The sequence below is a fragment of the Anoplophora glabripennis genome, unplaced genomic scaffold (genome assembly GCF_000390285.2).
Source record: "Anoplophora glabripennis isolate ALB-LARVAE unplaced genomic scaffold, Agla_2.0 scaffold50, whole genome shotgun sequence".
In the NCBI taxonomy this organism is placed as follows: Eukaryota; Metazoa; Arthropoda; class Insecta; order Coleoptera; family Cerambycidae; genus Anoplophora; species Anoplophora glabripennis.
Window position 1 is genome coordinate 1,240,252 of NW_019416330.1, and position 70,371 is coordinate 1,310,622.

The following is a 70,371-nucleotide window of genomic DNA, read 5'->3' on the forward strand; positions in this document are numbered from 1 at the left end:
AAAGTTTTTGTTCTGAAGTAAAAAAATAATTGTTCATAATACAAAAGGTTTTTTATAAAAAGTTTTAATCACCTGAAGTAGTAACCAAATAAACTTTAAACAACTTGTTCAAATAACGAAATTGATGAAAGTATGGAACGGGACCTTTGGAATTGGTACCATGGTATGAGTACATCATTAGTAGTTTAATTATCCGGAAATAGTTTATTTTCACACGACTTTCTGATATCGTAGAATAGAACCATTTAACATCAAAGGAGAGTGCCAGGCCTAGAGCTCCTGTGGGGAAAGAGCATGGCAGAGAAACCCACGATCGTTGCTCTTACCACTCAAATATAAATACAAAACAACCGCTAATCAAAGGCATAAATTAAGAACCTTTGCTAATGATAAATAAGTCCTGTCTCATTTAATGTGCCACTAAATGTCATCTGTTAACCCCATATTAGTCATACACACTTCCAAGTAAAACTGGCGAGATTTGGTGTTAGTTAGCCGGCAGAGCCTGAAGGTACTGAGGTCCAATAATACGGGAGGCTACTCAGATAAAGTTGAGATTTCGGAAGATCCTTGTTAACACTGGAGTCCCATACGGGAGGCTATCCAGCTTAATCCAGATTCGTTCCGCACGGGCGAAAATGTTAGTAACTCAAAAAGGCTCGTATAGACGTGTGACATAAAGTGGACACAAGAAATCAAAGAACAACATGATCTTGTTTAAAACAAGTTAAATGTGAAATAAAGAAGTCGTTATTGCACTATCTGGGCGGCCTCGACAAAATACATATTTGAACATGTCATAAATAATAAACAACCTTAAATAATAATTGTAACAATTTTATATTAGGAAAATATACGCCCCTAAGCGTAAGACAATGAAGGCTAAACATATACAGAATTATTATCACGAGACATATATATTTTACGTACAACGTCATCACTACTAAAACAAGTTAGCTGTAAAACAAAGGAGTCATTATTTTAAAGTCGGGGGCGCCCACGACGATATACATATTTTAACATGAAAGAAATAATGAGCAATCGTTAATAATAAGTATAACAAGTTTACCTTAGAAAAATATATGCCCTTGAGCATAAAGCAATGGAAGCTAAACATACAAAGAATTATTATCATGAAACATCTATAAATATTACAATCATAAGATTACACAGAACAATTAACAACAAAGTACTTAAAGAATATTACCTGCTAATTAATGACACTTTAACCAATTAACTTTTCACTATTTTGACACACTGCCCGCCGATCGTCTTACTGCCGATCTCCACAATGTTCTCACTTCAACTAACTATCTTCGACTAATTAGGCTTCCTTCCAGAATTTCCTACCTAAGTGCTTGTTTTTTGTGCTTCCTTCTACCGACCGTTAATATTACTTTTTTATTATTATATAACACTCATGTAACAGCTGACGTCGAAGTTGATAAGATAAGTACGGTTTTGCACAAAGTATACGAAAAAATAGGAAGAGTAAAAAAAGTTTGTAAATGAAATGTAGTATTAAAAGCTATTCTTCTTGTTGGAATTGGCTAAAAAATAGACTATTCAAAAATACCATTCAACTAGTTAACGTGTACCAAAATTCAAATTTCTAAGTTTAACCGTTTTCGTGAAAAAAAATTAAAATAAAAGCTAATTTCTTCTACCATTTTGAGATTTGAATATTTTCTCAGGAGGGGCTCAAATCAAGAAAATATATTGGTAGTACCCCCCTAAAATTACTTTCTAAACACCTCCTTAAAATATTTGCACTACATTATGAAACACCCTCTATAACGAACTTTCAAATAAAATCGAAAAAATTTTATTGAGAATATAATTTCTATTAATCATTATGTTACATTTAGTTTCCCCCATTTGATGATATCCCCTCCTCAAAACTTACAAATATTTTGTACAAGACAATATGAAGAGGTTACAACTTTTGTGTAAGAAGGGACTGCAGAAGAAAAAAGAACACAGCAATTTAAGAATTCATATTGTGTTTAAATCAATTTGCCTGCCTCCTATAAAGGTACATTTCTTTACGTCAGACAACATTGTGTTGCGGATAAATAATAGATCTTTAGCATAGCATAATTCGACGCTGCTGAACAAAGGTTCTACTACAAGATAGTTTTAACATTGGATATTGTCATGGTAAATTAACACCTCGGTTTTGTTTGAAGGTCGAGAGTTCAACTCCCTCTTTTCTAGTCTAAAGTAGCTATAAACACTTTCCAGCTGCCTCCGATTTTTAATACATCTAATATTAGCACTTACTTTACTTGGGGTAGATCAGTGTGGGCTGATTTACAATATTTTATCATCATTTTGATACCTATTTTATATTTGCTAAAAAATCTTAGACATACAAGTAGAAGTAGTTTATTTTGTTTTTCCTTATAGTCGTATGATCACCGATTGCTCTACTGAGATCATTTAGGTGCTTTAAAAGTTATTATTCATTCATTAATATTTTATTTATAACCGGATCTTACAATTTCCATAAACACTTAGTCGATGGCTTTAAAATTAACTGTGAATAAATGATTTCTAATTAGTAGAATATTTGAAACGGTCCAAGCTATTCGCAGAATATTTGTGACATCACACCACTCGACTGGCTCTACCCAACGGCTTAGTGGGCTATTAGCTGTTATCTTAAGTTACTTATTTGTGGTATAGTTCAGTTTTTTCTTTTTTGTTGGTATATACAAAAAAAAAATATCAAAGAAACTTTTGCGCTAAAAGGATCAGTCAACGGCTATTTTTATTAAATTATTTTTGACTAAACAAAAATCAGACACTGAAAAATGTAGACAAGTAAAAAGTACTCATTACTATGCCAGGCACTTCAGTTGAATACTCTGGTGCAAAAAAGGGACAATTTCTTTGAAAAATGAACTCTTTTTGTCTGGTGCAAATATGGAATTTGTGGGCTTAATAGAAACTCAACTACGAGGCTTGATTAAAAAATAACGGGAATTGTTAATTTTCTCAGAAAGTATTTATTTAATCTTCGATTTTTATTCCATCCCCTTCAGAGTGATATATTTATGCAAACGTAGTTTCCAGTTTGAAAAACACTGGTAGACCGCTTCTTTAGGCTTCGCCATGAGGTTTGTGATTTTGCGTTTATCTCATCTATTGTTGAAAAACGTTGTCCTTTGACTAACTTTGGGAGTCTGGGAAAAAGTCACAGGAGTCATGTCCGGAAAATAGAATGGTTCCGGCATCACAATGGTGTTGTGTTTCGTCAAGAAGCGGTCGTGGTGCAAAATCCGCGAGTTGTGTCTCGTGTTCCTATCGTTTTCTCTTGATTGTCTCACGCAAATTGCGCAAAACTTGTAGGTAGTACTCCTTGTTAACTGTACGACCAGGCAGTAAAAACTCGTGATGCACTATTCCATTGTAGTTGAAGAAAACGACCAGATCTCGCCTTAGCTTCGTGTATTCTTGGTCTTCCTGAAAACATTTGTGTAGGCCAAAGGCATTCTTTAACATTTTAACACAAAATATCAAACAAATTCGTCAGAAACATTGAGGTAACTCTTACTCATTCGCTCGCTAAACACAAACTAAGAGTGGCAGCTGCCTAAAAATTGACGGTGCTACCAATAAACAAAAAAAGAATCAACTCGATAGTCAAGATACAACATGCGCAGTTTGAAAATTCCCGTTACTTTTGGACTAGTACAGGAACAGTTCAAGTAACGTATCACTTATCCTCATATTGCACGACAATTTGTTCTGGCCGTTTGTTTTAAAAAATTAGTATTTTTGTAATAATAAACAGAACTGCCATAAATGTTTAGAAGCCACGTGATCGTTGATATTTAGGCAACCCAACATTACACGACTGGTACCGGTAACGGAAAATCCCTAAATCTTGACGTCACCAATATTAGTGATTCGTTTACAACGAACAGTAACAAACCGCTACCCCTACGCTACTATGATTTACTGATGGCAACTAATAAATCCGAAGCTGGAATAAATCTGCTGGTTCTATTGACGAAGGTTCTTAGTTTACTAGATATTGTAAGTGTAATTCAATGCTGGTCGGGGCAATACGCTGAGTATTTGTTTCGCTCAGTATCATTAGTTAATTACGTTATTGTCACATATAGAAGATTTTAAGAATGCTCTTTGATTTCCTAATTAATAATGAGCAGGTTTTCTGTATCAAATAGAGTAGCATAGCATGCATGCATCGTACAATGCAAAATGTGATTTTGGAAATCTTATATAATAGGAGATTTATATGACTCAGAAGATACCTGATGGGAATTTACTATTTAAACAAACTCAAAGTTACGGACAGCTATAATTAGTCAGTCTCTAATTACGTATTGTTAATTATTATTATTTGTATGCCACAGTAATCACAAAGAGAAAATGAAAAGTACGTACGGTGGTAAATTATTGCTTCCTAAATCGAATTACATGATAATGATTAAGTTAAGCAGCTTTTATTAAGCCGTATGGTACATGCAACAATTGTGCAATGGTACACATAGCACGGCATGGTAACTGCAGAAGAATGCCATCCACTTTTTACTGCCTTGCCCCGATTGCCCCTACGTCACGTACACTCAAGTGGTTTAGGTAAGTCCTCTTGGTGCCGTTACTCGACCAGTCTGCAGAAGAAGGTGCGCGCCTCATCATCTACCAATGTTCAATCGCGACGCCAAGACAACTAATACAGCCAAACAAAATCAATAGAAATCGCGGTTAAAAAAAATTTTTTGGAAATGTGTTTCGAAATTGATCCATGTTATCATCCATCCGGTTCGGGAAGGAAGAGATCAAAATGAAGAATTCCACTGCCTCGTATGACCTAAATATCCAGTGAAGTACTACGTTTTAAAAAAATCTCACATCACCGGTATATCTATAATTTTGCAGCAGCAATTAATTGTTAATTATCGGTTTAACAGTTATTTACTGTATAGCTTTCCCTGAAGACTTGAACCGCCACAACATCAAGTGTATTTTAAAGACCAATGTGATTTGTGACATATACAGGACGTTGAATCTATAGATTCCATCCAGTGAAGTGTTTGATGACTAGTGAATCTATCAAGTTAACTTTGGTGCTCAGTTGTTTCTTTTGTATTCTGATGCACCGCAGCCGGCTAGATGATAGTGTAGAGTGATTGACCTGTGACAACATGGCTATCACTAATTTTAGTTGGACTATCATGGTACATGCGGCGCTGCTGGTGTCCATGTTTGTGTATGCATCAGGTAAGGACGCCAACAAGCTAGAATAGTGTAAAAGTAGAGCAGGTCTCGAAATTTAAGTGTGCTCTACCACATGCCATACAAACTTTCGCGAAAGTTGCAAATGGATTTTACGTTTGGACAATCTCGGCTCTCCTCTAATTTATTCTACATTATTTTTCATATTTAAAACTTGAAAGTTGATGAAATACTGTCAGAAGAACTGCTTCCGATTTTTTTCCCTTTAATAAAGGATATATGTATTTGTAATACTTTCAGCAAACTTTAGAAGGAATGCATTTTATTAAAAATAATATTAATGACTTAAATAAACGTATATTATGTACATCAACGCTCTCTTGCATACAAAGAGAGAAAATCATATTTTTTAGCATTTCAAACATTTTTCAGGAATGCTTGTGTCAAAAAATATTGAAGTTATTCAGTTTCTTAGAAGAATTCTTTGGAGTAGGCCTTGGAAATATTTCATTTGTCTCGCGAACAAAATATAACCTACTACGACGTACTCAGGTCATGTGAATGTAGAAAGTTACCCAATATTATGGGACACTAATTCTTAGTCTATTTCCTTTCTATTTCCTTTTGTCCTGTAAAAAAATAAGGATTTTAGAGATTATTGAGAATTAATTATTTTAATATTTCTTCCTAGCGTGTTTAGGTATGACGAAAAGATTTGAAATGATGTAGTTTTGCTAATTAATAGGGGCGAGAGGGGTAATGCGACGGACTTCAAGGGAAAATGGGTGTTCTTTTATAGTTATAATATACTCAGATTATTAGAGCTTATAAAATAATTCAGAAATATTTATTAATTGTACTGAAATAAATTTTTTGTTTATTTAAATAATATTTACTTGCTTACAGCCTTAGAGCTTAGATATTTGCAAATTAATTAAAGATACAAAAAAAAAGAAATATTCGTCGTCGTATAAGTGATGGATATCTTATGTTTTATAAGATTAATATTTTATTACTGTTCCTGAAAATGAATACATATTTATGAAACAATAATCACGAAATTAATAATAAAGCAGAAATAAATTAGCGATACTAACAATAATTCAAACGGCCTTAATATGCCATGACCTAGATATATTTCCTTGTGTCTAGTTTTATGACAAGTTAATGACAGATGATCGTCAAATTATAGTTATTTATAGATAGATTTATACATATTTTTAATTTATTTCTAGATTTATTATCTGCTCTTCATTATTATTTTTTCAAATTTTAGAAAGCATGATACATAAATCTATCAAAATTATCAAATACAACGATAAGATCAAGGAGGCAAGTGAAACATTGCAGGTTATTTCTGTTAGATTGAAGTGTAATCTGCTACGATTCTTAATAAGTACTAAATAAGCCAAAATTTTTATTTATATATTTTTTTACAGATATATTTAAGAGTAGTATTTTATATATCTAATAAAATTCGATTAATATTAAATATTGGCTTCCAATACCTTTCCGTCTGCACCTATATTTCGTTATGTAAAGCTCCTTAAGTAAAACACGAATATTGTTTGACCTGAGAATGTATTCTAAACTCTCCCACTATTGTGAATTGTGGCCATAATAAAAAAGTGATTAGTTTCCTTAACCCAATTCTAGTAAACTAGTTACAAAAAATGTTATTCTTAGACCAAGTGACATTCATCCACAATGTATTTGTACCGATTATTTTTAATTTTAACGACCTCTTTTGACTACCACTTGGAAGTAATAAAAAAAATCAAATTTTAACGAATTCGTTGTTGTTAGATCTCTTCAATGTTTATAATTCCAATCCATAGTCAACTGCAACCATATTTTTTTTGGTGCAAATATTGGAGAAGAACTATTAGGATTGGAAAAAAATCCAACGGGTTGTTACTCAGGGTGATTTGAAATACAAGTGTATCAATTTGTATAGTTTTTCGATTAAGTTAAGAAAAATATCTACTTTTTAGGTTGCTCTGTAAGAGATTATGTAAGTGTAATAAGACCCAGGCACTTAAAAAACTGTAATTTTTACAAAAATATTTAAAAACGCGAATACGAATCTAAATATTTGTTCTTAATTATATGAAAGAGACTGTATACTACTATAGTCTTTCCGAAGTACATGTATAAAAACGCCTAGCAATAAAATTTAATAAGTTTCATAGGCGTCCCTAAAAAAGTTTTCTGCTAAAGTTAAAAAATTATAATAATTTGTAGGTATATAATGTGTAGAAAAAGATGCTTACGATTTGAATGTTCCAATCTTGGAAACTCTTAAAAACATTATAATTTTTCCACTATTTAAACTAATTAATCAATGTATTAGCTCCAACGTATTTCCTACAGCTTTCAAGTTATCCAGGGTTATTCCTGTTTTTAAGAAAGGTGAGAAAGATGATGTATCTAACTACCGACCAATATCTCTTGTTCCCGTTCTGGCAAAGGTTTTCGAAACTGCCTTAAAAATGCAAATTGCAGAGTATTTTGAAAACAATAATTTATTCCATTCTAGTCAATACGGTTTTAGGAACAAAAGGTCAACAACTTTAGTTATTAACCAGTTGACTACAATTATTTTAAACAATTTCAAATCAAACAATGTTGTCAGTGGAAATTTTTACGATTTGACTAAGGTATTTGAGTGTGTGTCCCACAGAATTCTCTTAAATAAACTAAAATTTTACAATTTTACTGACAATAGCGTGTATTGAGTCTTATCTATCGAACAAAACTCAGTATGTTTTTTATAATTCTTGTTCTTCATACCTAACAAAAATAGTTCATGGAGTTCCCCAAGGCTCAGTATTGGGCCCTATTCTATTTCTTATCTATATCAATGATTTCCCAAATTGTGATATCTCTTGTTTTTATTTTATTTGCCGATGATACTACCGCTTTAAAGTCAAATAATAACTTAATTAAACTCACAGAGGATTCAGTGGATACGCTGCCGCTGATAAAGGACTGGTTTATTGCTAATAGATTGAACTTAAATGTTGACAAAACTCAATCTTTGCTTTTTACACTTCGCCATATCAATACTTGTGATAACTCAAATAGCATTAAATTTCTTGGAGTTCACCTTGACACGAAATTGAGTTGGGAAAAACATGTCAATGATTTATCCGCACGTTTATTTAAGAATATTTTCCTACTGCGTAATTTGGATCGTGTAGTATCTAAGCCTGTACTCATATCTGGATATTATGGTACTTTTCATGCCACCCTGACTTATGCAATTTTTAACTGGGGTCATTCGTCTCACAGTGATAAAATTTTTGGTTTACAACGTAAATGTATTAGAATTATGGCTGGAATAAAATACAGAGATGATTTTTGGGAGCACTTTAAACCGCTAAATATTCTTACAATGCCGCCAGTTTACATATTTGAATGTCTCATTTATATAAAAAATAATCAGAATAGATTTGTTCGACAAGAAAATTTTTATTTTCATCATACACGAGAGCAACATAATATTAGGCCTAAATTTCATAGATTAGCGAAATCCAGAGATGGCACAAATTATTTTTGCATTAAATTCTTTAATAGACTTCCATCTGAGATTCGATCACTAAATTTAGACTGTTTTAAGGCCAGAATTAGAAAATATCTTAAGAGAAAAGCGTTTTACAATTTTGATGAGTTCCTTGCTGGCCAGTTTTTAGATATATATTGTATGTTCACTTTTCTATGCTGTTTACGTTATATTTATCTGAATGTGTTTTTTAGCTTTAGTGTAGTATTGCTTATATGTTGTATCTTTCGTGTTTTTCTTTCTTTGACTTGTGTAAACATTTTAATGTATAGACACCAATAAATTATTTGATTTGATTTGATTGATTTGATATGATTTGATTATACCACAAAAATTGGAGCATTTGTGTTTCAGATCATTCTGAGTAAGAATTTATTAAAATTTTTTCCCTAAAAATATTCCTCATCGTACTCCCTTAAGATTGGTAGCATTTGGTCATGGCTTTGAAGACAATGGGTCGTGCTTTGATGACGATTTATATGACACCAAAATAATTTGTTAAAATAGATAAAAATGTTATGAGGGTAGTTAGTTCTTAAAGACCACATTGTACAGGAGGATATCTGCGCCCCTCCCTGAAGATTTATGGTCCTTCAAATAATAATTTTTGAGCAAAAAAATATTAAAATGAAAATTATTGCTGATACTTTGATTGTTTTTTTTGCAAATTTTATTATTGCTTCAGATACGTGGACGGAATCTTTTGTAAAGTATGAGGAGGCCATTTCCAACATTTATTATGATATTTTATGATTTTCCATTTATAATTAAGGCTTGTCTCAATTTATTTTCCTAGTTTTAGGCCCTGTACTTTGAGTCTCAGTTAAAGCTTGATTAACTAATCAGGCGATTAGACTGTGATTATCCTTTATAAAATAAATCAGTATACAGGGTCGGAAAGTCCCCATGGTTCATCGGCCGTTACGTGAGAGCGATAAAGAAAGTCATAGATATCCGTGCGATAGAGAAAGATGGCTATAATGAAGGCGTCTAATAGTCACCGCCCATTTCGCCCTTCCATAAATAAGAACCACCTCCACAGTCTAATCGCCTGATCAGTTAATCAAGCTTTAACCTTAAAGTACCGGGCCTTAATGTATTCTTATTGTAACAAAAGCTTTCTTATGGAGCAGAATCATATTCTTTTTTTGCTGGGTCATATTTGTTTCAAATAAATCAAGATATCTAAAACATATTTTAAATTGGCAAAATATTGATGGTAGAAAAAAGTTTTCGAGAAATTACCTGCAGGAAAACCACACGTAATTAAATTTTTGTTCTCATACATAAATTCGTAAGGAACGGATCCCCTTAATTTTCAATGAGGAATCACCTACATAATTCTTTATAGAAATTATATAATTAAATAATTTCATTCATTTACCAATATTAAGAAACCGTCTTTTTAATGAACGGTTTACAACACCTCAGAGAAAGTTTCAAAATTCAAGGCAAAGTTCATTGCCTCTGTTTGGTAGAGAACAATCAAATTTCTTTGTATTGCAAGTTTAACTAGATCCGAAACGGTCAAATGGTACTATGTATTGAAGACTTGGCCTTAGACTCAATCGTAATCAGCAGAAAAAGTCAACTGATATGGACATATTGCTACATACACATACAGTGATGGTTTATTTAGATAATTAATAATAATTATGTAATTTTACCAAGTCTTGTTACTATTATTGAAGTGGGGATCAGAAACTAAAAAAGTATGGCTTTATATCACACCAAATTTGGCGCTACTGGATTTTAGAAAATCAGTTGTAGCGGCTAAGAGAAATTTAAAATATGGGGTTCTACCGTAAGTTAAGCACAAAATCAATATTAAAAATGTATATGTTACACTTTATATAATACCCGTTATAGTCAAAAGTATTTATGTCTACTATAATATTAATGTGACAGATATCTAGGCATATGTTTGTTTAAACGTGAATAATAATAATACATTGTCATGTACATATGTCCAATGAAATAAAACCATTCTTTAAAGATACTCATTATCTATTCAAAATTTTCAACTTTTGATTCAAAACTTTCAACTTTTGATTCAAAATTTGAAATTAATGTACAGGGTGTATTTGAAATGCATGTACCGGGGTACCACCACAGGTTCCTGTTGATTACATCCATTTTAGAGACACATTTTTGTATAAAAAGTATATTTTGGGGACCAGGTGGCAGAGTATCCTACTATTTTAATTTTTATCACCGTTTAAATCATTGTATTTTTTCAAGAGAAAAATTTGTGTACTTCTATGATATTGATCCAAGAAACTGTTCTGGAGATAAACGCGTTTAACGCTGAATATATCGTATTATTTTCGACATTTCTTAAAAGCAAGAAAACATATAAACCATAATTAGTAAAAGAAGTACATAATATTAAATGCATTTGACGTTATACAGTTATTTTGCTAATTAAACATTAAAAACTAATTGTTGCTTTTTGGTATTTATTACTATTTTATTTACAATTTTGCTAAACTACCTAATTCCCAATCTTGGATAGGTATGACCATTTAGAATATTTTAGATGAGTTCTTCCTTCAGTTGTGATATTAAAATTAGCTATAGAATATTAGTGTATTTAATACTCTAAATGTGTTACCGTTATAGAATCAAGTATTTTGCAAGAAAATGATTAATTAAACACTTTAATAACACTAATTTTGATATCAAATGTATAATTATATTTATTGCAGCTGAAAGAAAAGTTACACCATGTGAGTATAACATCCTTAATGCAATGGAAATTAAAAGTCAGTTTTCGTTCGTTGAACAGAAAAATTGCTTAAAAAGCGTTGTACCGACAATTAAATTGTTGAAATGTCAACGACAGGAAGAGTAAAATTAAAAAAAATATATATAGAATTGAACTATAACTTTTTTTATAGAAGGAAATTTGGGCTGGTAATTTAATTAAATCAGGTTATGCAATAATTATATTAATCTGTGGCGATTATATTGGGGGACTCCAGCACTTTAAAAATTCGATCAGTTCGTTTAATTCCAAATGGTGTTTCAAAGAAAAAAGAAATTTGAGGGTGAGTTAATTTTAAACACTATAAGTGTATAACACAATTGAATAAATAGAAAGTAAACTGTCCATATCACAAAGAAAATTGTTTTTTGTTTCCAAATCTCAAATACAAAGTAGTTATTCAAAGAATGACTTTCATGATCATTAAAGATCAAATTAAAATTATAATGTGACGAACAGTTTTTTGGTTGATATAATTGTTTACAAATTTAGTGCATTTTTACTTTTATGCGTGTATATACAGGATGTCCCGTTCATGTTTCAGAAAAACTTGTGTGCAAGTTCCTCATGGGAACAATAGGGTTAGTTCATGTAAAGTTTTTTTCTTAGAAGCCCTGTTTTCGAGATACAGTGTGTTGAAGTTGTTACTTTCCAAATGGTTTTTCTTAATTATCTTTAAATAGGCTAAAGTCAGCAAAGCAAATGTCAAAATTTGTACCAAAACTATAACATCATTTGAAACCTACGTCTTTTAGGATAGGCACTTTTTCTTTAAAGGATCTAAAGAATTACACCCTTTATTAACAGAGCATATATAAGGACTACCATTTTATACTACCACTATACAATATTACTTCCATATGGTAGAAAAGGTTTTCTGGTTATTGAACACTAGTTAAAGAAAGTATCAATTAGAAAAGAGAGAATGAAATCTGCCTACCACCAAAACCTAGTAACGACAGACGAATACTAAAAAAACTAATTTATGCAAATTATTCCATTTTCACTGTTTTAAATGTTATTAGGAATTCGTTTTCTGCAATAGGTACCCTCATATTCCAATTACATGAACTGATTGGTAATAAGCAGCTGCATTTAACAATATACCATTATTCACTTGTAGATTATTAGAAAAACAATGTAAAATAAGGATGTAAAGCAAAGGCATTCTACCGATGATGCTAACAGTATATAAAATTATTTTGTGAAGTATTTTTTATTTGTATAAAAATTGCTGTTTATAAATATATGAAAATTATTGGGTTTTTATATGTTTAATTGCATTACTAAATGTATAAATAAATAATTTCTGCAGAATAGTTTAACATGACACGTTATTTGGTTGCTGGACTTCCCATTGTGAAAACGAAAATAAAAAGTTATGATTTATATTAGAGAAAGTTGACTGAGTCATACATAGTTATGGTAGAATTAATTAATCTTCTAGTTTGGTAAGCATATACATTTGACAATGAAAGTACAAAGCCAAAGCTATTTGCATTTTGCTTCGAAATGTTATCTTGCTATATTTTTCATACGCTTGTGTGTGTGTGATAGTATTTAAAACAATACATTATTTCTTGTTATTTCATCTTTAACCGTTAAAAACTAATCAAATCAATCTTAGACAAATACGAGTTTCATAAAATTTAGATGAATCTCACAGAAAGCAAACCCCTGAATTCCCGAAAGTAAGGAAAAAAGAAAGAAACATGAAACATTTATTATTAAAAACTTGTGTATCTCTCGTAGCCATATTTTCATTGACTGCTTTATTTTACATTTTACTTTCTGGCTCATTTTGTAAAATGGCTGGGCAATTTACAAAATGACGAGCAACGCTTGACCAGATTGTTAAATGTTTAAAATCATCATCTCTTTAACACTCTGGCTGGAGGATATCAGTCGCTTTTTACTCGCTTAAATTGTTTTAGTTGTTTTGGAAAATAAAACAATAGTTTGATTAATAGGTTTGCATTAAATTATGAACTTCTATTATATTTATTGAATTATCTGAAGAGAAAGAACTTTTCTATTTGTAAATTTATGAGAAAATATAAATTTCCTGCCCAAACTTTTAAATATTTAAAAGTGACCCCAATTACCCCAATTAAAGTACTTTCATATCCTGAAACATCGAATAGAGCCACTAAAAGGTATTTTCAGTAATACTATATCACATGGATCGTTTAAACACACTTATAATTCACGTAGTTATATCAGAAACTGCTTAATAAATAAAATCCATCGAATTCAGATCAGAACTTCTAGCGGATCATAGCAGTTTTCTGGAATTTTTTTGTTCCGCTATTGGATTACAGATGTAATGTACGGGTGTAATTTTTAATCACGAAGTGCTACTTGATACTACAATACTGGAAATAGTATTGTTGTCTTGATATTCCTTGCTGTTGGGATGTTAGGAAACATTATTTATTCTAAGGTTATAATAGAAAACAGGACTTCAGAATTCAGAATCACTCAATAATACAATAATAATTCCACAACGTAACAGAAAAATCGAGAAGAATTTTATGACCTCTCAGAAGTCCCGATATGAATTCAGTAAATTTTAATTTATTATTTATTCATTTATTACTAGTTAATTAGTTTCTGGATCCATTATGGAAGTAATGTGATCAAGCCATGAAATGAAGCTGTTATTTTTTTGCATAACGATCGGGACTACATTTATGACCTTCTTTGAATTCTTAACAGTGTCTTTTAGTGACAATCTTCAATATTTCAAAACATTTGGGTAAACACAAACAAATAAAACAAATACAAAGTACAAATAACAACTTAAATAGCGAAATAATATTATAAATAAATTAATAGGCATTGTATACTGTACGTTTATTTAGAAAGACCATATATGTTTTACTTTTAAAAAACATGTTCTATTCTATTAAACTATCTACAGTATTAGGATTAGGAATAATGAGATTCAACAATTTGCCCATCTTTTTATAAAACTATGTACCTATTTTACGATCTGGTTGCAACACATTTATTTTTTTAACTTTTGGAGGAGGTCGTGTTCAATTTTTGTAAGCAATGTTTTCTTTAATACAAAGGGTAATAGAAAATTTTCTGCTTAACGTTGAATCAAAAGACTTAAATGTGAATTTTTTGTTCGATAATATTATTTTTCAGTATAAATAATCTCCATTAATTTCAACATAGTACTTTCCCTGCTCGTCTTGCCACGACTTTATTCAATTAGAAAAAGACATCGTTCTTCTTGTTGACGTCTCATGGGATGCTTTTTAAATTTCTAAATAAAGTGTCTGCCTGAGTAGTTTTTGTACGGGAGTCAATAATTTTGGAAGCCACCATACTAAAATTTTACCAAAGCCTAGTTTTTCAAGTAGAATTGATACAGACCGTCACAAATAAGTTTGCATCTGAGATAGCACCGCCCACAATTGGACACGGCATGGCAGCCACTATACAAAATCCTATACGGCTCATTCCTTTTAGACGAATGCATTCTTTCTCAATCTCGCGCAGCTCTGCCTGAGTTTGTAACGGTTTGTACATTGTATATTTGAAATACACTTAATTTTTAATAGTGGCAGACACTAGTCAATTCTTTCTATTCTTAGGTTGATATTTTTTCTATAGTACGATCGTATACGATGCAAAGTAATAAATCATTGCCTGTCAAGGGAATCAGTGCAACACATTTTATATGGGGTTTTGGAAATTGAATAATTTCTTTATGCATTATGGATTAACAGTTATATATTTATGAAGGACAAAATGAAAAACAAAGGCATCTCCTTCGCACATTGGGCGGCAGGACAACAATACATTTATTACTCCCTTCATTATCCCTCATATGACTTGTGTCTTGTGTTTTTTGCGGCGGCGCGCGTGCCGGCCTGGCGTGGTCAGTTTCGTTTCGGTTGTATTGGTGCTGCGTGTTTCTCGCTCGCGATATTTGTGAGGTTATAACTGTTATAAGTGCAATTATATTTCTTTCGGGCTATATGTGTGTTTCGCGCTATTATTTGAGAATTTGTGAGTGAAATCATATTTCTTGTGCTCCGTAACAAAAGTGTTTTTAGTGTTTTATTTGTGTGCTGTGTGTGTGTTTCGGGCTGTTGTTTGTGAATCGTGAATGCTATTATATTTTCTGTGCTAGTGAAGTGAAGTTTTTTGTATTATTATTGCTCTGTTGTCGTTATATGGATAAATGGAGGCGGTGCCTGGATGTTCGCGAGCCGGATGTACTGCTGTGGGTACAAAAAAATCTATATTAAGTTACAGAGAAAAAACGATAATATTAAATGTCTATAACCCTTTAGAAAAGGATCATCCCATGAAACTGAAGACTGGTTTGGTGGAAATGTGTTCTAGATATACTGGAGTAAGCGAATTATCTGTTTTCAAAATTTTAAGAGAGAAGAAAATTGAAGGAGACGTTAAGAAACCTAAAAAAGGGGGTGCAAAGAAGAAATTAATATTAAATGAAGATGAGAAAAATGCAGTTTGGCGTACAGTACATAAATCATAGAATTTATATTTTGTTTATAATTTGTTAACATTTCTTGTTTGATAGAAAAATAACTTATTTTGTTGAGATTGGTAGAGAATTGTTGTTAGTGTTTTCATTTGATAGAATCATATCATAGGATTTATATTTTGTTTTCATTCTGTAAATATTTATAGTATATCTGTTATACAAGGTTTTTGCTTTGAAACTTCGTTCTCCTTATAAAAAAAAGAATCGTAATGGGGTGCGATGAAGAGATCAGTTCACGTCTGGAACCCTGTTCCTACAAAAATCCCTTTATTCTCATAAACTATTTGTTTTAAATGTAATTTATTATAAATCCAATTCGTTATTTAAATTCCACATATGTACTACATTTCACCTCTGTACGCGCCACTGTTTATTGTTCCCTGCTCTACGATCAAGCTCGCCAGGTTAGTATTTGACGTATAACCGACCACTTCGTACACTCGATGCACCTGGCCGACTACAGCTAGTACCAGAACACAGTGCGTATGCGGCGGTATTTCAGATTTTACATTCAATTTCATTTTAAATTTGAAACGGTTCATCTTACGCCTCCTAAAAATGATGACACGATTTTCCTTTGATAAAAGACCGACAATTTTTTGCTCTACTTTGCATCGTTTACGATCGTACTATAGTAGGTACCTCCATCGTAACAGCAGCCAAAAAAGTATAATCTTGCATGTTTTTCAGAAGAAAAATTGTAGGCAAAATACATAAATGAGTTCTAATCATTCACAAATGCTAAAAATGATTTTCTATCAAAGATAACGATATAATTTAATCTGAGTGTGATGATTAAATCCTACATATTTTAACTCAGAATTGTCTTGCGGAAGGATTGAATGATATTGTTATTTGCATGAGTGAAGAGAAAATAAGCTGGAGTGGATTCACGCTCTCCTTAACACAGGTTAGGTTTTTTCCAATTCCTGTATTTACGACCATGACTCGTAGTGAGAGTACTAAAAAACTGCTAATAACTTTGTATATACTCAGTCATTGACTCGATGGGAATTTATGTAAGTATTTAATCATTTATTTTATGTCGCACATTTACAGGTTTCGAATGAACCAATTATAGAACCAACAACTGTGAAACTTTACACGGAAACGTTTTCTCTAATTTGTTGAAAAATTTGACATTACATTGAGTTTAGAATACGCATTAAATGAAAAATATATCTCTCATTTCTGAAGGAACATTGATATATGAAATAGATAGTCTAAAATATAAAATTTGAGCTTTTGGGCATCATCTCTGCTTGGCTTTAAACTAAGTAGTAAGTTGAAAAAATTAGTCCAATTAATGTAATTTTACGATGAATTTTTAAAAATTGCTTAGAGTAAAGTACTTACCTTTCCTTTTAAAAATATCTTTGATATTTAAGTACTTAAGAAAGTTATTGAGAACTAAAAGTTATGACAGATTGTCACTTTTCAATTTGATCGGCCAATTTAATTTTCACAATCACAAAGTACAAATTCCTAATTATTTGTTAGAGAAGAAGTAACTAATATAATAAACATAAATAAACAAATAATATAATGGTTATTCAAATGTGTTGCCACCAACCATTATACATCGCTCAACACTTTTGGTATTTTCTGTGCAGGCGTTTTGGATTTCTTGAATGGGGATGGCATTAATTGTATCTTTTATTATTCGTTTTTCAAAGGGGACCCATAATAGGCTTTCTGCTTGAGATAGACCCATAAATAAAAGTCTATTACAGTTAAATCAGGACTTTTAGGAGACCAAGGAATTGAGGCATATCCACCGCCAAGAAAATTGACCATTTAGCCATTCTCGAATAATTCTCGTTAAATGCGCTAGGTGTCCGTCTTTTTAGGACAATTTTGAAAAAATTGATCACCACAAACAAAAATCTAATCGTTTTGCCTCGTCATTTTCTTCTAATCTGTGTATAAATTTAGCTTTGAATGGTTTTAATTTAATAACCTTGTAAATAACTTGCAAGTGAGATTTACTAATATTGCCAATTTCTAGTGCTTTTTTCCTTGATGACATTTTAGGACAGCGCCTTACAGAATCTATTGCAAGTATAGTCGCTGCATTGTGGTCTTCATTTAGGTCGTATTTTTTCTTTTTCACATTCAACACACTGCCACTATTCCCAAATTTTGGAATATTCTTCCCTCAAACCATAACATTGTACAATAAAAATTTTTTGTTCTAGCGCTAACATTTCTAAATCAGCAAAGTTGATTAAAATGCTATTAACGTGTCAATTTGACATATGGGATTGACATAAACAAATAACAGCTTGCCATTATTAAATCGGTCGATAGCCGCACGGTTTAAGGAGTCAGTACTTAAATCGATGTGTGCTATCTGCCCGGGTTTCGAATCCCGCGGCCGGTAAACCGTAGATTAGCTATGTTTGTACGGAGGATTGGCATCCTCTGTGCAGGTATGGTAGGGTGGAAGAATGTTGGCTTGGGTCAATGTGAGAGATTGACACCGGTTGGCATTTGACCACCCCCCCTAATTAATGAGATTTTCCAGGTTTCCCTCATTCCTGCACTGAATGGTGGCTAGGGCCTACCAACATAAGTCGTCCCTGGGCGCAAATGCGGCCTGCTTAATAATAATATGCCGCCTCCTCTCCCGCACAAATCTCCGACTTCTGGACTAATTCTCGTAGTTAGAATGAGGAGTAGAGATATTATTATTATTATTGCTTTGAATTCAAGGAAAAAAAAAAGTTGGCTGATGAAATTGAAAATTGACAATCTGTCATAACTTTTAGTTCTCAATAACATTCCTATAAATAATTTTGAGATTTTTTAAAAACAAAGGTGCTTTACTCTTGACAATTTTTGAAAATTCATCGTAAAAACACTATGTGCATTATAGGCCAGACATTATAGCTTTTTTTCGGGAAAAAATACTATTAGAAGTTTCTCTGCGGAATATTGTTCAGAAACGTGTTATAAACAAAATATCAAAAAATCTACTCGAGACTAGTTGGGAAACTTTTGTTAAAACAATGGTCAAAATTATGGAAAAGTGATTTTTTGACTCGCGTAAAAAACTGTTATTCATAGAGAAAAAGGGTTTATACAAAAAAGGTAGGTATTAAATAAATCTGTAAAATAAGACAAGTCCGATTAAATTCCGATAATTTGTTTATGCGCAAGAGCTCAAAAATGGTCGAAATTGTCCGCTTTTTTCAATTGCTAATAATTAATGCAATTTTTATCGCAGACACTTGTAATTCACGATTTTTGAGGCTTTTTGCACCCTTAATGAGTGGTAAAAATTTCAGCCCAAAAGCTTCATTAGCTTGGCGTTGGCGGAATTTGTTATCTAAGAAGATGCTATTTTCCAATTCATTTTTCCCAAGCTCACAGGCGTTGTAGGGTTTCGATCATTAGTTGTTTTACTGACAATTTAATTTGTTTAAAAATGACTGAAAAAATGTTAATATTTATTAAATTGTTAAGCGCGCATACTCCGCCTCGCTCTCCCCACTCGTTCGCTAGACCAAGTAATAGAACGCATCGCCGCTATCTTCTTTTTCGTAATTAAATAGTTGAATTCACCTTAATGTTAATGTAGGACATGAAAATATAGCTCTTAATGTATACTCTCTCCAAATTTCGGCTCTTTAATATTAATAATTAAGGTCACTGCGATTAAATAAAAAAAAATTATCTTAGCTTCTAATCAACTTACAACGATTTTTTTTTTTAATTCGAAGAAAAGTAAAGTATAGAGGTTACTATTTTATTTTATAATAATTACCTATCTTAACAATTTAATAAATATTAACATTTTTTCAGTCATTTTTAAACAAATTAAATTAGTAAAACTAAATTCTCAGTAAATGCATATGTCAATACAACTATTTAGGTACAAAAACAACTAATGGTCGAAACCCTACAGCGCCTGTGAGCTTGGGAAAAATGAATTGAAAATAGCATCTTCTTAGATAACAAATTCCGCCAACGCCAAACCAATGAAGCTTTCGGGCTGAAATTTTTACCACTTATTAAGGGTGTAAAAAGCCTCAAAAATCCTGAATTATAAGTGTCTGCGATGAAAATTGCATTAATTATTAGCAATTGAAAAAAACGGCAATTTTCGACCATTTTTGAGCTCTTGTGCATAAACAAATTATTATCGGAATTTAATCCGACTTTTCTCATTTTATAGGCTTATTTAATACCTACCTTTTTTGTATAAACTTTTTTTCGCTATGAATAATAGTTTTTTTACGTGAGTCCAAAAACCACTTTTCCATAACTTTGACAACTGTTAAAACAAAGTTAGTTTCCCAACTAGCCTCGAGTTGATTTTTTGATATTTTATTTATAACAGTTTTCCGAACAATATTCCGAAGAGAAACTTCTAATAGTATTTTTTCCTGAAACAGGCTCTTTCATGTCTATAATGACTGGGCTATTAATTAATTGAACTAATTTTTTCAAATTCTTAGTTTAAGGTAGAGATGAAGCCCAGACGTTCACAATTCGAAAAATTTTTTTCATTTACACCCCACGTGCACTCAATCCGTGGACACACAGTATATAATCAGTCAAATTTCATTAATAGAGAATTATTATTCTTCTTCCTTGCATAAAAATTGACGCAGCAGTAAAATTCTATTCTATTCTCTCGCGATTGAATGTAACTTTGATGATCCTGTTTATAATTATAGGTTAATTACTAAGATGGATAATATTTATATATTATTGAAATATCAGTTTTCAGCATGAGGGTGTTACGGGAAATAGTTTAGTTTCTTCGAAATTAGAAATAGGTAACCTGTTTCAAATTTCATTGAAAACTGAAATTCCATTAGGTACAAATTTATATTTTAACATCGTTAGTCAGAAATTAAAAAATATTGTTAAAATCATCATCCGTTCCAGGAAAATCGACTTTGAAAATGAGACCTATTTTTACTAATATTTTAATTGTGATACAAAGTGTAACATAACCTTAAAACAATTCGAAATGTTCATTTCTGCAACTGCCTTTTTCTTTAACGAAGATATCATCATCCTGAGACTACTAAAATTTAGGTTTTAACTAACCTACCTCAATAATTTTACTCTGGACAGATACTAGCAAACTAGGTGGTACAACATTGAGAACATTTGAGGAATACATCCAAATTCTGAATGATACTTAGCATTCAACAGCGTCCCTTTTTATTCTACCGTTAATTCCGTTAGATGGACACTTCACAGGCGTGCCACTAATCAATGCCATATTCGTAAACAAAATTATACGCATAGGAATCTTCTTACACCTCATGTTTTGTGTTAATCTCTTCCTCTAACAGCGAATCTAGGTCTTCTCGATCCTTAATAACTCCGTGTCCGTGACGTGAACTATAGTTCAAATAAATTAAATATTGCAGAAAAATAATAGTCTTATATGCAGATTTAAAAGAAGATAGATGCACAATACGCAAATCTTTAATTTCTTTGTTACAGTAATTTTAATTTCTTCACGTTGGCGTTGGCAAATAAAATGCGGTAAAATTAAAACAATAATATCAAAATTACATTAAAATACAATAATCTGTTTCATCGGCTGTGATTGGTGTAATTTTTCACGAGATTCTGTTCAACCAATCAGCGAGTGCATTATCTCGATCTTAGACATAACGTTTTGTCACTGTTCGTTGTAAACGAATCATTAATATTGATGACGTCAAGAATATTTGTAACCATTGCCACTCGTGCATTGTTGGGTTGCCTAAGTTGAGTGGTCACGTGGCTTGTAAACATTCATGAAGACCCTGTATAAGATTAATATGCACCTTTATCTATCAAAGTATTTGTTCTTCTACAAGAGTCTTGCCTCTTCTTTTGACGCGAAGATATTCATTAATTATTTTATAAATAGAGACAATAATCATTGTTGTACCAAGAAATCAAAATCAATTTTTTAATAAATACTGATACTGACAGATGATGTATTAATATAATGAAGAACTATATATTTTCAGTGTTAGAAATGTAGTATAATTTTATCAACAGTACATATTCTTTCCCTCTCCGTGATCCTTTTATACTGCATCAAATGCAAAAATTGAGATTGCCTTTATTCATTTTACCTTTAACTAATTTTATTTTTTTATCACATTGCAGATGTTGACGACACATAATGTAAATGTGACAGAAACACAATTAATTATATTAACTATGTTCTTAATAATTTATGAACTTTCTTATTTCATGAAGGAGATGATGATATACCATTACAAGAATTTTAATGAGAGGAAACCTGGAGAAAGTTCAAACTCTGAAAAGTTTGCAACTAGTCATTAACAAGTATTTTGCTGGCATGTAATGATTCTGAAACATTTTTATTTGTTATACTCATAATTGTAATTATTGATATTTATAATGTGTACCTACTTAGTTTATATTTGCAAAAATGGGTCTTCATACTGATCATCTCTTGAGGTTAAAAAAAAGATATAAATAATTTTATAACAGACTGAAACTGAAAAGTACCTAAGACTGTACGAGGTTTTGCATAGATTTTGAAATTAAAAAAATATTTCTCTCAGAGTAAAATATGTCCGGAAATTATGAGGTGATTCTACTAAAAGGTACACTTTTTTAATAAAATCAATATTAAAGGAGTTATTTGTAATTTCATTTTTTTATTAACGAATTTTGATATACCTAACTTTTATATTAATTTTATTTCAAATTTGGTACTTTTGATAACTACACGAGAAAGGAAATCATTAAATATCATCAAAAAGATTATCTCGTTTCAAGTCGACAACAATCAATTTTAACGTTAGAATAAGTTTTTCAAGTACAATTAAAACTTACCCACTTTACAGTGTAAATGAAGCAGGATTTGAACATAAAAGAGAATTTCGTTCTAAACAATTAATTGTAAGTATTAAAATTTTCATTCGTTATAAATCATTCATTGAATAATTTATTTAGTTGTAATATTTAAAAATACATTATAATATGTAATAAATTGTTGGGATTTGAACGAGCAAGGAGGTCGCAAGATTTTGTAGCAATACTAAGCGTTCTTTCTCGGAAACAGTTAAAGTTAACGTGGAACAAAATAAACTTATTTTTAACAATCTTCAATATTATTATTCTAATTTTCTTTAAACACAAAGAAATTTTGATCGATTTTCTAAAAAATAAGGGCATACAGACTATTAAAGCTCTAAGGCTTTAGAACGTTTGTTAGTAATCTATGTGTGCCAAATTAGAAAAAAAATACTTATTTTAAAAACAACGTAGGTAAAATATTAATAAAAAAATTGGGGTTATGTAATTTCGTTAATATTCAATTTGTGTGTGCCATATGAACTTATACCATTTATAGGTAGAATCACCTTCTAACTTTTTTGCTCGTAGTTTTCTAATACCCGTACATTATGCGTATTTAGTTGGCATCAGAATTTATAGAGATTTCTACAAAAACAATTTGCACTTAATTAAAAAAAGATGATTTTACTTTTTTATCTAAGGAAAAATGGTAATTACCGAAGTTGGGATATTTTCAGATTTCAAACAAATATGTAAAAATACAATTGACTGTTGCATTTCGAAGGTATAAACCGTTTTTGTTTTATTAAACATATACAGTGCTATTTTTTTAAAACCTGACATAGGCAAACTTTTTTATTTGAAATGATAGACTAGTGCTTCCAAATGCAAAGTTGTAGGAAATAACTTGATTAAGAAAAATTTACCTACAAATAATTCTTCCCGGTGTTGCCAGATTTCTGCAGTAGCTACTAAAACGATATTTTTTTAAATGGCGACACCGTATTTTTTTAACATAATTTGACAAACCTTCAAATTCTAAATAGAAAATGTTTTGTAACGAATTTTTGCTTGTCTTTAAAATGTGGTTAGCATGGAGAACTTTGATCTTGCATGTACAGGGTGATCAGAAAATCGGTAAATATAAAAATCGTTCAAGAATAAACTGCCTTTGGTTTTAACAATACAGATATATGTTATTAAGGAAAGTAGCTCAAAATTGAAATTTATATTATAATTTCAATTTGTGTATGATACTATGATAGAAACGGACAGTAAAAAATTGTTATTGTTCATTTTACGAGAAAAAAGTATTCTTGATTAAAATTTTTGCTCATCTTTAAAGTCATTTTGAAGATATTTTAAAGACAAGCAACAATTTTAATGAAAAATAAAAAAACGGACAGTAAAACATTTTTATTGTTCATTTTACGAGAAAAAGGCATTCCCGATTAAAATATTTGCTTATCTTTAAAATACGGTTGGCATGGAGAACTTTCATCTTGCATGTACAGGGTGATTAGAAAATCGGTAAATATAAAAATCGTTCAAGAATAAACTGCCTTTGTTTTCAACAATACAGAAGTATATTATTAAGAAAAGTTGCTTAGAATTAAAATTTATATTATAATTTCAATTTGTGTATGAATTGGCCTACTTCGATAGAAACGGGAAGTAAAAAATTTTTATTCATTTTATGAGAAAAAGGCATTCTAGATTCAAATTTTTTCTCATCTTTAAAGACATTTTAAAGATATTTTAAAGACAAAAATTTATAAACAAATTGAAATTGTAATATAAATTTAAATTCTATGCAACTTTCCTTGATAACATATTTCTTTATTGTTAAAAACAAAAGCAGTTTATTCTTGAACGATTTTTATATTTAGGGATTCTCTGATCACCCTGTACATGCAAGATGACAGTTCTTCATGCCGACCGCATTTTAAAGAGCAAAGCAAGCAAAAATTTTAATCAAGGATGCCTTTTTCTCGTAAGATGAAAAATAAAAATATTTTCCCTCGTTTTCACTTCAACCGTGGACATATTGTATAATTTGAAATTGCAAGAAAATTTCCTAAAACTTTGATCTTTACCATTTTTTACTAGATAGAAAGGTAAAAAATAAGACGAGTAGAATGACCCTGTAAAAAAATTTGTAAGAGAATACAATATACTACAACACATTTTGTCTTATGCGCCCAGAACTGAAGTAAATTGATTTTGAGTTAGGTAAGTACTTAAATTCATAAACTCATGTAGAAGAAAACTTATATAATACCTACTTCGCGATAATAACAGTGCCCACTTCTTTTAAATTTTATATGAACCACCTTTTACAATACGTGGGCCAATTGGCTAACAAATCCTCAATATGTTGCTCTGCAATTTATTACTTCTTCTAGACTTGGAGGAATATCGTTGTTCAGCTTTCAGCTGAATGCACCCGTTAAATGCGGTCGTTGCAAACATGCAACTGTACAAGAGCAGCCAGTATTTTATTTGTTACAAAAGAAACGTCAACTTTACGGTATTAAACAGTCGAGAAAAAAATATATTGCACTAGTAGTATTCTTATTTCTCTAGAACTTTAGATATTCAATTTTGGATTATATATCAGGAAGTTATAGGTACTTCTACTCAGTTACGTTCCTTACTCCTTAAGTTAATGCATTATAAAAAGTTATGAAGACCTTGAAGTATGTCTAATTTATTGGTAATTAATAATTATTAAGAATATTAGTACTATACTATTGAAAATACTGTTACTTTTACTTTCAGCAGTAAAATTATTTAGTTTCCCGAATTCATAAACTATTCAACAGTTTACCGTTGTGAACTTGTTACATTTACTTTTATTTTTATAATACTGAAGACAAGAAAACACTGATTTCTGAAGGAATAAAATGTTATAAAATCTATTCCTCACATATACTAAGACTAAGAGTGAAACTTTTTCAGGTTTGGAAGACTTGTATTCAAACTCGTTCATATCGCCGAACTCGGCTTCGGCGGACAATGACGACGACCAAAAATCCCAGTTAGGGGACAGGACATCCGGCCCAAGTGAAATCCAACACACGGATCCGATTATTAAAGAAACTATTGCGTCATATGCGAGTGAAATCACGACGAGTTCTTCGAATCATGAGCGGGTGGAACGGTCGGCAGACCCTATCCTTTCAAGGACAGCGGGAATAGACAACCTTCTGACGTTCAAGAACGTCGACGACTCTTTGGATAGTAACGACGTGGAGCTGTCGGGGAGGATCGGCAGCTTTATACAACCTTCCAGAGCGGTAGGTGATAAAAAATAGTCCCCCATCCACAATATTTTACTTATTTCGAATTCGTCAAAAATAAAATAGGTAATATGCCTCACAGGTAAATATTGTGCCAAAAAATACAAACCGCTGTAGGTAGCAAAATAAAAGTATGTATTGTTTTTGATACTGAAATATAATTTTTTGCATGCTCAGGTAATATGACACCTTTACTGGATTTGTTGAAACATTTGTAAATGACTTACAAGATCGGTAGACAAAATTAAAACTACAATTTGAATAATTATTGAAATTTATTGGAGCAATAGAATTGGGGTTTAAAACAACGTTCTTTTCTGATGATGCTATAGTTAATGCACATTTTGCAATAACACTTTGGGCTGCGATATCAGTTTCTGTTACCGTAAATTGATTTTATTTTCCACAGAGTCTTCGATATATGTACCTATATCTCTCAGCTACAGAGGACGAACGTCACCCACCGTGCCTAAAAGTCAAAGGCCTAAAATATCTATTCCTTGATTTGCCAGAACAGTGGCAGAACTCCTTCGGAATGGGTGTCCAGTATAAATTGAAGGATTCGGGAATTTGCTAGCAGATATCACATGACAATAAATGTTTGGCCTCATAATAACCAAAATGAAAACTTATTTACTTGTTTGTTTATTTATTTTTAAAATATAACATTTTTTAGTTTTAATTAAATTTATTCAACATTTGAGAGTAAAAAAAACGTCACAAGCAATTGTTATTAAGCCCATCTCCAAACATATCCTGAACCAATACAGAACACTGACCTTAATACTTAATATACTATTTCGAGAACTCTTAATTGCAACGGAAAATATTTTTTTGTTCTAGAACAAAGAGCAGAAAATAGCCCGCATATTAGCAAATTATAGTTAAGGGCTACTAATGCGTCTTCTGAATGTGTGACATACAACTGTTTTTCACCTAGCATTAAACAAAACCAAATAAAGAATTTTGGTTTAAATTGACATTTAATAAAAAATTATATAAAACTTCAAAGTACGCAAATGATAAGCAAAGGTCCAGATTGTGAAAAACTGCAAAAAAGTGTTATAAGTTTTTTCGCCTAGCATATGTGAAAATGAATCATATTGACCCTAAAAATATGACCAAAACTAATATTTATCAACCTGGGCCTCTAAACTTATAACACCATGATATGATTTTGTAGTTTTTCACAATCTGGACTCCTTTGCTTGTCATTTTCGTACTTTGACCTTAGCTATCCGCTGGTTATCATGCTCATTTTCTGTCAATATGACTCATTTTCACATATGCTAGGCGAAAAAAGTCTTTTCATACAGTTGTTACTTATTAATTTAATTGAATAAAATTACTTCAATAATATGACCATTTATTTTTCAAAATTTTTTAATTTCCATTGAACAAATTTTATAACACAATTAATCAACAATTATTTTTTTTCTTTGAATAGTGCAAATTGATGGTATTACAGTAGATTAAGTTTATTCTATTCGTGCAGCTCCAATTGCGCGCAAGAAATATTTTTCGGTGGATTACCAGATATCAATGCTGTGGAATTAAATGAATCACAAACTTCAACCATCTTTGAAGATATTCTATTTGAAATTTCAATTCTATTCTTTTGATGGAGTCTGTTCCAGAATCAGCTAAAATCGTCGCAGAGCACCTGAAACAGTGGCTCGTATATTCTTTCCGGATGCGACAGTTTCAAATATGTAGCGGTTTTTCCTGTGTAACATTTTCCATCAGTATAGCTAATGAAAAATCTCCAATTTTTAGTAAACTTAGGGCGCAAAATGGAGTATTTTCGATACAATATAAAATACATCTGAAATGCATATCATCATATTTAGCAGGTTTTCTCTTCAACAAGCCCCATCAATCCCCATTATTAAAATAACCCTAAAAAGACCTCATAATTAGAGTCCTCTTTATTTAGAGTAATATGAATTACCTTCAATAATAAAAATAGTTCATTAGGGGTTTATCCTTTTATTCCAAGTCCAAGTCAATTGTGAATCTTCATGATTTTAAGTTATTTATCCTTAGCCTTTTAATTAGAGTTAGTAGCTCAGATAGTGGCTTCGTCACATACATTCCAGCTTCTAGGTTTCTTTTTTGAACACTGGATACCACCCTTTTGCTAGCCGTTCTCACTCACACAACACATAGGATGTAGGCTTCTGTTCCTCTTGTATGAACCTACACAGGTGGTCTTTTACCAGATAAACGTTACCCTGATGATTGTCTTTAGTGATCTGCGATTATCTATTTTCCACCATTTTTGTACATTCTCCTGAAGGTAGTTCTGCAATAGTATCCATATAATACAGTTAGCATTGCTACCCTGTAGGGCTGTAGAGCAATCTACTCTGACTAATTCATCCGTTTTCTTGTTATCCTAGTCACTTTACCAATGGGTTCAAATAACTTCATATCAGCCTAGAATAGATTTTCCAAGACTTGTCTTTGTTATGTATTTCATAAACATATCTTTTTGAGAAGGAAACTTGAAGCTTTCTCAAAATATTAGCCTTCTTTTTGCTATTCCAACCTATAGAGCCAATCCACTGAATTTTAGTCCCGTTTACATTCGACTCATCCAGAAGTAACTACTATTATCGATTTTGTAGCTCAACTGGAGGGAGCAATTGATATGAACTATCATATTTTCGTTTTCAGAATAAAGAAGATACTTCGAACGATGTCCAGCAAACCGCGACGCCTGGTTCGGGGGAAGGGCGAGGGGCTCCGCAGGCCAGATCACTTCCACTGCAGGAGCCCCAAGAAATCACCCCCAGTGCGACGATGACGACGCAGAATTTTGCTACCCTATCACACCTACAGGGCAAAGGAAGGCAGGCGAACCCTGACATCCAAGATATCATCACAGGCATTGTTAAATTACTCAATGGTAAGCATTGGGGTGCAAACGGATACAATCTTCTCATTTAGTTCTTCATTTGTTTCTTTATTTAAGGAAATGTAAACGTGCAAGCGAATACAGCTCCTGTTATGGGTAGACCTATTAGACCAGTTTCAACAAGGATTAACAATAGAGGACCTCCTAGGATAACTGATGTTCCCGCTTTACCTCCAGATTTTGATGTTCCAGCACCTCTGCCACCACCCCCTATATTAGGTAAATATTTATAAACATGATATCGTGAGGAAACAACTACTCTGCGGACTAAAGACTGTCCAGTATTGAATTACATCCGCAATATGCAGACAGCTAAGAACATTTGTTAATAGACCTATTAGGCTTTCGAATTCATTAGTTATGATTATAACAAAGCTAGACTTTTAATTATTATTATTATCCCTTATCTTATCTTTTGAATATATTATTTTGAATCTCAACTGAAAACTAATCGATACCAAAATTTACAGAATTAAACCAACTGAATATTGTTTAGTGTTGATTGCAACATGTAGATTTAGAGAGAAATATCATATCACATCAAGTGCCATCTATTTTATCAGTATGTGTTTATTTGTAAGGAAATTGAATCATTTCTTAGGACCTCCCCCGCTGTCCTCAACCAGGCTTCCAACCCCGTATCCATTTGATGTGCCACACTACAATAATATGTCTCCAGTCCGTCCTTTCGGTGGTGGAAGCAGTATTCCCTTATCTGAGCAAGTCATTCCTGGCAGTAAAAGACCTGGTTTCTATAGACCAATGACTATACCGCCTTGGAATAGAAAACGTCCACCAAACAGAAGGCCTTCAATACCCACCTATAAACCTCTACCTCCTTTTCCTTCAGATATGGTCAGCTTAACATCAGAAAAACCCATGGAAGATATTTTAACTTTGGATTTAGGATCACACTTGTCTAGCACTGGCGAGGAGGATATTAAAGTAGGTGAATTAGATGTAGATAGAAGTAATGTAACTGAACCAGTAGAAATTACTACCGATATAGTCCTCGAAACATCAGAGATTGACCGAGAAATTATAGATTTTGAGAAAAATAAGGAGAAAGCTACAAAGTTAGATAAGTACACTAGTAAGACTACCGTGGTCACACCAACATTTAATACTGAAACCAGTACAGAATCAGTTGTACCTTCAATTGTAGAAAGTTCAACACCACCAACAACTTCAAGTGAAATATCGCCTTCTACATTAAAAAATTCATCCCAAGAAATCGCTCCCTCTCGTAGCATATCTGAAGAAATAGTCTCGACTTCAGTAAACGGTTTCCTAAATAAATCATCTCTTGCGATGAACACAACCGAAAAGACTGACACCACTTTGGAATCCTCCTTTCAAGAAATTATACAGACTTTGAAAGAAGATGTTTTGAATAGTACATCTACTCTTGCCAGTACTGAAACTGAGAAACTTCCAAATGTACTCAACACTTCAAGAATTATTTCAACTGAGTCCAAAACTGGAGAAACTACTGCTGCTTCGGGTAATTTTATACACATTTATAAAAACTATATATTTTTCTCACTAAATAATACATGTTAGTTAATTTGTTTTTATTCTTGACTTAATAATAACATATACGTTTTTATTTGTAGCTACAAACAATGACCAAGTAACGCCATCAAATCCACCTGGGTTACCATACTTTTCATATCGCCCAAGACCTGGCATAGTGCTAGATGACACGGAATATAAACCAGGGTTGGGAAACCGACAACCCATTATAACTAGGCCTCCAATTGGACAGATAGGAGATATTTTTGACATAACAGTTTCTGCAATTCAAGGACCTGGAGGAAGTTCTGCTGGCCAGGGCAAACCTTACGTAATACCTGGTAAGTTAACTTTTTTGGACTATACCATTTAAAATAACAATTTAAAATTTTAGTGGACATAGAGAATGTTCACTTAGGATCAAGTGCTGATGTAATAACAAGCTCAGTTGGAGAGGAAGGTTTTGTTTCTATCGATGGGAAAAGAACATATCTAAATTTGTTTGGAGATGCAGTTACTCCCTCTACATCAGTAGAACCAGCCATTAAACCAAGTGTCCCTTCAAATAATCAAGTTACAGGAACAGGATACGCAGTAGTTGAAACGGAAAAGACTGTTAAACCAAACATTGGGTCAGTAAAACCCACCCAGAGGAGGCCTTTGTATGGAAGACCTAGACCTAGCCAGCCCCCTGTTAGGTATATTTATACTTTTAAATGATTATAATAGTCCTACAATTTTTTTTTTACAGAATTGACACATGTATAGTAGGTGATGATTCCACCTGTGACGGATCACAACACGAGATCTGTAGGACAGAATCTGGAGTTAGTGCATGCCATTGTAGAGCTGGTACAGCCAGGCGAAAGCATAGAGATCCTTGTCGAAAAATCGTGTCTGTCTTGCTTTCACTTAGAGTAGACAGATTATATGATAGGAGAGTAGTATGGGCCACTGAATTAGGAGATAAAAATAGTGAAAGTTATCAACAGCTGTCGTTTGAGGCTGAAAGAGCGGTAGATATACTTTTTAAAACACATTATTTCCGCGTTTCTGAACATCACGTTTCAGCTGGAGTCTGCAATGTCCATGACACCGTTTAGTGATGAGTTCTTGGCAGCCAAAGTAAACAGCATATACAGAGGGAACAGGGCACAGGGACAGGCTGGAGTTTTCGTAAATTTGACACTACAACTTGACGAAAATGCCGATACAGCTCGTCCAACTGTAAGGGGGGATATACAAAGGCATCTTCTTGGAGTCATTCAGAGAAGAAGCAATAATGTTGGTAATAGCGCATTATGGGTTGACAGTCCTCCAGGGTCAGTGTCCAATTTACAAGGTAAAGTACTCGTAATTATAATTCATCATTGCAAATTATGAATTTTTTAATTTGAACAGATTTAGATGAATGTTCTTCTCCGGAGCTTCACGATTGTCACGCTTTTGCAAAATGTATTAATGTTTTTGGTGGTTTCAAGTGTGAATGTGGAGAAGGCTATAAAGATCCTTGGGCCGATAGTAAACACCGTGCCGGAAGACACTGTGAGCAGTGTTCTTCTCAGTACTGCAACAACAGAGGGGAATGTAAATACCAGAACGGCCAGGAGGTCTGTGTGTAAGTATTTAAAGATATTTCTACAGTAATGTGAGGTACCTAATATGACATAGGTGTATGAATTATTAGAGATTATGATTGAGTTATTAGGTAGAAACAGTTATGCTATAACGTTTAGACGACACACAATACACAGTCAGGAATTTTATTCAGAACAAATTATTGTCGTGCATTTAGGTCAGGCATTTTTTTCTAAATATTAAGTAATCACCGTCTAATTACATATTTACAGTCATTTTTTTTAGAACAGTTTTTACTGAGAGTAATATTTTACATATGGGGATTTTTTATTTTATATTTATTGCACATCATATTTTTACAGATGTTCGGGGAATTACTATGGTAATCAGTGTGAACTTGACGGAGAAGTTTTGGGAGTTGCCATTGGGGCAAGTGTAGCTGCTGTTATTATAATAGGATTGACCCTTGTATGTCTAGTAATGTGGAGGTAAGTGTGACTTGTTTCTTTTGACATTAAACAATTGTTAAATGTGCTTCATTCCAGTCGCCGTTGGAGCAGAGAACAAAAGGCTGCAGTTGGCAGCCCTGTTTTCGGATACATGGCAACTGCTAGTAACACTGTCAAAGCTCCAGTGGTGGGTGCTCCACCATACCAGCTGACTCTGGAGGATAGACTGAGGTGGGCCCAAATCGCCGATGTGATGGCCCAGGCTAACCATTATGCTGTAAGGAAATGTTATTTAATTTATAGGGTATCCCTTAATAGGTGTTATAAATGTTAACATCAGGTAATACACGTCAGTACAATGTTAACTCTTAATATGTCCTTCTTAGAATATACAGGGTGATTAATTAATATTACGTGGGGATTCCTTTAATAAGAATATATACTCCAGTCGAATTAGAGTATCAAAGTAAAAAAAATTAGTTATTTTATTGCACTGTATGACGGGGAAGGGTATGTAAAATGATAATATCAAAAAAGGAACTCGAAAGAAGTGATGCTAAATTGGTAAATTGCAAATAAGTTGCTACGTGTTTTTTCACTTTTTTTTGCCTATGAAAATCTAGACGATCTATCGGAATATTAGTAATTTTTTTGTTGTATGCAATTAAATTATCTACAATTTAAAGCATCTAAAGTCATATTTCACCTATTTTTAAAATAAAAGTCGAACATGGAAAAATTAGTTTTCGAAAGTTGCGCATTATTATTGGAAAAAACGATGGATGTTGATGAAATTTATGGAAAATACGGTCAATCCAAAGACCAACATATGTGCGAAAGGCCGATTCGATTGACCGTGAAATTGTTGCTCCAGGTAGGTATTTGTTAATTAATTCGTTCGTTTTTTTGCAACTAATTGTTCTAATCGATTCAAGAAAATGTATTGAAAAAGAAAATTTTCAAAAAGTTGAAATTAAGTAGCTCTTTACAATTAACAAAGTAGGACGTGCAAAACAGCGTTATAAACAAATTGTCCTAAACGCCGCTCGGGAATTCGCTCTTTTTGCATTAGGTAAATAGAGCTTATTTTTTCAGTAATTTAAAAAAAGTTACCTACGCCTCTTTGTTCCCATGATATTCTCTTTTTTTATAACGTTAATTGTTACTTAACTATTGGACGTATCAGACCGGGATTTTAGAGACGTTTAAAGAAAGGGTTAAACTCTTATTTTCAGAAAATTTTACATTGTAATAAACGCGCTAGTAGCAGTAAAAGTTAACGTTAATGAACAGCCTGCATGCGGAAGGAGCGCCGGGCCCGCGCATGTGCTTGGATACCGCTCTCGTCGTGCTCGAGATTTTTGAGTTGAACGTTCCAAATTCGGTTCAAAAACGTCGTGCGCGATCGAGGTCGTCTAGATATTCATGGTCAGTAAAAAAAGTGAAAAAACACGTAATTTTGCAACTTATTTGCAATTCATCAACTTCGTCACTTCTTTCGAGTTACTTTTTTGATATCATTTTACATACCCATCCTCGTCATAATGTGCAATAAAATATCTACTAATAGGTAATTTTTTTAAATTTTCAAGTATTTTGATCTAATTCGACTGGAGTAATTAGGAAAAAGTTCTTATGAACATCTGTTTGGAAAGCATTCTTTTTGGAGATCCTACTTTAAAAAAAAATTCATACTAAATCAGTTAATATCATCTCACTTTCTCAGTTTCTAATTAACCCTATGGATTTATGGTTGAAATGACATCGTCATTACGTGAAGCATTTGTTGCTATTTAAAGTACAAAAGATTGTGAAGAATATTATACAGGGTGGCCAAATGAAAACGAAACAGAGCCATTTTCAGGAACTGCGTCAAGATTGTAGAAATACTTATTAACAATTTTGATTTTAAAGTTGAAACTTATGTACAAACAATTAGTAACGGTAAAAATGTCAGTCATTCGAGTTAAGTACACCAATGGTATAAATTTAGTATTTCTTGCGTTACATTGGTTTTTGGCGATTTGTTATCACTTTCGTAAAAAAACACAATTGTAAAAAACAGAAATGAATGCTATACACACACAATGAACGTAAAATTAGTGGATTCCAAATTATTTTCTAGTATTATTTGGAAGCGTTGTTGGTTGGTAGTTTATTTAATTGTGTTTTTGAAAATTAAACACTATGGTTTATTCCATTGCGGAAAGGGTATATATAATTTCGCTTTACTTTATGAACAATAAATGTGCAAATAGAACAACTCAGCTATTTAATGAACAACATCAGGATCGACATGTCAGGAGGAAGTATGTTCTAGAGTTAGTAAAAAAATTTCAAGAGACAGGGAACGTAGCCAATAAAAAACGAGAAATTGGAAAACCTATAGTTAATGAAGCTAGTGAAGTTGCAGTTTTGGGACAAGTTCATCCTGATCCTACATTAAGTACGAGGCAGCTGGCATCTGTGTCTGGAATCAATCGAACTTGCATAGAAACCATTTTGAAGAAGAATAAATTCCATCCATACAAAATACATTTAGTCCAGGAACTTCATGAGGATGATTATGACCGCCGCGCGCCGTTTGCAATTTTGCGAAATAATGAGTGAGCGAGCAGGGAACGATCCACAGTTCCTTTTTAACATCTGTTTTTCTGATGAATGCAGTTTTTTATTGAACGGGAAGGTAAATCGTCACAATTGCCTCTATTGGTCCAATTCAAACCCAAGAGTTTTTCACGAGGTGCATACACAGCAACCGGAAAAATTAAATGTATGGGCTGGAATTTTCGGTGACCGGCTGGTGGGTCCTTTTTTTCTACCTGGTAATTTGATTGGCCAAATGTATTTGCAATTACTGGAAGACGCTATTGACCCTGCCTTGACTGATATTATTGAAAATGTTCCAGTGTATGATAAAGATCACTTGATTTTTCAACAGGACGGTGCTGCTTCGCCTTATGCGTTAATTGTTCGTCAGTATTTGGACCAACGTTTTCTACGGAATTGGATTGGGAGAAGAGGCAGCATTGAGTGGCCTCCACAATCACCGGATTTATCGCCCCTTGATTTCTTTTTGTGGGGATACCTAAAAAGTAAAATCTATAAAACACAGCCAGCGTCGCTGGAGCCGTCGAATCACTCCGGAAATGCTTCGGAATGTGCGCGAACGTTTCGAATAAAATCTTTATTCTTGTATGGAAGCGGGCGGTCATCAGTTTGAACATTTAATCAACTAAGTAGTAAGTAAGCAACTAAACATAATTTAAATTTTAAAATGTAATTTTTTTTCAAAGTATTGGGCGGAATTATAAAATTTAAAGTCTGTTGTAAAGACAATTGTAAGAGCTTTCAAATGAAATATTACTCAACCCCCAATGCCATTTAAATATTTAGGGGTGATGCTTACCCTTGCTTGGGGGTGAAAGTGGCGGAGTCAAAAATACCAGCAAAGAATGTCCCCTTTTAATCTAAAATCGACGGGTATGAGCGTTTTTCTGCAATCCTGGCGCAGTTCCGGAAAATGGCTCTGTTTCGTTTTCATTTGGCCACCCTGTATACTCTGCAACTAAAAATAATTTATTTTTCAATGTATTAAGTAAAGATGAAATAAGAGTACTGGAAAATGCTAGATGAATAATAAAATATAGATAATCTAATTCTACTTTGCCATTGTCAAGCTATAAAAAAAAACACACCACAGAAATGAGACAACTCCCAAATCCAAAGCCAAAGGCTGTGTGGAAGGGGGCTACAGTTGAAAAAACGCGGACAAACACCAATTATCCATCGACATTACCAGTGCCGACGCCAGGGATCGAACCTGGACCAGGATAGGAAGTCTGGCCGAGAAATACTTGCCACCGCATGCTCGACCGACTACGCTATCGTGGTGATAACTGATGAGAGATGGTTTCAATCTCAACGGTTTGTGTCCCGTTTCCCATTGCATAAAATTTTGACATTAAATAGTAAAAAACAGTCTTGAAGTAAAGATGCAGTTTACTAAAAGTTAACTAAAATTGGACAATTTCAAATAAACTGGAAGGAGATATTAATAAAACGATTTTTATGAAAATCAAATATGTATCTCGAAAAGATACGTAAAGATAAAGATATGTTTCCGGGTGTAGATGTTTATAAGTCATTGCGGTAGAAAATTTTTGCATATAAACGAAAAAAAATATTTGAAAAATAATAAACACGTTTATCTCTTCTGATAAGTGTTTACCAACTGCATGTCCTACACACGATGTTGGTAAAAATTTATTTTATCCACAACTGTGTGATAAAAGCTCTATTTCACGCATCTAATCTAGCCATGCAAGGTCATCCGTGTCGCACTGTGAGGAATAGTGAAACAAATGAACAGAACTGTCGTGTAATAAATGATCGGACCTAATTGATGTTTCACGTTTGTTTTGTTTGTAACGAAATGTTGCTTCTAAGTTGTTGAAATGGACCAATTTGCGTTCGAAGAGTATGTGGATATGCATATTATTTATGGCGAAGTAAGATACAACATTAGAGAAGCTGAGCGCTTTCCGAATCGTCAACATCCTTGCCGAACAACATTTTCGTCAATCCATCGTCGGTTAAGAGAAAAAGGCTACTTTAAACCTGTTGCAGGAAGTTGACATCCACGAACAGTACGGACAGTGGTCACTGAGGAAGAGGTTTTTCATCGAACTAAAGAACAACCTACCACAAGCCGGTTTGAACAATTTATAAATTTATTATTTTTGCAATATCCTTAATAAAAATTACGTAACTATCGAAGTCTTTTGGGGTCAACGTAATAATTAATAACATTACGCTGTTGGACAAAAATTGCTCCAGGGCCAAAACGGCTAATTTCCAACTAGGAAAAATTCTTCCGCAATGTCCTTTATAACCCCCTCAACACCTTTTTGAAATAACCTGTATACAGATATAAACTTTTTTACTCTTTTGACCACTCTATCCGCTGTTAGTTTGTAATACCTATTCAGTGACACCCTGTTTAATTGTGTTCTGGCAAAAGAAAATAATTTAATTTCATACAAAATAAAAATACGGAAAAACTGTGTAAATCATGTTTTTAACTGCATTATTCTAGCCCGAACCTGGCCTAACTGCCCCCACTCGTCCATCTTCGGCTTTGTTCGGTTATCCAAATCTTTCGATGAGTGGCACTCTGCAGCATCACAGCCATGGAACTCTACCGCCAGTGCCTCTTCCACGTCTTAACCTTCAAGCTCAGTTGGCCAATAGGGCCGCCAGTACCCGTGGTATGAGACCGCTCGACAATTCCAGTTCGAGCGAAGAAGAAGATAAGGCTGATTTGCTGGGAAGAAACTTCCAAGTTCCCAGACCTAAAAGTAGAAGTAATGCTTCAATTGCTGTAAGTATTTACTGCTTTATTATTAAGATATTTGAATGGAACAAAATGTGGATTATGTAAAAAATTCCGGGGAACCAGAATATGAAATTAGAAGACCAATTGAATAACAATTTAAAAATACAGGTATATGGTTAATTAAAAAAAACACCCTGTTTATACGAAATAGCATAGTAATATACTAGAAAGTTTTTACCAATTTTCATTTGTTAAATTTTGTGAGGGCTTCTTTTTTACTAAACTCGTACACCGTAGTAACAGTATTTTTGATTATTAGGAAAATATTCTACAAAATAAAAATTCTCATGTTTAAGATGGGCAGTTTCATAATTTCGAAAACTTTCAGCATCTGTAAGACGTAACCACCAACATCAAATATACCGAGTTTTATGCCTATACAGGGTGTTCCGTAATTAATTGGATATTAGCTAAGGGGTGACAGCTGACATCAAAAAGCGTTTGTGCCCAACATACCTTAATAAGATGTTACCCGTTTTCGTTCTTCCGGATCACGGAAGGTAAAGTACTGTATCCCCAAAAAATTTTTTTAAAGTATAAAGTACTCAAATAAATTATTTAAAAAATATTATTTTACGTTTGAGTGCCACCCTTATCATTTTTTTAAATATTTTACAATTAATTGTGTTAGTGATTTGAGTTCTTAATGGTTAACAAGCTGATTAAATTTCAATGCAAATTAAAATAAAAAATTAGTAAGTTATACAGGGTGAGCCACCAGTAACGCCTCTGTGGCTAGGGACCAAACGGCAAATGCTATAGAAACCTGTTTAGGTGGGTATGTGTACAACAAACATACATATTTATACAAAATCAATAACTTTTTATTATTCTGCTTATAAAATAATATATTTTATTAGAAAACTTTCTTCAATATTGTCATGATAGACGCTTTACCAATTCAATAAAGACCTCGATAAAGACACGTGAATACATCTTACAAAAAAATTCGATAAAAAACGAAAAGGCACAAATATCTCCAATGCCGTTAGAGATAGGTATAGGGAACCTATACACAGTTTGAAAGAGTTTTAAATTTCCTAACTTCCAAAGTAAAAATATACTGGGTGTCCCATTTAAAATAACCAACCATTTTTCTACGGTGCTTTCAAAAATGCAGTAAAATACAGGGTGTTCCATTTAAAAAAACATAACTTTGATATGGTACGCTTTTCCTGGACATCCTGTATATTTCAAAATATTTTTAAAATGTAGCCGCAATCAACCTACATATACCCACCTAAACAGGTTTCTATAGCATTTGCATTTGGTCCCTAGCCACCGAGGCGCTACTGGTGGCTCACACTGTATGATTTTTTTTCTGGACCTCGTTAAAAATTTTCAAAAGTAACCTTATTACTTGCCGACCCCTGTTCTAGAAGATGTTCGATTAACTTTTTTCCAACTATTTTTTGAAATATCTTGAAAGCTGTTCAACGGATTTCGATGAAATTTGGTATCGTGTTAATAGGTACTCAGCATGCGTAATATGAAAATGGTATTAATTTCACCATTAGCATTGCCACTGGATGGCTTCAGAAACATTAGTCTATTAACATGGCCATAACTTTTTTGTTCACCCTGTATGTACATTCTGTACGGAAAAAATATAAGGTGTTTTTCTCAAAAAAAAAATCAGTTTTTCGATCTATACAGTCTTTATCACGAAGAGGGCCCAGTAAGATTATCTCAAAAAGTAGTCAGAATTGAAATTTGAAATTTTGTATACAGGGGTTTATTAAAAATATCTATTCAATGAAAATAGTGTCAACTTCCTCGCACTTCCGGTTATATCGGAAGTCATCATCAGCTCTGTTATTTCAAATGGAACACCATGTATATTTATGCATTTTTTAAATTCTACGGCAAAAAGTTCTTGTGTAAGTTGGAAATTATTGATTGCAACACAGAAAAATCGACGAGTATGGTGTATTTGAAGCATCGTCCTTTTTAATGTAATATACTGAATTATTGTTTTTGATGAAGGTATAACAATAATAAAAATTACAGTTCATTAATCAAACACCGTTTATTATTCAATTCTTTGGTGCATCAAATCCACCGTACATTTTTCTGTGTTGAAATCAATAGTTTCCAATTTACACGAGAACTGTTACTTTAGTATTGGGAACTACAGTATCATTTTAAAGTAAATTTAATTCTGCATCCATTAATATAATAATATACAGGGTGTACCACTTGAAATATTTGAGTAAATTCAACTTTAACGTCATAATATTGGTCACACGTTCTTAAACACTCTGTATAAATTTTTGCAAATTTGACATAAACTGGTTGAATTTCATTGCTTTTGAATTATCCGTACCAAATTTCATTAATAAATAAAGCTAAATGTCGGAGTTATTTTGTTTCAAAAAATCACTTACATCCCTCAATTTTTTTCGAAAATTGATAATAACTTGAAAACTGTCATATTTTGGCCTATATTACCTTACATGAAATTAGTCTAGATTTTACCGTAGAATTAAAAAATGCAAAAATATACAGAGTGTTCCAACAAAGGTGATGATGACTTCTGGTATAATCGGAAGTGCAAGAAAGTCGACACTATTTTCGTTGAATAGATCTTTTTGATAAACCCTTGTATACAAATTTTCAGATTTAAATTTTGACTACTTTTTGAGATAATTCTACTGGGCCCTCTTCGTGATACACCCTGTATAAATTGATAACCAATTTCTCTGATTAAATATTCTGATTCCGCAGGACTATATGCAGTTTGTCCTATTCTGTATCTTAAAATTAAAGACATAATTCACAATAAAAAAAATAGATCCCACAGTGTACAGCTTTGGACAGAAAAAGATCTTCGAGCTAAACCCATTAAATGACTAATAAAACTAATAAAATATTGTTTTATAAAGGGACATACGAAATTTTGGTTGAAATTGTTAATAGATTGTACAAGGCGGGCCATTTACACTTTTAGGAGGTTCGAATTTTCGAGAAAAATTAAATTCGTTTGACGAATAGGTAATTCGTTGAATTCGAAATTCAATTTTTGATTCGTTTATTACAATATTCGGTTTTTTAAGTTATACTTCAAGGTTTTAAATTTTTTGTACCTAACACCCTCTATGTTGTTAGATTTTTTAAATCCTGATAAAGTTAAATGTGCAATGAATGTATCTATTGAATTACATTATAAAACAATTGAATTACAAACAATTTGATGTTCATAACTTTATTTTTTGTAAATATAATGATGATACATCATGTGAAGGTCAATTTTACGCATATATGAAAAATTGTAAAATAAGTAGAATGCAAGCTTAGAAACTATAAAAGTTAGCGTTACAACTGAAAAACCGGAAGTTATAGAAAAATAACGCATACACAACTGGATCTATTTAAAAAAAGACCCAAAACTATTTAATTTGGTTCACTCTGTATGTATGAGTAATAAATTTATATTACATTAACTATTTTTTTTTTCAGAACCAAAGTGGCATCTACTACGATGTAGATTATGATCAAAATGAAATCTACAAACAAACTGGTGGCATTCCATTGAGTACATACAGCATGGGCAGGCCACAATATTTCAGAAACTGAATTCTTAGATGTAATTCTTGTACATATATACTTAAATATTTTTGTAAAAATTTTTGTTCTTGATCTTTTTAGAAATATACTACACACGATAAGCATGCCAAGTAGAAAGTCTGAATTGTTTTTTTTTCATTCTAATCTTCTACTTAATGGAAAATTGACTTTTTTAAATGAAAACAGAAGACATTGGAATTGGATCGAGGTATTTACCAAATTTCAAATGTCTTTAGTGATAAGTGATAGTTTAACAGAAGTATCAAACAATCAATGAAAAGATATACTGAATAAAAGAATAAAGTAGCATTATTTTTCTATATATTCAGTTACATTTCTGAGATTCATTATAACAATGTAAATATATCCATCCCGTTGCATTATTTAGTTTTAAGAATATCAGAGATTTCAACTACAGATATCAGCAATTTGTGTTTTCTAAATTGAAAAATATTTCTACGTAGAATAATCTAATTAAGTGATATAATTTGATGACTCAAATTTAATTTTGTGACATCTCTTCATAACTATTATGTTGATAATTTAATTATGAAATTTTTTTGAAACTGGAGTATGTAATTATTTATAAATAATTTTATACATGTACTGTATACGGCACATTAAAAGACATTAAGGAAATTATTATCATAATTTATTGATGGAATAATTGAAACATAAGTAGTGTCCAGCTTATGAAAAAATTATTTCAAGTGAAGTTATTTATTATGATTTATAGTAAATTTAATATGAGAAGGCTTCAAAACTATGTATTTACTACGCTCAATAATGAACATTATTTAAGTTAAGTTAAAGCATTGTTATTTAAATATAAAAAATTAAGTAAGTATGATATGGAATATTTATGCCTAATATAAAACTATTTAAAATAATCTGTAGGTACTCGATATAGAATAATTTTGTTTGTTGTGTACATACATTTATATATAGATAAAATTGTTTTTTTATATTATTATGTTTATATTAATAAAATTATACATGTCCTAATATTCTTGTTATTGTCATTAATCGTGTATGGTAAATGGATGGTTCAGTAAAATGTTAAAAATTCAATAAAATAGAAGATACGTGAGACACCCCTACGAATGCGCCGCATATGGATATTATTTGCTTAAGATCATCAGTCAGTAGAAATGTTCAAAGGTATATCAGTAAATATGTTAATTTTTTTGGTCACAAATACATATATCGAATCGGTATATGTCTGGTGGCTCTACTGTTTACCAGATATTGAGAATGTAATTCAACATTGAAACATTACTAAAGTATTATTAAAGTATTAAAAGTTTTCAAATTATTAGTATTTAAAGATTTTATTTCACCTAGTACGACACTAGTATTGTTTGCATAGTACCTGTAGATTAACATGAAGATTAGCGCTGGGTAGTAGTGACCATTATTTAAAATAAAGCATACTTTGAATGATATATCTCACCCATGTCTCACATCAAGTTCTGAGTTAACCTCAACTGGAGGGTTATTTCTAGGACACTTAACGAGAGGTTTTCTTCTACTGGTTATAGAACTTCTTTCTGTACACCTATGAAAAACTACATCTATTTACAGTATTCTTGAGGTGTAGTATTGCCACTGTTACAATTTTGGATCACAATCTAAACACATTAAATTTACTTTAAACTAAAATTTTTAAACAAAACAAATGAGAGTCGTGAAGACATGCACTTGATGAGTGGCTCTATGATATTTCTTAATCTAATTCTTATCGAATATCATTCATTGGGAATTATATTTAATATATTACCATATTCATATGAGAAATTGTGATTATATCAAGTAGTACCTGTATTATTTAAGGTACCAGATTTTTTGAGATTGCCATGCTGTGGTCTAGGAATTTTTTACCTGCCCTGGGCGTTCTCGGGTTAGGCTTTGAGGGAGCAAAAACCTTAAGCCCATCATAATATTGATTTCTCTTGTTGGTTTTAAGACGAAACCGCTCAAACAATGGCGGTCCTTTAAAACGTCCGTAATGGCCTCTGTGAATGGTTTCGTCCAATGTTTCGAAACGTTTCGCCGTTTTTCACTGTCGGTATCTAAATAAGCAATGCCAATAGCACTGCTACTAATTTTTGTATATTACCCATCAGGATTCTAAAAATCACTTATCACAGTCCCACAAAAAAAGAAAAGTGGTCTGTTCCAAAGATTATACCTGTATATCTTTATGTATTTTGACGTGCCGAATCCGAATCCGGAGCCAAAATTGCTCCATCACCCTCCATTTTTTTTTTCATTGCGAAAAACCGTCTTTAAATACAGAAAATATGGAAAAACATATTTTCTAAAACAAGAGGATGGTCAACTTTATCTTTCATCCCTATTTCTTATATCTATGGGATATTAGATACAGAAAAGAATCACTACGAACAGAAAATATGGTCAAAAATAACAGATTTCTATCTAGGGTTGAAAACCATCATCCGCGGACCCTTAGTTGATCCTTCAAATATTCTGCATCCACTTTTCCATATTAAACTTGGTCTCAAAGCTTTGGACAAAGAATGCGACTGTTTTGGATATTTAAGAGAAAAGTTTCCGGAAATAAGTGATGTTAAACTGAAAGAAGGTATTTTTAATGGTCCTCAAATCCGTACCGTGTTCAGAGATGAAAAATTTATCACAACACTGAAAGATACTGAAAGAACAGCACGGCTAAGTTTCAAGAGAGTCACTCAGAATTTATTGGGGAATCAGAAGAGCGAGGATTACAAGAATTTAGTTGAGGAATTGTTGGAAAACTACAAACAGTTGCCTGATACACTTGAAATTGCATTTTGACTATTTTCCGGAGAGCCTCGAAGACTACAGCGAAGAACAGGGTGAACGATTTCACCATGATATCAAGCAAATAGAGCGTGGATATCAAGGAAGGTGAGATATTAATATGATGGCAGATTTTTGTTGGATGCTTAAAAGGATAAACGAGCCAAAGACAGAAAAGAGATACATAGATCGTTTGAAGATAAAACAGTTTGTTACAAAAGGAAAAAGGAGTAAAAGAAACATCATTTTTTATCTGGAAATGATGTTCACATCTTCCAATACACTCATCTCTCTTTGCGGGCATCAAATAGCGGAATTATAAAATTTAAAGTCTGTTGTAAAGATAATTGTAAGAGCTTTCAAAAGAAATATTACTCAACCCCCAATGCCATTTAAATATTTTGGGGTGATGCTTATCCTTGCTTGGGGGGGTGAAAGTGGTGGAGTCAAAAATATCAGCAAATAATGTTCCCCTTTAATCCAAAATCGACGGGTCTGAGCGTTTTTCTACAATCTTGACGTAGTTCCTGAAAATGGCTCTGTTTTGTTTTCATTTGGCCACCCTGTATATTATACATTATTTATAAATATTTATTTATCATTTTTGATCATTTATATTTTTTATATATCTTTTAGTCGAATCATTCAGCCCTAACACATTGTGAACAAAGTATTCAATGGTTGAAGACTAGGTTATTAGTGCGCAGAAAAGTAAATTAGGAGAATATCATCGATTAGAGGCTTATTTGAAGCAAATATCGAAAGAATGTATTCCAAATAAAATTTTAGATGTTGAAAAAACAGCAAGTTTATTAGAGAAGCATCAAGTCATACATATCTTTTGGAAAAGGTAATATAGGAAATAATTGGCTATACAGGGTGTCCCGTAAAGTATGTTACAAACTGGGTGGTGATAGTACATAAAAAAATATGACTAAAAACTCTAATAAACATAACCTCTTAAACGCGGCGTTTTGAAGTTATAGGCCTTAAAAGGTGCAACTACAAAAGTAGTTTTTGTGACGTAACTCTTTGTTCGAAAAAGAAAACATAATGAAATTTTCAAGGACTAGTTAGCCTTAGGAAGCCAATAAATAATGTGGATATTATTAAAATTGAGAAAGCGGAAGGGTGTTTTTTATCACCCTGTATCCTATTTTTAGCCAAAAAAAATTTTTCTGCATAGATACAGCAAATATCATAAGATTTTTAGAAAGACCATTGAATTTAGAAATGTTTTTGTCTCTTGCATTTTTTATGTAAAATGATTAGTTTTCTAATAAATTTACAAAATGCAAAGGGAGTTTACTCACCGCTAGGTGTTAAATTTGACGTATTCAAAAAGTAGGCGCCTGTCACTTTTAACATAGTTGACATTTGTTACCATATTTTAATCGTGTCTGTTGACGAATTATTAATTTGTGAGTACAATGGCGGATAACAATCGTTTTACTAATCAAGAATATGCCGAAATGCATTTTATTTATGGATTATGTAATGGAAATGCAACAGCTGCTCGAAGAACATACATAGAACGTTATCCGCAGAGACGTCAGCCGTCTACACAATTATTTACTCGGATTCACAGACGGATTATTGAAACTGGTAGTGTGGTACCCCGTTACATACATTGTGGTAGAATTGCTAGAAGACTACCCGCGCAAGATGAACAAATTTTGAGATCTTTTGAACAAAATCCGGGAGAAAGTGTGCGAAGGGCAGCTAATCAGTTACAGCTTTCCAGAATGTCAGTTTGGCGTGTTTTGAAGGAAAACGGCCTTTATGCCTACCATCTCCAAAAAGTGCAACATTTAATGCCTGAAGATCTTCCCCGACGCCTAGAATTCTGCCGAATAATACTTAACCATCACCAACATAATGTGGAATTTATTAGCTCCATTTTATTTACCGATGAAGCCACCTTTACACGAGATGGTTTACTGAACTTGCACAATGCACATGCATGGTCAGACGAAAATCCTCATGCTACCATTGATAGTCATCACCAACACCGATTCTCAGTCAACGTATGGGCTGGAATAATAGGTGACTATTTGCTCGGGCCTTTCTTTCTACCTCAAAGGCTTGATGCAGTAGAATATTTAAACTTCCTAGAAAACCATCTCCCTGAGTTAATGGAAAATGTTCCTTTAAATTTGAGACAATACATGTGGTACCTCCATGACGGGGCACCTGCGCATTTCAGTGTTCATGTTAGAGAGTATCTACATATGCGGTTTCCTAATCGATGGATTGGAAGAGGATATAATGCACCAATAGCCTGGCCACCGCGATCACCGGACTTGAATCCTGTCGATTTTTATCTTTGGGGACACGCGAAATCTCAAGTTTATGCAACCCCTGTTGATACAGAAGATCAACTTAGACTGCGAATTGTAGAAACCTTTAATTTAATAAGAAATAGTCTATTCATATTCCAAAGAGTCAGATTTAACTTTATAAAGAGACTGACAGCATGTATCGATGCAGAAGGAGGTCAATTTCAACATTTATTATAATAACATATTTTGTTTTAGTTCTGTTTTGGTTACTTAATTAAAAAAATTATTTTGGAAATTGATTGTATTCTTAAAAATTCACTAGGCTTAAGAAATGTATGTAAATAATTCGGAAGCACTCATCTCTCTGCATTTTGTAAATTTACTAGAAAACTAAACATTTTACATAAAAAACACAAGAGACAAAAAAATTTCTAAATTTAATGGTCTTTCTAAAAATCTTATGATACTTGCTGTACCTTTGCAGAAAAATTTTTTTTAGCAAAAAATAGGATACAGGGTGATAAAAAAACACCCTTCTGCTTTCTCGATTTTATTCATATCCGCATTATTTATTGATTTCCTAAAGCTGATTAGCCCCTGAAAATTTCATTAAGTTTTCTTTTTCCAACAAAGAGTTACGTCATAAAAACTACTTTTATAGTTGCACCTTTGAAGGTCTGTAACTTCAAAATGGTGCGTTTAAGAGGTTATGTTTATTAGAGTTTTTAGTCATATTTTTTTATGTACTATCACCACCCAAAGTTTGTAACATACTTTACGGGACACCCTGTATTATTAGGTTGTTCTAGTAATGGGTGTTTTTGCAGGATTAAGAAGAGAGGAGTTGGTAAAGCTCTCCATAGATGATATAAATGATAAAGGAATCGTTGTTGTAATAAACATTAACGATACAAATACGGGAGTACCAAAATATTTTCCTATTGTGGAAGAAAATTAAATGCGATGTCTTTGCGACCAGAAGAAATTAAAGAACACCGGTTTTTTCATATTGAAATGTTCAACGTACTGCGCAACCAGTAGGCAAAATTATCTTCGGTAGCATACCGTCCAATATTGTAAAATATCTCGGCTACGCAGATGCTAAAATGTACACAGGTCATTGTTTGCGTCGTCCATCGGCAACTTTTCTCGTAGTTGCAGATGCAGATATGATAACATTGAAAAGACATGGGAAATGTAAGAGTGATACTATACATCGGGATATGTACAAGATAAATCGAGTCGAAAGAACTAGTGATAACAATTTTCCTGAATTGATTGTGAGGGGGAAAATGAATAACATTTATTCGATGGCCAAGAAAATTTAGATAGTTTTTCTGGTGTTACTGTTAAAGGTTCCTTCTCAAATTGTACTTTCGTTTTTAAAACCGGTTTTTGTAATTAATTTAAGGCAAATTATTGTTATATATTAAATATTAATGTTAATAAACTTTGTACTTTCATTTGTCTGCTTCATTTATACAAGGCACATTTACTACCGTTGCCGAAAAGAGGGGTACAAAATATTTCGCCCTAGAGTGATATGACGTTTTCCTATTTCGCTTCCTAGTAATAAACAAGCTATATCGCCTAAGTGGGAAATAAATAATCATAATATTTGTATTTATGACACCAAAATATACAATAAAATGAACCATCAGCTGTGCTACAATTTTCCAAATTTTTACTACTGAGTATCTGTTTACCTTCTGACACTTGTATATTCCAATGAGACGTTTCCAACATACAAAGCACGAAAACCAAATACTGTTATTCATTTTATATACCGCTCTCTGTAAATATATTTTTTACAAATGCACCTGCCTATATCTGAGATTAATTCACCATCTGTAAGTACCTAATGGATTTGTACAACTATTTGCTTAAGTCTTCGGCCGCTATGATGTTAATCGCTTCACATGAATTTTAAAGGAACATGTAAAAAAATGTTGACCATACCATTAAAAACCGTTAGTAGATGTTTGAAAAATGTTCAGTTATGTACATACATACTTAAATAAGAACTAAAACAGGGCATATAAAGGGCCGGTGTGAGACATGATGGGAGTTATTGCCGCTTATGAACTCAGTAGTAAAAATGGCGAGGATTTTATTAGTATTGTTGTGGATGAGGTATGTGTATTGCGGTTTTTTTGATCTGACGGACGTGGATGATCCGTTCTCTCTTCTTTGGAATTCTAGACGTAAGTAGGACTGAAATTATATTTCTATAAAATAAATTACAAACGAAATATCTAACATAATGTACAGTCTATTAAGAATGAGAGCAATTTTATAACTTTTTTAGAAATGATTCGATTTGAACAAATTTATTGAAAAATGTGGAGCACAATAAATTGTATTTATAAAAGTAATTTTCTGGCTTGAAAATTGAGAAAAGTCTTTAGGAATTTTTTAATTAATATTGCAGTCACCGTTCAATGAGTGCATATCAAGTGTTCGGATTTTTTTGCAAGTAATATTTAGAAAATATGTATTTTTGAAATAAAACAAATAAGAGAGAGTCCACCATGCCATTTCTTTTTAAAATAGTTTAAGAAAATATGTATAGTTTCTATAATATAAAAAATTTCTTGAGTTGAACATTGGAAGGAAATGTTTCAAAATTAGTAACTTTCTATATACTGGCGTGTATTTCTATGTACTGGCCATATTTTTGCATAAATGATTCCTAACAGCTTTTTCTCGTGTATTAGGTAAAAACAAAAATCTTTTAATAAAAACAAAAGTTAGTATTGCTTAGATAAAATATAATTTGTTGTAACGCATATTTTTATTTTAAAACTGTTAAATTCGAATTTTGTAATCGTAATGAATACTTTTAATTAGCAAATCTGGTAGTGATCTGTGAAGTATAGTAAAATCGATTTGATCTTACAAATTTACATTTGCAGAACCTAATTACAAATTGACGGAGTGTAGAACACAAACTCAGAGTGGAATAAAATTTGGGGTTTGTACACCCCACAGCAATTGTTTACTCTCTAAAGGAAAACCTAATGGATTTTGTGGAATATTTTCGACTTGCTGTGTGTGTAAGTACATCAATGACTATGACAATACGAATAACTAATAAAATGTTATATCATTCGAGATGATTGCTCTAAAAGTGTGAAAACTAATTTTTTTTTTAAACGAATAGTCAAGTAGTCACCTTATTGATGAATGAAAAAAATATATATAATCTATAAGACATATACATTTTAGTTCGGTATAATATAATGAATATCTGTAGATTATAAATGGAGCTCGGAGTTTTCGTCGGCTGGTCATAGACGTGTTCGTCGTAAACAAATAAGTAAACAGGTAGGTATACATAAAAATAAATAAATTTGCGTACTTTATCAGCGAAATGTCGTTTTTTACCCCCTGGCGTGTTCGACATTATTAAAATATTAAAACACGTATACACAAAGCAAACGCGATGCCAATAACTGCCGTTATTACCGGTTTCGTACGATGCGCTGTAGCGAAAAGCCGACGCGACGGCTTTGATTATCCGACCGAGTCCCGAGCTCTAATTATAAATGTGCTAATTAATAATGTGAAGAATTTTATGAATTGTAAAAATGCAAATACATTCTGAATGAAAACTATTTTATAATATCTATGACCATGTTAACTTCTCCTTATTATAGTTTTTTCATTATATATTTTATTTGTCGTTTCTATTCGTTTTAAGTAATTAATTATGTAATGTTACATTAGTATTATTAATATACAGGGTGTCCGGAAACAATTAAAAAAAAAACGATGTCAAAGGGCCTTCTTCAAAGAGCCCTACCTCTCTTAGGAAGCATTTTTAGATAAGACGATTTATGTCAAATCGATATCATGATCATCCCTAGAATTTGCTGTCTTCGTTTGTCGGTTTAGTTCCCTGACATCCTGTGTAATATTAATTAATTAAATTGTTTTTAGTTGAAAGTACCTGTGGAAAAACTAGTAATTCCAAGGTGGGATATTTTGAAGGTTCTGACCTGACCAGTTCGCTAGGTAGTTGCAGTTATACAGTGAAACTCAAAAACACTAACGTGTGCCAAATAAGGTACGTGCCACCTGATATAGGTAGAACATTATGTCGAAGACTGAAAATATACAAATAGATAACAATGCTCACAGTACCAACCCATCTTTTCTTTATCAAAAAGGCATTATTTTAAGAAATATATGTCTAAATAAATGCCTAAATTGAATTTATAGAAAATTCAATACCATTTGGATAACGAAATTATGATACGATTCCCTAAATAAATACTTTATTTAGAATTATAAAACTTGAGAATTTTTTGAAAACTGATACTGATGTATAGTAATACTATACAGGGTATAAGAAGTATGACTGCCATACTTCAGCATGAGACAAAGTAATCATAAATAGACAAAAAAGTTGTATATGACAGGAGAGTAAGACAGTTTTCAAAATGCAGCGAGTATTAATATTGGGGAGTTTCATCACAACGTGACAACAGCGCTACACAGCTGATGCACACCACGTGTGCACGCGGCAAACTTGTCCTACGTTAAAAATGTAAACAACTATTATTGTGATTTGAGTCGTCAGTGCCGCGAGAAACAACTACTCCGAGAGCTATTTGCCCCTACCGGCATTGAATTATACTCGCGACACCTATACTCCGCGGTCGAAATTATAGTGACTCATCGCTAGCTTTTGGACTAGTAAGGGGGATGAAGCGTGCCGGGAACGAAAATCCATTGGCGTGTCTGCGTAAAAGGCAAGTTTGTTAAACTAAACTGACAAACGATCCTAGCTGTTGTACTAGGTGTCGCGAGTATAATTCAATGCCGGTAGGGGCAAATAGCTCTCGGAGTAGTTGTTTCTCTCAAACATTGTGTTACGCTCTCTGTGGGTGGCAGTCGTGCAACAAAGTACCTGCAGTTAGCAGGTCGCTTCCCACTGTAGTCATTTTAATGACACAGTTGGAAGTCTGCACGACAGATGGAGCCATTGGCTCTCGCGTACAACTATTATTGTGAAACAGTTATAGTAGGATCATATTTGATGCAAAGTAATAAATCATTGCCTGTCAAGGGAATCAGTGCAACACGTTTTAGGGGGTTTTGGAAATTGAATAATTTCTTTATGCATTATGGATTAATAGTTATATATTTATGAAGGACAAAATGAAAAACAAAGGCATTTCCTTCGCACATTGGGTGGCAGGGCAACAATACATTTATTACTCCCTCATATGACTTGTGTCTTGTGTTTTTTGCGGCGGCGCGCGTGCCGGCCTGGCGTGGTCAGTTTCGTTTCGGTTGTATTGTGCTGCGTGTTTCTCGCTCGCGATATTTGTGAGGTTATAACTGTTATAAGTGCAATTATATTTCGTTCGGGCTGTATGTGTGTTTCGCGCTATTATTTGAGAATTTGTGAGTGAAATCATATTTCTTCTGCTCCGTAACAAAAGTGTTTTTAGTGTTTTATTTGTGTGCTGTGTGTGCTTGTGTGTTTCGGGCTGTTGTTTGTGAATCCTGAATGCTATTATATTTTCTGTGCTAGTGAAGTGAAGTTTTTTGTATTATTATTGCTCTGTTGTCGTTATATGGAGAAATGGAGGCGGTGCTTGGATGTTCGCAAGCCGGTTGTACTGCTGTAGGTACAAAAAAATCTGTATTAAGTTACAGAGAAAAAACGATAATATTAAATGTCTTTAACGCTTTAGAAAAGGATCATCCCATGAAACTGAAGACTGGTTTGGTGGAAATGTGTTCTAGATATACTGGAGTAAGGGAATCATCTGTTTTCAAAATTTTAAGAGAGAAGAAAAATTAAGGTGACATTAAGAAACCTAAAAAAAGGGGGTGGAAAGAAGAAATTAATATTAAATGAAGATGAGAAAAATGCAATGCAATACGGTACATAAATCATAGAATTTATATTTTGCTTATAAGAAAAATAACTTATTTTGTTAAGATTGATAGAGAATTGTTGTTAGTGTTTTCATTTGATAGAATCATATCATAGGATTTATATTTTGTTTTTATTCTGTAAATATTTATATTATATCTGTTATACAATGTTTTTGCTTTGAAACTTCGTTCTCCTTATAAAAAAAAGAATCGTAATGGGGTGCGATGAAGGGATCAGTTCACGTCTGGAACCCTGTTCCTACAAAATTTTTTTTTATTCTTATAAACTATTTGTTTTAAATGTAAGTTATTATAAATCTAATTCGTTATTTAAATTCAACATATGTACTACATTTCACCTCTGTACGCGCCACTGTTTATTGTTCCCTGCTTTACGATCAAGCTCGCCAAGTTAGTATTTGACGTATAACCGACCACTTCGTACACTCGATGCACCTGGCCGACTACAGCTAGTACCAGAACACAGTGCGTATGCAGCGGTATTTCAGATTTTACATTCAATTTCATTTTAAATTTGAAAAGGTTCATCTTTACGCCTCCTAAAAATGATGACACGATTTTCCTTTGATAAAAGGTCGACAATTTTTTGCTGTACTTTGCATCGAATACGATCCTACTATAGTAAATTTCAAGACAATTGTTTTGCAGTTTTTAAATAAATAAAATAAAATGTATCGATTTTGTAGTACGAAGATGGAGTTGTGCTTAAATTTTAGCTGGAATTTTAGTAATTATGAATCTCTTAAAACAGGAACTTAACTTTTAATCGAATTATGAATTTGAATAATACGTAATTAAAGTACTCAAAGATTCACATCGTTCAAATAATCATACGTATTAAAAATAATACTTACCAAAAAGCAAAATCAGTAATTTTTAAACGCACAAGTACAAAACAAAGTATAGCATATGCTCAAAATATCCACCATCATTTTCGATGCACGCACGATACCTACTTTCGAATCGAATTTTCGCACATCCGCTGGAAAACACCTCAAGAAAAGGAAATACTTAGTGGTACGCAAAAAACACTCCGACACGGTACAATTCCAGATATCAAAACCTACTGAATTGCGTATTACTGGATAGCTTAGTAGCGTACCGTTGTCACATTGCTCGATATGAATTTTATCGAATTTTAAATTTATTACAAATCTAATTATTTTTTAGAATTAAGCATAAAGAAGTTCAAAAAAGTGATAAATATTGTATTTTATGGTATTATATGCACCCAGTTATGTCGATATTCCTTAATTAATCGAACTTTTGTATATTAAGTTGGAGATTTTGATAATTTGTTTCTTGGAAATGGTTGAGTTTAAGACCATGTCATATAAGGTTTTTTTGTTTATTTTAATGTATTCTATCATTTGTTAAAATTAAGGCAGTCAAACTTCTAACATCCTGTAGAATACTGTTACTCTCCACGTTTATTTTGTTTATCTGATATTCATTTGGTGCGAGTGCACACATGTGTGGGTATTTATTAATTTTTTCAACATATCTGTTACTAATTACATTTTTTAGATTGGATTTTGTGAAATTCCAATTAGCCCCAGCAACATTGACAAACGTGGTCACCGCACCATATCCCGTCTTCAAATGTTCCCACGATATGATGAAGATACATCCGAATCACTACAACGTTCCCAATTTGTGTGGCAATAATGATAAACAACATGGTAATTATTTATTAAAGACGTGCCCCCACTTGTTAGTTACATACCATACGAAATACAAAACTTAGCTATTTATAATTTCTTTTTATGATTCCAAATTTCCCTGGCAAACTAAATATTGTCATTGTTCTTAGTTTATATCCATGTGAACCAGTCCGATGGTGTAACTAAGGGTGTCCAGTTGGACATCACATTAGCAGATCGTGTTGCCAATCCTCAGTTAGAGTCGCCTTCTTGGAAAATAAAGGTAACACAGTTGGAGTGTCCTGGAAGGACCAAAGGATTTAACTTGCCCAGCGATGAAGCCGTCCAAGATTTTCCTCTGTTAGGTACGAAAATTCTTTTTAAAATTATTAGTACAAATTTATTTAATAATAACCACAATTTCTTTGGGTTTTATAAACTCCTTTGCAAGTGTTTGTTGAAGATATTCCTTCATTAAAAAATACAAAAAACTGTTTGTTTGGGACTTTTTTCCAGCTTTTCTGACTATTTCGTTTTTTAAACCAGTATCTGTCCATAAAAAGTTGAAAATCATTATCGCTTTATAATATAAAGATCCACATCTAATCTTCTATTCGTTAGTGACCTCATCCATAGTACTGTTAGCCTTTAATCATAAATGACAGTCGATAGAAATTGTTTCAACGATTGCGACAATTGTTGCAAATTGTCGTGTGATATATGTTTACTGTAATAATACGTCGAGTAATTTCAGTAATTTAAATCTTCAAAGATTTCAAAATACATTGCAATATTACATTATATTACAATAGAACTAGAAAAAAAGTCTTAGTGACTCCATCTGATTATTGGGTTTTTGTAAGTGCAGTGGTAATCTTGATTAATTTTAAATACACAGTTTTTATTTGCAATTCAAAGAGGTGTGCGGACAAATCATTATTTCCGGAATCGGAGAACTGATGCAGTAAATTAATCTCCTATTTCAGCTCCTCTGGGTGCTATTCAATATTTTACCGACACCACTGGTTACATCAAGTCGTTTGGATTTGATGGATCTGTTCCCCAACAAAGTTACACATACGATCAGAAATACGCCATTGCTTTCAAGAGGGACATTAACACTTGCGGAGTTAAGTAAGTAGTTTTGTCATAGCAACAAAGGAAAATATATAGATCACTTCACTTATTCTACAAAACTCTGTGGCAAAAAAAAGTTTTTAAAATGTTAACTGCCATCTGAAGAGTAGTTTGCTTTACTAAAAACGATATTTTCAAAGAAAATTGTCACTAACGAATCAGGCAAGTAGACAGAAGAAACATAGGTACTGAAACTGAAAGTACGTACTTAAACCTATACAGGGTGGTCCGAATTTTATGTAAGAAACTTCGAGGGTAGATAGATCTCTTTAAAATAATATGTGTTTGCCCCGTTTTAGAGATTTTTTTTTAATTTTTTGTTTATATCTCCGGAATCTATTAACCGATCTAAATAAAATTTGGTACAGATAATGTCTGATAGTAGGCCTTACATTTCCTAAAATATGAGCTTTAAAGGTTCAACCAGTGGTGTACAACTGGACAGGGGTCACTTCTTTTTTTACAAAAAAACCTACGCCACTGCATTTTTTACAAGTTATTGTAACGTACACAAAATACGTAAAAAATGTAACTTTAATTTTTTCCCTAAGATTCGCCGTTCTCAAGTTATTCAAACCAATACTTGCCTTGTGGCTGACACTTCTAACTATAATATTACAAGAATGTTTATGCTTATGCTTAAAAGTAAATACAATTTGTAAGCACATCAACAAAATTATTTACACTCCTTTCTACACCACATATATTTACCAAGCAGCAGCGACTAAACAAGAAACAAAATTAACGTTACGTATTTACAACAATTGTATTACACTCGTCTTGTATTCGTTGCAGTAGTATCTCTTGGAGTAGATTAAACTTTACTTTTCAGATAACCCCAAACACCGAAGTCCAGGGGGTTTAGATATGTCAATCTGGCTGGCCAAGACACTGAACCCTTTGCATAATTATGGTTGACATTGGCATTTAGTCTTCTACCAATCCATCGACCCAAATAATTTTAATTAAGCCATTCTTATATTATTCTCCCAGAATGCGCAGGAGCACCATTCATTGTATCCAGCTTTAATGGAACATCCTCTAATAAATCAAAGAGATGGTTTTCTAGAAAGTATAGAAATGACTGGAAATTTAGACGGGTTTAGAAAGGTCCACAAACTTTATTGTGAATTATTCCGAGCCACACGTTCATAGAAAATTCGTGTTGAAAAGATCTTGTTTCATGAGGATTTTCTCGTGATCAAATATGCAGGTTGTGAAAATTTTTTTGGTAAATGTACATTTATTATTATTATTTTGATTTAAGTTGTCCTTATTTGTAAAGATAGTGGGTTAGGCTTCCAGGGGAAATTAAAATGCGTAAGGAAGTAAGGTGGTGTGGAAACAAGTGTAAAGAATTTTGTTGATGTGCTTACAAATTGCACTTACTTTATACCATAAACATAAATATTCTTGTAATAGTTTATGGTTAGATATGTCTGCACAAGGGGATTGTATTGGTATGAATAACTTGAAAACGGCGAATCTTAGGGAAAAAATTCAAGTTACTTTTTTTTACGTATTTTGTGCATTAGAATATAAATCCGTTACAATAACTTGTAGAAAATGCAGTGGCGAAGTTTTTTTTGTAAAAAAGGGTGACCCCTGTCCAGTTGTACACCACTGGTTGAACCTTTAAAGCTCATATTTTAGGGAATGTAAGGCCTACTATCATACATTACCTGTACCAAATTTTATTGAGATCGGTTAATAGATTCCGGAGATATAAACAAAATATCATTTTTTTTAACAATTTCAACACCCTGTATCTCTAAAACGGGGCTGTTCCAGACCGATGTTTATAAGGCAACACATATTTTAAAGAGATCTATCTGCCCTAGAAGTTTCCTGCATAAAATTAGGACTACCCTGTATAACTTTACAAAGATGCTTAATAATGATTAAACCTACAACTTTATGTATCTACCATTTTAATTTATGAACAATTAGACACTTGAAATATAGGACCATGATTTTGAAGTCCTGAAATCTTTACGTTCTGTAACATAGGATGTTGCTCTCAGATACTCCGCGACATCTTTTGACCAAATGCTGAAATTGAATAAGTCTGGAATACAGGAAATGCAACGTAATATTTTCCGGAACTGGTAGATGGGACTAGTGTCTATTTTCATATTAAGGCTCAATAAGTCTTTTTATAAAACGGTGTTACGTAACAAGATGATATTTGAGTATAGGTGAGATATAATCTACAAATTATGTTATATGTATATCTATTGCCACTGCTATTCAAGTGTCTATTTGTACAAAGCCTGCTGGCACAGAACAACCCACTAAACTGCAGATACTACATGAAAGTAGTGATATTGCGGGCGTAATTATTTAAGCCTCGTCCGTTATTTAGTGGTGGGGGCTTTAGTCCGCAGAGCAGTTGTTTCCTACAATGTCCTTAGTTAAGATGATTTATTTTGAATTAAAGAATATTTTTTTGAAAATAATATAAAATAATAATATAAAGACAGAAACAATTAGAAGAAATAATAATGATTAATAGCTGAATTAAAAAAAATAATTTAATCATTTTATAGGTTTACTCCGGAATATATTTATTTACAACGTGATGATGTAAACTTTGTTGAAGATGTCAATTGTAAGCATTTCTTATTTGTACCGGATTTATATTTCGATGACACCCTACAAGTAGAACACAATTTGGTATCCAAGGTTTGTCTAACTGAGGCTGAAGTGTTTAGATGTAAGTATTATCCATTCTTTATCAACTTATAATTACGTTTTTATCGTCCATATTTATTGAAAAATGTCAAATTTAAGCAGTATGTCATTGAGTTAGTTCATCTATTAAATTTTTATTAGATTTCTAGAGCTAGGTGGAAGAAAAGCCCACATTTTTATTTAAATACATACAGGGTGATTCAGAACTTATCCAAAGAAAAATTTAAATGTACAGAAGACTCTTACAAATACAAGTGCAATAAAAAATGAACTGACAAAAAATTGAAAGAATTTGTTTCCCAAGGAAAGAAATAAATGAAATTTCATAACACCTATTTTATATCAGTAAATTCAACTGCTTTTGCCGCTATTGTTATTATTAATTAATAAAATTAATTTGTGGTTTTAATTAATAAAATAATAAATAAGTTGACATACCTGATGTTACAGTAACTGTTCAAATTTTTGGTCACCGACGTGTAAACCAAGTTGGGCCCGTCTTACCCAGTTTCTATGAACTAACACAAATGTTGTTTTGCTTCAGAATATCACAAATACTTCACCATAACACAAATGTTGTCTTGTTTCATCATAAATTAAAACGATATCCATCAACTGCGAGTTGCTATACGCGCAAGCTATTTTTGACACTTGAAAAACTAATGTAAACACTTTCGCAACAACGATAATGCTAGAATCGGATTTCAGTATTCAGAATCGCTTACTACAGTAGCCCAGCGATGTAAAGGTTGAAAATACTACAACTTCAATAATTTTTTTCTCGGAAACTATAGATTTTACAAACATTTTTTTTTAATGATATTTTGTGATATTGACTCCTGACGCATTTATTCCCAAATCTTTTTGGATAAGTTGTGAATCACTCTATATATACCTGTTTTATAGATAAAAATAAATATTTAGTGGTCAGAGGAGACTTGGTGTTGAATGAAAATTCTAAGGTTTCACCTAATTACCTAAATTGTTTTTACAGCCTACGCTCCTGGGCCGTTGTACGTTCATTTTAACTCATTGGAAACTGGCTTCAGTACGGATGGAACACAGCAGCAAGGATTCAACATAAAGTATGAATTACTGAAGAAATGCCTTTAACGTAGTTATAATTATTACTTAACTATTGTAATAAATCTTATTTTGTGCAAAGTGTGTTTAATTTAAAATCATGTGTGTGAAGTGAACTTGATTAAAATTAATTATTTCAGTTTTAAAGATATCGACTCGAAATTTGAAAACTCTATGGAAGGATAAATGTGCATTTTTGAGGGTGATCCGAATATTTCTACTTGCACCAATGGCGTCCGTGCGAGCATATCACAACCTTTTTTAATAATAGAAATGGTACGCCACCGATAATTTCCCATTTTGATATTTTTTTTAGAAATCCTCCATCAATTCTGAATGAAATTGACCTCTTCAATTTTTTTCGTAGGATGCATCGTTTTTGAGGAAAAAAATAAAACATATTTTATTGCAAGTTTGTGTATTTTTAATTTCTATTAAACTAATTTTTGCTAGAATACCTTCAGTACAACTCACATAATAAAAGTGTAGATCTGGGAGGAGTCTGGAATATTTTCAAAATTGCAAAAATATTTAAAAAATTTAAACAAATATCTAGTTTATCTGAGTTTTTTACTTATATCTTGGAACCTATGCATATAGGAAGAATATTGAAGAGGAAAAAAAATTTAGAATTATTGAATTTTGCATAATAATAAGTAATAATAAGTTTAAAATGTTTAAATTTATTACCGATGTTACAAAATAGCAATGATTGATGAAAAAAGGCAAAATAATCAAGTTTTTGGATAATTTTTTGAAAATATATTAATTGCTCCGAGGGCATTCTAATTTTGGTAAAAATACTGTAGAGTATAATAAAACAACACAACAAATTTCATTAAAATCGGTTCGATAGTTTTCAAAGATAGAAGCGGTCAAAGTTTATCAGCATTTACCGTTAATTTATAAACAATTTAGCAATAATTTTTGATCCAGTGGCTTCGTTTTTCCGAGTTCTCAGCTGGAAAAAATTTTCATATCCATAAGTTATCGACAACATAGATCAATCAGCGGAAAAGTGTCGCTCGCACGCGCGAAAAGTGACTCAAAACACGAAAAGTTAGGGAGAAGGCTTGCTCCGAGACTGAATTCGGAGGTTCAAAATGCGAAGGCATGAAAAAAATTGCATCATCTCGGCTTCTAATGGACCAATTTCGATCTTTTCTTTTGTAATCCGATGTCTCGCGAGCCAAGGAATTCGAATATCATATTGCCAACTGTCTAATTTGCACATATTTTGTTATAAACAAAGTTTACTATTTATACGTTAAATAATCTGTATTTACCCTGTTTACATATATATTTCAACACTCTGAATGTATTTAGTTATAATTATTACAATTATTTTAATAATTTTTGTTTAAACAAATTAAAACAAAATTTTTTTTAGAAATTAATTTTTTGTTAAATACAGATAAAATTAAGAAAAAATAGTACTTTAAAATAAATTATAATTTTTTAAAAAAACAAAATTGCAAATTGATAAATGTTATCTAATTGTTTAAAAATAAAAAAAAGTGTTAATTTTTAATTTCCAAACCATTTCAAAGGTTGAGCGGTCTTTTCTATGTGAAAAAAAGTTCCAGTATCTAGATGCTTTATTTGAGGTCGTGCAACATTTTGAAAATTCGAAAAATATTTTTCAAAATTTTTTCAAAAAATTATTTTGCGAAAACTATCTATCTATAACTTCAGCAACCACCCCCTAAAATATTTTGCACTTATTTACAAACACCCTGTGTAGTTTAGATCAGAGGGAAGAAAAAATAAAATATTGGATAATAAATGACAATCAACTTTGTAAACGTCTTTTTAATGCGTATTAGGTAAAATTTAAAAAGTAATCTTACCCTTGTTGCCGCAGCAAAACTAAAAAAAAAAACATAAAATAAGAATTAAATCTTTTGGTACCTGATACAAGTTTCCAGACATTATTTCAAATTTTTTTTCGGGCCTTTTCAAGATATATGTGAGGGTGAGAAAACCTGTTAAGGATTTCACACTTTTACGATTTTGGTAGAAACTTGATGATAGTTAAAAGTTGTCAATTAGGTTTAGAAAAGTGTCAGATTTGGCCTCTTCTAACTTTCATGTTTTTCCGAAGTTAAAAAGTTTATCTAAGGAGAAAAGTGGGCATCAGATTCTGCGCAGAACTTGCTTAGTCGTTAAATATACAAACTACTTTAATAATGTCTTACTCGCAAACAAAATGTGCACAAAATTTTTTGGCATTATTATTGTAAAAAATAACTACTAGGCGGACTAATGCTCCAATGAGGCCTAAATTACATCTGTAATATACAATAAACAGCAGTAAGTAAAATTAATGGTGAAGACACTAGTTTTCAGTCGTTGGTTTCCATGATCATAGTGACTGCAGAACAGCGTTTAAGACACATTTTGTATCATATTTAACCATATTTATGTCTTATTTAGGGTTGTACATAACTATCATAAATGATTACAAGCCACGTGACCAGTAATTTTATTTCCTTCGCGTTGGCAATTACATTTCGGTAAAATTAAAACATTAAGCTCAAGATTACATTAAAACACAACATTCTGTATCTGTATCATCGGCTGTGATTGATAATTTTTTACGAGATTCTATTCAACCAATCAGCAATCGCATTATCTCGAGCGTAGACATAACGGTTTGTCATTGTTCATTGCAAACGCAACTTTAATATTGGCGAGATTTAGGGATTTTTCGTTACCACTACCAGCCCTGCAATGTTGGTTGACTAAGCTCGACGGTCACGTGGCTTGTAATCATTTATGAATGTTTTGTACACTATAATTCCATGAATTAGACAACACAGGCTGAAGGAGCAGATGACCTTTCGAAAAATTTATATGATCTTGGTTTTACTATGACCAGAGTCAACGATTGGCACGGTTCGAGGATGTGAATGGAAAAAAAAACATCGTGGATACTGGGATTCAAGATCAGCACATACTTAAGCGTAGTGAATCTTGTATGTTTCCTCGCAGAAGACTACTCAGATAATTCGCAGGACTTTATCAATTGAAGAAGCATATCTACAAAGTGAAATTTCTGCTGACTTAGATACACGGAAAAATACAATTAAGGAAAATACGACTAGTAGAGATTTGGACTTTAGACAAATGACAAATTTGATTTTCTGTAAAACATAATGACTACTTAAGGAAAAAGAAGACTTGAAGGTATAATGAGTAGTTATGTCAGCTTGAAAGGGTAAAGCAAAAAGGGAATTGTGCCCTTCATATTCTTTCATCAGACGATATTTAAGGACGATTATTTCACCCATTCAAGGTTGTTTAGACACTGGCCTACTTCGTATCGAAGCGCCGAGCAAAAGTCTTAATTAACAAATTAACCCCGGGAGATGGCTTCCTGAAATAGCCGAGTTCCAATATAAAACTTCGATTACAAAAAGCACCATCCGAAATCTAATATACAAACAAAACACGTGTCCGACACGATTCCGGAGCCGGCGTGTAAACGTATCGATCCCCAAATATATTCGGAGGTATTGGATGGCTATGTAAGCATATAACAAAAACAAATGCGACCGGCCGCCTTAGATTGCCTGCGCTCCGATATTAGTTCGGTGCAGTGAAATGTTTTTATCCAGTTTGCTAGCCCGGTGCTGCAACTTCCTGGCATCCGCTGTAGCAGAATCAGGGGCGTTTCAGCAGAGCAGTTGGGCATAATTTCGAATAATTCATTACCATTTTTATTGTTATTGTTATAGTGCCGGGGCATGAGGGCCTTTGGATAAACGACCAACTAGTTAAAATAGGTCCATTTACAGTCTAACAAACACTCATGGAGGAATGAGTCAAGAATAATGCTCAAATGGTAGCAAAAAATCGCTGGAGGGACGTAAGCCATAAATTCTTAAAAATATCATCAAAAAATGGTGGACCTACTGCGCAAAAGATTAATAAGCACAAGAGTAGAACAGCTAACTGAACATTGAGGAATATTGATAAGAAAGATTGGCTCTATCTTTCAGTACGTGAATTGTGCGAGCTTGAAAGCCTAGCTGCAGTGCTTAATGGGATTCTAAAGCAAATAGGCAACCATTTTTTATAGATTTTAACGCACAAATAACATACATTCCTCCATCTTATCGCAGATTTTCTATAAAATGAACTTAAAAACTTTGAAACTTAAAGAACCCCGCACAAAACATGTGGAAATTGAACACCGGTCAATTTTTATGAAACTTCGTATTTTGATAGTCAGAGGGATGCACTACAGCCACCTACACTATAACTAGGCTTAAAACTATAATCCCCGAAACACTCAACCCCCCATCCCTCTCCCTCCCCATCAATTACAAAAGCCTGTCATGCGATATTTTCCCTACTTACTGATTCGGAAAACGTTTGATCGTAAATTCCATCCCACAGCCACCTAAACGGTCACTACCTGACACTCACCACCAAACCCATCCCCACCGTTGGGAGGGGTAGATCAACCCCATTCCGTATCAAGGCCTGACATGTGACTTTTCCTGCTTGCGGGTTATAAAACCCGTGAATTTCATCCCACAACTATCGAAATGTTCACTACTCAATGCCCTTCAACCTCCGAAAATTGAAACTCCCCCTCCACTCCACTCTGTACCAAAACCTTCCATAAGACTTTTTGCTCTTTGCAGAATGTGTAACCGTTTGATTATTATACATATACACCTCACAGCCTACAGGAAAGTTGAAGAGATTTTTCAGTTGTGCATTTGCTTGGCGGGTTGGTGGGGGTTGTAGGGCTCAGTGCTAATCGATAGCCTAGTTTTGGTATAGGTGTCTGTAGGTTCGACTACAGTAGTGAAATATTACGGTAAGTCAATTGACCTGTAATCTGTCAAGTTCATTACCCTGATCTTTGGGGGTGTCTTTGGGGGGTTGGAAGGGGTTGTAGAGCTTCGTGCTCATGGAGACTTTTGATCAGCATAATGAAGACTATCAAAATACGAAGTTTCATAAAAATTGATCGGTGTTCAATTTCCATATGTTTTGTGCGGGGTTCTTTCTTTTTGGTTCAAAAGCGGCAAATTACAAATTTCTTTACAACAAAAAGTAATTTAAGTTTCAAACTAATATTAATTTATATTTAGACAAACTGTGTAATAAAAATCTATAAAATTGTATTGCTGGTTGCCTATTTGCTATAGAGCCCTCTTAATTACAAGTTAGGCGAGGAAGTCTAAGACGATGGTTCGCAATTGACGTACGGATTGTTGCAGTGGAAAAGGATGATATTCATATTTACGTTCTACAGTTTAAGTTTACTCAGCTGGTATATCAAAAAATAATCTAGACCTTAGAAAAACTATTGCATTCCTTTTAACGGAACAGTAAAGTTAATGTTTATTTTAAATGTTTCCGCTGTTTTTATGACATGTTTATTTATGAGAGAAAGTAAATATCAAGTTCATGTTTGTTTTAATATATTATAATATAATTTTCACAAATCCTTCATATGCCTGAGGCTATTTATCTTTGTTTAGTTAATGGAGGAAAGGGTCTTTTCTTATTGTTATTGCCTAAATATACATATAAAGGGTGTCCCCAGTTCAGGTTGCCTATACCTGAAATGGATACAAAATTTCAATTGTCAAAAAAAAATCATTCTTCATAAAAATTTTTGCTTGTCCAGAAGCCCTTGGCAAGATAGTCATTTGTTCAATTTAATGTACAAATTTGAAAAAGGTAAAAATAGTGAAGAGTAAAGTACCTTAAAACTTAACGCTACCTGAAAAAGTTGCTTGGAATTAAATCTTATGTTTAAATATGAAAACATGGCCTTCTAGTTAATACTCGTCATTCTGGGATTTTCTAGGACTCTACTTATTTTTTAATACTTTCGGAGAAGCCAATCTATTTAAAAAATATTGCTTTATTGAAAAACAAATACACATGTTTGCATATTAATAATTTATTTTTTATACAGGGGGATCAAAAATCTCAAATAGCAAATTTAAATCAATATACGTACCTGGAGATGCTAGACGCGTTTTTCTGGTCAGAATTAGAAGAATATTTGGAATATAGACAAAAAGCGTATTTCCAACAAGATGGATGTCCCGCTCACTCAACAATTCTAGTCGGCAATTGGCTTAACAGAAAATTTCGAGGGAAGTGGATAGGAAGATATGGTTCTATTTGTTGGCCAGCAAGGTCCCCTGACTTGTCGCCGCTTGATTATTTCCTTTGGGGCTTCTTGAAAGAAAGATTGTACAGAGAACCAGTGCAACACAATGTTGATTTCTTGAAAAGCAGGATAATTGAAGCTGCTGCCCAAGTAAATGAAGAAATGATACATTCGACCTACGCTGCATTTAGAAAAATATTGGAGGGGTTTGTTGAACTTGGTGGACTTCATGTAGAATAGTTTTGTAGTGGCGCGTACATACTGATTTTGCCGTGTTCTCAAAATAAATGTTGGATTAATGTTTTTGAAGTTTTTGATCCCCCTGTATAAAAAATAAATTATTAATATGCAAACATGTGTATCTGTTTTTCAATAAAGCAATATTTTTTAACTAGAATGGCTTCTTCGAAAGTATTAAAAAATAAGTAGAGTCCTAGATTATCCCAGAATATCGAGTATTAACTAGAAGGCCATGCTTTCATATTTAAACATAAAATTTAACTCCAAGCAACTTTTCCCCATTACTTTTTCACGTAGCGTTAAGATTTAAGGTACTTTACTCTTCACTGTTTTTACCTTTTCCAAATTTTTGAACACCCTGTACATTAAATTGAACAAAAATGACTATCTTGCCAAGGGTTTCTGGATAAGCAAAAATTTTTATAAAGAATATTTTTTTTTGACAATTGAAATTGTGTATCCATTTCAGGTATAGGCAACCCGAATCGGGGACACCCTCTACATATTTTTCAAAATCAAATTGAAAGTACAAATGAAATCTTATTAAATACTTGTTCTCAAGTATCCACATTATATCAGTTCAATGTTGAATATTTACTACAGAGGTACAATAAAAACTATTGATTTTGATTCTTCTCAGGTCCAATACGATAGCCAAAAGGAAATTATTGTTATAACGAACTGAAATAGGGGAGATATGGTGTTTTTGAGATTGAAGACAAAAACTATTGTATAGACTTGAAATAAATATAAATATGAAACGAGATATTTAATAAGGTCGAAAAGGCACAAAAATTAAAAGATATTAAAAAAATCCCAAATTTTTTAGTGATTTTCAGAGTTATAACTTGGAGGGAAATTGTCGTAGAGATAATAAAAAAAAGGAAATTAAAGCTTCTAGTTTCTATTTTTCGAATCCGTAGTTTAAAATCTTCTAGCTTCAGCGGTTTTTCAATAATCATAAGAAAACCAACAAAAAAATGTTTTCCAAATTTTGATTAGTTTTTAAAAAAGTTCCATGAATTTCAATATATACAGGATAGGCCATTTTAATTCCTCCACCCAGATATCTCCGCCCAGGTAAAGTTTAACGAAAAATGCTTCAGACAAAAGTTACTGGACTTGGAGGGGGACATGTTATGGCGATATTGCCTATGACCTTGAAAGTCACTTTCAAGGTTAATTCAGGGCCAACTTTGTTTTTTTAAAAAAGGAATCCCTATTTTTGACCCCGAATTCGGAAAGAGCGGGAATTTCTACGATCAGATGATGTATCATATGTGGGGTCGATTGACCACCCAAGGTCATGTAAAGGTCAATTTTACTTTCCTCAATCTTTGCACCCAAATGTCTCCCCAAAGGTAAGGTTTAGCAAGAAATGTTTTAAATAAAAGTTGCTTGACTTCGAGAGTGACATGTTATGGTGACCTTGGCTCTGACTTTGGGCGTTTTTTACAAGAGACACTTGGTTTTAACCTCAGATTCGAGTGTTATTAAATGTAGAATGTACTATACTATAATGCGCTGGGGGAGTATACAGGGTGCCTGGAAAGGTTATCTCAATAATGAAGGGGTATACAAAGGAGGTCGAAACAGATGTAGTACTTCATATAAATTTTTTTCCTATCGGGTTTCGTTGTGGAGTTATTCGCCTTCAAAGAAAGAAGTTTGAAAAACAAATTCCAATTATAATTTCTAAGTCGTTACCATGATAACAATGAAATTTTGGCAATTAAAGCAACTCATGGTAATGTTAATTTCCAAGTTTAAACTGATATTTAATACGCCTGGATTATACAGGAGCAGATGAAATTATCCATTTAAATTTATAAATCTTTCATAGCGTTGTCAAATTTGACTTTTTCTTTCATAGTTCGATTCCTCTCTCACTGCTAAAAAAAGGTATATCCACCGTATATCAGTCGATATCTTGTACCGTTTTTGAGAAAATCGAATTTTATTAACAACATATATTTATTGCATCAAAATTGTGATACTAACATTTTTGTAAAAATCTCACTCCCCTTCATTTTTGACATAAACCTTTCCGGACACTCTGTATATTACACTCAATACTACCAGTGATTATAAAAAGAATTTTATAGTCACTGATACTACTCATGAGTACATTGTATGCAAATAATACCTAGCTGTGATTGTAGGGCTATCGATATCGTCCAAAACTGATTGCGACATTTCAACGTGAAGCCATTACATTACCACCGACAATGACTCGTCTAAATAATTTGCTTGACGACGTCAATGTTTCCATTTAGCGATAACGTGTCAGTGAATCTCACAAATGAATGAGGAGCACAGCCGATATATCCGAGATGGTGTATTAAGCCTTGGCTGTCATTGATAACTAGTTTGCAGTCAGTGTGCCGCGCAACGAGAAGGTCTGTCTGTCTTGGAGCATTGGATTTCCTTAATCATGGCACAGTTGACTTGCCATTGTCTGAGGAGCTTTGCGGCAATAGAGGGGCGCAGCGCCGACCCCTTCGCTATATACCCCATCTTTTGTTTTGCCGTTAACAGCGTATTCTCTTCGTAATAATAATTATCGTATCATTCATCTCATCTCCTCGTCTCGGTACAATGGGTTACTGCGATATTATTCACGAAAAATTATAAATAAACGTTTTGAGTGATTATTTAATTTTAATTACAACTGTCATCGCTACAGCGGGTATATTTTGTGTGTATCTCATAGCCAGCTTGATTTGACGTTTCTTACGTAATCTGTTAAGTAGCAGTTAAACTCTACAGTAATATTTACTCTAAAATAATTGAGCGGAGGAAATGGACATATTTTGCATCTTCTTTTCATTTTTACCATCACAAGCAGTAATTATGTCTATTCCACATAATTACTGACACTGACATTTTCTTTGTAGGTATTACTGAAAATATCGTTTTTATGTTAAAGTCCCTTTAATGCAGATACAGTTTGAAGGTCTATAAGTCCGCCTGGATACAACTTTGAATATAAGTAAGTTTGTATGGCTAGTTTACCATATTTTGGTCACCAGCTTTATGTTGGTTCATATGCGGGACACCCAGTATGTGAAATTATCTTCCATCTTCTTAGTAAATGAAAATTTAAGAATCATGCCATCTATTTCAGTGATTCACATAGATACTTGGCATATATCCAGTCTTCGAAATTCCATTTTTATGATCAATATTAGTAAATTATCAATTGTGTTTAATTAAAGAAGACTTTCACTCCGTTTGTTGCCTTCAATCAAAAGGATTTTTAATTTCAGCACAGGCAATTATTCATTATTCATCAGACCAAATGCTCAGATCATCATGAGCACAGTTACCTTATTTTTTAAATATATGTACTATTTATTAACTTAGAAATTTCACTTTTCTTAATCCGTCTACGTTCCTTTTCAAAAATATTTTTAGTGAAGCCATCTATTGGCAATTACATGCATCGGAAAGGTAGATTCTTCTACTATCAAAATTTCATGACATTTGGAGGAATAGAAGCGGAGTTACTGCAGCTGCAGCATAGACCTATGGACTGACCCTAGAAAGAGAAGTCTGTCCTGCTGATGTGTGCAAGGCAGAAAGAGCTAGTGCAGGAAAATATCGGGAAAACAAATAATGGTACATGGGTATACCGGTACAAAATACTGTAAACAAACCTTAAAGTAAAAATCATGTAAAAGGTTTCTTAAATTTTTGTGTGTGATTTAGTGTATGTGAAATATTTGTGAAAACTAAATATGGTGTAATCGTGTTCAGCAATCAATAGGGTATTTTCACATTTTTTTTTTAATTTAAAAATAGAAAGTACTTAAGCCATATATAACTAATGAAAACTTTTTTTTGTTTAAAAAAAATCGCTATAATAGTTTTAAAACAAATATAAATTTAAGTAAAATATTTGGCGCGAAAAATGTCTAATCGAGTACGACTGGTTGCCTAGACTATTGTGACGTAGGAACTCATATCAACAAAGCCAAGTACAACTACCAGTTGAGGTTATTTTATTTACTCCTGTTTTTATTGAGATTTTGCCAAGTTTATTTACTTTTTTTAAATAATAATTATATAATACAAAAAAAATAATAATACATGTACGAATCACAAAATAAGTGGTGTTTTGTACCCGGATGTAAAAATACTTCAATAAGTGCCCCTAATAAAACATTTATAAGTGTACCACAGAATTCTTCACACAAAGTTAAATGGTTTAAAGCAGCCAGGCGAGATGTTCCTAAATCAAAATCAACATTTTTTTGTTGCGAGGATCATTTTAACGTAAGTAAATATCAATTATGTACATTAAGGACAATGTTCTAAATTTTGAGGTTAATTTGTATTAACAAACTTTTTTTATTGCTTTAAAATTTAAAAGTAAATATTTTAATGATATATTATTTAAATATGTATAATCTTATATATTATTGTATACATGGTTTACTTATTATTGTTTTTTTTTAGCTTCAAGAAGATATGGAAAATTTTGTTCGCTATAAACTTATCGGAGGAAAAGTTTTATTAAAACAGGACGTGGTTCCACATATATTTGATTGCCAACAAGACAGAAAAAGAGCTGCATCTGCACCACAGCGAACTGTTGTTTTAAAAAGACAAAGAAAACAGTTAGTAGAAGAAGCTATAACCTGGAGAATAAGAGAAACAGAAACAGAGGAACAGAGAAATGTCGAACAAGAATTTTTACCAACAGTAATGGATTTTGATGGGCCCAGTACAAGCTCAGGTCAAGCCAGGTTAGAAAGGGATGAATATATTGTGGAAAATACAAAAGCAATTGGGAAGGCTAAAAGTGTGGGTATACAGGCGAAACCACATG

At 32.6% G+C, this 70,371-nt stretch overlaps 2 protein-coding genes across 2 annotated transcripts; both read left to right on the forward strand.

Annotated features, from left to right (window-relative positions):
* The first annotated feature begins 4,689 nt into the window (after positions 1–4,689).
* On the forward strand, positions 4,690–42,450 carry LOC108914711. The gene is made up of 14 exons (XM_018720581.1): positions 4,690–5,253; positions 25,825–26,162; positions 28,845–29,076; positions 29,143–29,304; positions 29,687–30,589; positions 30,702–30,941; positions 30,995–31,298; positions 31,352–31,616; positions 31,672–31,942; positions 32,002–32,218; positions 32,541–32,666; positions 32,724–32,904; positions 37,726–38,010; positions 41,485–42,450. The coding sequence occupies exons 1-14, from the start codon at positions 5,178–5,180 to the stop codon at positions 41,599–41,601; spliced, it is 3,717 nt and encodes a 1,238-aa protein (XP_018576097.1). The 5' UTR covers positions 4,690–5,177; the 3' UTR covers positions 41,602–42,450.
* A 6,324-nt stretch (positions 42,451–48,774) lies between these two features.
* LOC108914354 lies at positions 48,775–55,289 on the forward strand (the record flags this gene model as incomplete). Its single annotated transcript, XM_018720163.1, has 6 exons — positions 48,775–48,880; positions 49,592–49,732; positions 50,619–50,745; positions 54,120–54,274; positions 54,406–54,600; positions 55,222–55,289. Coding segments are annotated over exons 1-6 (792 nt in total), but the record flags the coding sequence as incomplete, so codon positions are not given.
* Positions 55,290–70,371: the final 15,082 nt, after the last annotated feature.

What these genes read in the sequence shown, in the direction of transcription:
- LOC108914711 (XM_018720581.1), top strand. Translation starts at nt 5,178, where the DNA reads ATGGCTATCACTAATTTTAGTTGGACTATCATGGTACATGCGGCGCTG. An exon ending in CGTTTGAGGCTGAAAGAGCG is followed by an intron (nt 31,617 to 31,671) that starts GTAGATATACTT and finishes ATCACGTTTCAG; the next exon opens with CTGGAGTCTGCAATGTCCAT. An exon ending in CCCAGGCTAACCATTATGCT is followed by an intron (nt 32,905 to 37,725) that starts GTAAGGAAATGT and finishes GCATTATTCTAG; the next exon opens with CCCGAACCTGGCCTAACTGC.